Source organism: Xiphias gladius, chromosome 11, assembly GCF_016859285.1.
Source record: "Xiphias gladius isolate SHS-SW01 ecotype Sanya breed wild chromosome 11, ASM1685928v1, whole genome shotgun sequence".
Lineage (NCBI taxonomy): Eukaryota > Metazoa > Chordata > Actinopteri > Istiophoriformes > Xiphiidae > Xiphias > Xiphias gladius.
The window spans coordinates 5,943,566-6,015,654 of NC_053410.1; the positions used below are offsets into that span (position 1 = coordinate 5,943,566).

The 72,089-nt window shown below is 41.2% G+C and overlaps 1 protein-coding gene across 1 annotated transcript; it reads right to left on the reverse strand.

The window, feature by feature from the left end:
* Positions 1 to 4,711: 4,711 nt before the first annotated feature.
* On the reverse strand, positions 4,712 to 32,888 carry LOC120796535 (sprouty-related, EVH1 domain-containing protein 2-like). The gene is made up of 6 exons (XM_040139508.1): positions 32,549 to 32,888; positions 16,892 to 17,084; positions 16,609 to 16,777; positions 15,584 to 15,648; positions 8,829 to 8,987; positions 4,712 to 8,562 (listed from the first exon to the last, which is right to left on the reverse strand). Exons 1-6 carry the CDS (start codon positions 32,572 to 32,574, stop codon positions 7,774 to 7,776), a joined length of 1,401 nt encoding a protein of 466 aa, XP_039995442.1. The 5' UTR covers positions 32,575 to 32,888; the 3' UTR covers positions 4,712 to 7,773.
* Positions 32,889 to 72,089: the final 39,201 nt, after the last annotated feature.

The window sequence follows — 72,089 nt, forward strand, 5'->3', positions numbered from 1 at the left end:
AACGTGAACAATCATTTCCGTTCCCCTTGAAAAATTGGAAAAAAAAAACCCTGCGTACATGCTGTATGACTACAATTGATTCAGTTTCTAATTGTATTCATTTTCAAGATAATTTCCCTTTTACGCGGCGCACACGGATGGGCCTCGTCGCCCGCCACCGTCGGCAATCCATCTGACGTCAATCGAACACAAATTAAGCTTCAAAGTTCATTCTTGGCCTTCACCCAACAATCCCAACTTGGGTCCACTTGCAAGCTTTTTCCAGAGCTTTCAACTGTACCAGATGGTCAGCAGCTGCTATGTTTTTATCTATTTCACCTTCAGGACTTTTCATCCATTTTGTCCCAAAAAAACAAAAAGTGGGTTACCGGTCAATTCTGGTGGTTTCACAAAACAAACCCTTTCCAATGCTGAAGCCCATGTGATACAGTTGAAAGCTCTAGAAAAAAAATGGGATTGTTTTGTCAGTCAGAAATTTGTTATGAAATACAAAATATCAAGCGGAGCTTGTCATTAGATGTTCTACCTGCTGACATGCAGCAGTGATCTGCTGAAAAGATCACTGATACACATCTGCAAAATCACAGGGCGACCCGTTACGCGGAACCGATTTCCAAACCGTCTTATCTGTCCACTGCTGGATCTGTTTTGTGCTCCTGGTGCCGGTTTCCATGTTGGAGCAGATCTCAAAAAACCCAAACTATTTCCTGCTCATCTTTAAGTTTTGCGTAAGAGCGGCCGTTACTCAGCGGAAGTTACGGAATCTTGTTTTGATTTACCCTCTACTAGTTGCCTGAGTGGCTGAAAGTTGCGCAACAGTACAATATGTGTATACTACAATATGTGCGCGGCAGCATGTTTCCTTACAGCTCTGCGAAGTGGAAAAACTGCTCTGTTCATGTCGTCAGCAGATTAGATGTCTCTTGCTAGTGTGTCATTCCTGTTTGCATCTATTTTAATGAAGCCAGGGTTTTATATGGACACAGGTTTCACTCTGGAAGTCTTGACATCAAAGTGGAGAAATTCCGCCATTTCAGAGGTAAATCTGCAGCTGCCGTTTGGATGAGTGGATTTTACGTTTTACTTTAAAGACTTAGGTTTCAGGAGATTACAATCTAATTTTAAAAAAATATTCAGAAAATACTGGAAGCATGTGTCTTCTGTAGGGCTGTTGCAATGTTTCTTTTCATTATCTATTCATCTTTTGGGCCACAAAACATCAGAAAACAATAAAAAATAATGTCTCACTTTGCTTGAGGTCAATTTTGCCTCATAAAATGTCTTTTTTCTTGTTTTGTTTCTGTTTTTTGTTAGATCAACAGTCCAAAATCCAAAGCTATTGGACATTTATGCTTGAAAAATTCCTTAAATTATTAACTGGTTGTCAAAATAGTTGCAGAGTAGTTTTCTTTCTCTTGTTTTCTACCGGTCAGTTAACTGATTCTAGTCTCTCGCAGAGCGCCGGGAGTGAAATTAGATGTGTAGACGGACACGCATCGCTACCAGGGGAGAGGATGGAGGTATGAAGGTGACTGAGACTCGGCCACAGAGGAGGGGGAAGAGGAGGAGGAGGAGGAGGAGGAGGAGAGCTCTGCACAGAGTAGAAGGAGGAAGAGGAAATGGAACAGTGGCAGAGGACTGGCGCCACCAGAGGAAGAGGCTCTCTTTCCGTGCCTGAAATAAAGATCTCACTCAGACTCTTCCGGCCTTGTTCCATTTTAATCCCCCGACTCTTGCCACTTCCCTCTTAACCCTGAACTGTCACCTCTGATGCGCCGTTTGAAGTTTCCTCCCCATTGGAGCACAAACAGAGGCCACACTGACGTCAACGGAGTCGGGACGCAACTGAGGACATTTACTCAAGTGCCGTACTGGGGGGACTGGTACAGCAGCTGAGACCTTTCAGCACCACCTCTACTATATTCCAGAAAGAAATACTGTACTTTTTCCTACACTGCATTTATTTATCTGGCAGCTGTGACTCTGCAGATTCAGATTATACATCCATCATGAGATAATTTAGACAAATTTTGCTCTCATCAGATAAAAGTCTCAACTTTTCATAACTCTAGAAAAACAGCCTTAATTCAGCTTAATGGCAGAGAATTTTACACATTTCAGACGGAGCACTTTAGTCATGAACCTTCGTGCTCAGCTTTGAAGCCAAAGTGCTCAGAAAATAAAATGTAAATTTGGACGTTGACAATGCCGTGACATCTGCTGATGAAGGTCATGCGATATGATCAAAAGCTCCAGGACAGCTACTAAATGGACCTAAAAACTAAATAGTTTCCGAGAATGTTCTTAACCTGTAGAGGAGCATGAAAATGAAAGTCTTGTATCAGGTTTAAAAACCCTCTCCCTCTGCAATTTTTTAAAATTTTTTAATTCAATTTACTTGTAAGTTGTTATTTGAAGTACTTCCTTGTACTTTTCTGATCCGGTTTTACTTACCTAAAAGAATTAACTACTTTTAACACCAGTGGTTTTCAAGCTGCTTTTGCACAAACCGGTACCAGCTAAAACCTTTTCCACAGGGTGGGAGTAGAGAGATGTTTTCCTCAGCGGTCTTGCACGGTTTATCTCAGGTGCTGGGTTTGACTCGGTCTGACAATCCTCAACAAAGTAGGCCGAAACAATGATCTGGTTCCTTGTAAGCTATACTGCTGCAACATCTCTCCCCAGTGTGGGTCAATCAGGCAATTCAGGCCTGGGAAAGGTCCACAACTAGGGCAGATGTTGCACAAGTAACAAAGAACTAGAGCAAACTCTCAGTCCTGAGGAGGAAAATGTCAAAATCCTGCCTATCTTTGGACATGTAACCACAGCACTGGTTTGGGACAAGCCACCCGCTCCTGTAAATTGCAATGGGAAGTGAGCCTCGGTGCTCTGTGCACCCAGAGTGGGGCCACGCTGACCCCATTACACAAGCAGATATCTTAAATGTTTGCACATGTGGACTGTGATGCTGTTTGCAGCCGTTGAGCTGCTTAGCAGGCCCCCAAAAGCCCTCGGGGACCTTCTTTTTCTTCTCTTTTCTCTTTTCTCCCTCGCTCCCTCCCCCTCCCCCCTTTCGCGCTCCATCATTATCGCCCACATGCTTTTCCAGAGACATCCTGAGCGAAACAGCTCGATGTCCTCGATGGCTATCACATGTTCCTGCTGAGGAGGGAGGCAGCCGGGGAAAGACATCTTGAAGAGAATGAAACAGGGTGTGTTGGGCTGAGGTTTTTTTTTTTTTTTTTTTCTTTGTAAAGTATTTAATGAAAGAAAGCACAAAGACTTTTGTGCAGCAAACTGTGGTAGTTATTAAGGCATAATGAGAAACTTCAGGTCCTGACTGACATTTTTTATCCTCTGGATCTACTCACGAAGTCATGGGTGGCATCCTTTCTCCCTAGCAATTTTATTTCTCTCTAAAGATTCCGCATGTGTTTTTCAAAAAGGAAAGGTCTAGGGACTTTATGTTTGGCTTCAAACTATTTGTTGTCCTTGTTCAAAATTCCAACAAACCATTTTAGATGCTGAATGAGGGACTTTAAGTAATGACCCAATAACGATTTGTCCCCCCAGAAATGCAGTTCATTCTACTTAAAACAACTTAAAACAACTATGTTCTTAGACTTGCTTTGCTGCAGGAGTTGACATTTACTTTTTAGCCTCATGAAAATGTGATATTTGTATGACTTTGCACAGACATTCGTGTTCCCCAGAGGATGAATCGTACTGACTTTGCCACCCGCAGGTCAACATTTGACTATGTCCAATACTTTTGTATATGACCATTAGCGGAGCTAATGACTTTCCCATCATCTGTGTTTTGTGTTTAGTGCAAATTAGCAAACATTAGCATGCTAACATGCTTGGGAACGCCTTGGGGTCCACCGGGTGGAACTGGAAAGCACTGCTGGGGGGGGGCACACATCTGGACTGCCTTGCTTATGGATGGATGGATGAACGGATAGCATGCTAACATGCATAGTAAACATTTTACCTGCTAAACATCAGCATTTTACTATTCGCACTATTATCATTTAGCTCAGAACACTGCTGTACAATTTCACGGACGGGGCTGGCGCGAGTGCTGAAATTTCATTTGATGCACTGATAGAACACGGAAATTGGAGGAGTGGAGTATAGAGCATGTAGGCGAAGAACTGTGGCCCTTTCTTGTTTTACAGTAGATGTTTATGGGGAAACTCCTTCCGTGGAAGAGCAAAATTAAGCAGCAGACTCGCGTGTGGTTTCACGGTTTTCTCTCATTTTATTGGAGGCGGAAGGTAAAACACACAGTTCACTTTAGTTTTCTCACAGACCTGGCCACCCTTCAGTATCTACAAAGTACTTCCTGTTCCTTCTCGATAGCAAGAGCTACATCCATCGTACATGTTAGAAACTGTTATTTTAAAAAAAACAAAATAGAAATAAAAATGTACAACATACACTTGATATATATAATATAATTTTTGCTCTTTTTTTTTTTTACAGAGGTAAAAATACTAAGCGTAAAAAAATGTGTCTAATTCATTACAGGGAGTCGTTTCTTTAATTTTTCAATTTAAATACACAAGGAGATAAAGAGGATGCGTTCAGGCACTTGTAAATGGCTCTGACATGTGAGAACACACTCAAACACCAGACGAGACAGAGAAAAAAGATTAAACGCCTACACACACACACACACACACACACACACACACACACACACACACACACACACACACACACACACACACACACACACACACACACACACACACACACACACTCTCTCTCTCTTTCCAATCTGATTGGCCCCGTCCCTGATTCCTCACATCATCGATTATACTGGATAGGTGTTAGTATGTGATAGCATATTCAGCTGATCCCAGTAGCTTTGGATCAAGGAGCAGAAGAGGGGAAAGGGATGTGGCATAAACACACACACACACACACACACACACACACCAAGAACATACAAACTGGTACACAGGACAGGATGTATGAAACAGACACAACCAGGGACGGAAAAAGGACATCCTCAGGCATTCTGTATTTCAACTACAGTAAGTGACATTTCCTTGGCAAAACAATCAGGGATGGATGTTTGTTTCCAGGATTTCAGCAGTTTTTTGACTCCCATTCTTTAACAAAGGGACCCTACTGATGTCCTGCTTCTTATTTACTTATTTATTTAACTAATTTTGTTTTTTAAAAGCTTATTGTGTTCCGGTCACATCCCCGATGCTGCCGTCCACCAAGCTTGGATGAAGGATGAAGCACCTGAGTGGCTGTCAGTTTAGTGTTGTGCTGTCAGTGTAAGGGCGTGATTGGCCGGCTGCGGTGTCACTCGAACAGCGGGCCACACCGGCAGGTACGACAGTGTTGTTTTTTTTGTTTTGTTTTTTTCCCCCCCTCCAATGCCTGAGTTTGTACACTGACACATCCACTGTAACCCTGAACGAACAGACTGCTGAACTGTTTCATTCGAGCTGTTGTCAAACATTTGACGTTACTCTTTGTGGGCATGATGATGTACTAAATCTGGCTTCAAGGGAAAAAAATATGCTCTAGGACTGAAGAGAATAGTGCACGCCCGTCACGCGTAACTGTGGTTTCAGCAAGTTATCTCTCATGTGTATCTAAAATATTTTGGCCTTAAATGAACAGTTTGAAAAGTTTGATAAGAGCAAGGCAGCCAAGAGATGATTAGCTTAGCTTAGCGCACGGGCTGGAAACGGGGGGAAAACAGCTAGCCTAGCTGTCCGAAAGAAAAAAGAAAAGAAAAGAAAAGAGAAATACTTCTGAAGCTCGTTAACATGTCATGTCTTCTTTGGAGAAGGACACAATTTCATAGTTTTGTGTGGATTGTTTTGTTTTTTTGTTTTTTCTTTTTTTTCTTCATTCGGACATAGCCAGGTTAGCTGTTTTCCCCCCCGTTTCCAGCCTTTATGCTAAGCTAAGCTACCCACCTCCTGGCTCTAGGGTAGCTTCTTCTTTACTGCACAGAAATTAGTGGTATCGATCTTGTAACCCTCGGCAAGAGAGCCAATAGTTCTTAAAATGTCCTTTAACAACTTGAGAGTGTGATCTAGGCTTAATGTTCTCCTTGCTAAATAAGTGAGAAATAAGACTCACTGCATTAACGTAGTGACACTGTACATGTCAAAGGTCATTCATAGTTTTATGGTTTTTGGCAAAATATGGCAATAAAATAAGTTTTAGACGCAATTTTGAAAGTCTCCAATGATCTTAAACAATCACAACTACGTCCAGTTTTCTGTAGGAAATGACTGGCATCGGCTTATACCTAGCTTTGTCTTCTAACTTAAGGGTTTTTTGGAGCGAATTGGATATTTTCAGTAGCTATGAACACATTTCTAGTTAGGACGTTGCTATTCCACATACAGTACGTGACTGGTGGGCTCAATTGGAGGGTCTGGGCTTAAAGAGGGGAGCTGATTGTACATCGCAGGCAAACTGGAGTCCTTAGTTTACACACTTGATGAGAACCATTTTACGAGTTCCCTTTCATTATAAAAATAGTTTAAACCAAGTTTTAAGAGTAAATGGTGCGGCTGATTGCTGGGAGCCATAACAATGCCCACACGTTTCCTTATAGCGGACATCTTCAGAGGGGTTTGGAGCCGGACTCCAAATTTCAAGGCATGACAGGCACCAATTTTAAGCGGTATCTCTGAACGATTTTCTCGGTCCTCGATGTGGCACGGACCTCCGGCTGAGGCTCTGCAAGGAATGAGGAAATCAGAGCCTTAAAATCCCACTCACTCGCTTCACGCGTATGTTAAGTAAAACGAGCCAAAAAAAAAATTGACCGGAATTCGTAGACCGTTTGATAGGGTTCCCGGGTCAGGTGATAGGTTTAGGCACTGTTTGAAATAACGTGAAAGGAGCAGGGAGACGGATGCTAGAGTATTGTATCATGACTTGAGGCACCGTCTTTTTCGGTGAGCGAATCACAACCCAGCACCCTTTTGCTGGTAGATCAATTCAGTGAGAAAATAAATAGGATTAAAAACACGAATCTTTGGGATATCAGAATAAGATTAAGATGAGTACCACATTTGTTTCAGTGAACAAAGAAGATGTCAATGGCGGAGAGCTATGAAGACTATATACACGAGCTTTACTATAAGCTGCAGTACAGACAACAAAAGGCCTCGGCGCACATTGTGAGCATGCACATACACCATCCGCACACACACACATACCCACGCTCGCGCGCGCACACACGCAAAGAGGTGTAGTGTCTGATTTCTCTTGTAGCTGGAGTTGAGCTGAGCGGGCCTGATATTGGAATAGAATATAAACAAAATGGCCACGCGTACATCAAAAGAAAGGAAAAAAAAAATAGAACAAAGAAACAATTCAAGTTCTTTGACGCCGAGTCAGTGTACAAAGTATAAAGTACCTGCATATGTGATACATGACATATAGGTCAGCTATAAAAAAAAGGCCCCCTGAAAAAGAGTGCTCTCTCACTAGAAACAGAGCATGAAATGGCCATGTGAAGAGGTGAGAGAACTGTCTGCCGTAAGGGGGAGCTTATCTTCCCAGGCCGTTCAGAAAATGCACCAACTGTTTTTTGTTTTTTTTTTGGCTTATTTCAGTGTCTGGAATTTGTAGAGAAAACCCAGAAAAACCAAGGCAAGAGAGTGAGCAGCCACGACCACTTGTCCTCTCTGTGTATTTCCCCATCCTTCCTTTTTCCCTGTGCTTGCGTTGGGTTTAGGTTTTTGTCGTTTCCTCTGAGAGGTTTCCAAGACCGGTGGCTCAGCTCAGGGCCTTGTGTCGCCCTCCGCAGCAGCCGCATGCGAGCCCCGCCCGGTGGCAAGTGTGGAGGGGCGGATAGAGGCAGAGGCAGGGCGCCACCAGGGACAAGCCGAGCAGAGCTAACCAGCGTGTGCCCAGTCGGCCTCCCCCGCTGCCCTCGCCCCCGTCACAGGAGCAGGGGTCTGAGTAGTCCCCCTCTGGGTCAGACATGCAGTGGTAGAGCATGGTGTCTGCCAGCCACATGCAGCTGACCCGCCGGATGCACGCCCGCACAGGGTCCGGTGCATCCTGGCACCGGCCTCTCCGGTTGTCGGAGATGTAAAAGGCCTCACCGCAGTGCTCGCACTGTGCGCGGTCCATCCCGTCCTCCTTCCGCCCCTTCCCGCCATTGGTGGATGGGGAGGAGCTCGGGAGGAAAGAGCGGGGCTGAGTGGAGACCACAGAGGAGAAGCCGTGGCGATACGAGCCGCCTTGGCCCTTACTGGTCAAGGGTCCGAGGGCGGGGTCAGAGTCTGAGGGCGACAAGGCCGGTGCCAGTGGGTAGGTGTAGTCGTGCTTCTGCGCCTCCGTCTTGGCAAAGTGGACGTAGGACTCAGAGTCGTCCATTTGGATGAACTTGTCGCGCACAGTGGCGTGGCGGTAGTCCTCGTAGCCCCTGAGCCAGGGGCGATCTGACTGGCGGCCATAGTGACGCTCTGTGGTTCGCTCCCAGCTGCGCTCCCGAGGGTTGATACGGACGATTTCCTCGTCCTCCTGGAAAGTGACGTGGCGGGGAAGCCGAGACAACGGCTGCAGAGAAAGACAGAATGAAAGTTAAACCCTGCTGGAAGTAATCAGCCCATGTTTGCCCAGGTGAGCAGTGAACACTGACAAAAAATAAAAAACATCTTAATCGCATCAACTGATTTGGAAAAATGTTATGTGTAAATAAATAGCTAAACAATAAATGTAATAGTGTGCAATGGTTTCATCAGAACTTCTGTCTATTTTTAGAATCAAAAGGCTAAAGTCTCTTGGCATTGCTGTGTGATATAACCAGACATGATTTGTCTCACCTGGTCCAAGAAGTAGTGGTCTGAGAGCCGGTAGGGGTCGTGGAGGTCGTGGCGATGTCCCATCACAGACTTGTGTCTCTGCGGAATGGGCGAGGACTCGAGCGGCTGCAGAGAGCTCTCCAGTTTCTGGGAAGAGTTGGACGAGCTGTCTGTGGTGTTCTGAGGGGACAAACAAACACAGGATGCAGGCTGAAAGCTGCTTTCTAATTGGATCCACCAAACAAATAGTTAGTGTGCGAGGGCGCCATGATTGGACAAACAAAAACAGGAAGCATCGGTGCAGCTCTGATTGGGAAAACAGGAAGCGTGAACTCTGTTTTTTAAGCCACATGATCCATCTTTGGATCATTGTGTGAGTTTAACTTTTAATAGAAACATCTGTCATCAAACATCCGCAACAGTCACAAAATGCAGTAACCATCAGACCTAAAACCAAAATTAGGATTAAGTTTAAAATGTAATTGGTCACTTGCATGGGGGGGGGTATGTCGCTTATGGTTATCCCATTTATTTATAAAGTTTCCAGTTAGTAAGGTTACCATGGTGATGTAAGGGGGATGGTTACCAAATAACTCAAGTAGTTATTGTTTGCTAACCATCCCTTTCCGTTTGAATATGCAGTTGAGAACTGCCATGGACCTCATCTGACCCTGCGACAGTATTTGGTCTACCCTCTCTGATGAAGCGAGCAAAATATTAGAAACCACCTCGGTATATCACAACTGCAGTCAACAAACTGCAGCCTCCAAAATGATCATAAAGTTGAATCGACACCTCTCTAAAACAGTTTCAATAAAAACTGAACACTATAACCTTCATGAAGGTAGGATTTTATCGCAGGACTGTTGTACTAGACTGCAGTACTTTGATATAAGTGCATCTAATGAGTGTGTGGTGCCTTCTACTTATGAAAACTCAAAATTACAAAATAAAACGACCTGGGGCTTTTTGTAGGTGAAAAATAGCATCTCCACTTTACTTCTTGTTTTCTGACCAACAGGCTAAAACCCAGAAATATTGAATTTACAGTAACATAAAACAAACTAATATTTGGTGTTAAATAAAAAAATTAAAATTAAATGATAAATTAACAAAATACTGATGAACTTTGTTTAACTAATCGTTAATTTGACTCATCATTCCAGCACAAAAAACAACCACAGAGTAAATGGCACCTTCGCCTAGTTAATCCACTTCAGTCTCGAAGGGGAGACACAGACATATATTTTGCAGGTCAAAAGATATTTCATGCTTCAGATAAAATTTGTGGCACGAATTTTTATGAGGCAGCCAGCAGTCTGCCGACACATTTTTTTGCAGTATCACCTTCTTTTTAATCACCTTTTTTGGCATCTCACATTAACCCCCCCAAACCAACCTGTCCTCCTTCCTCAATCTCACTTTATACAAATTCCACCTTTCCCTCTGTGTGCGCGCGTGGGTGTGCACGTGTGAACAGTATCCTGCCCCCCTTCCGTTAACGGCTGTCAGGGCCCCACTCCAACTCAAACCTGGGCCAGACACAAGACGCTCGGGGCCGCTGCTGTGTAGCGCTCCCGACGGACAGATTTCAGACAGGCACACCGGGGGGTCAGCCCCTGTGAGGTGGCAGGTCGGGACTTCTCCTGTCTCGTCGTGCCATCTTGGTGGTGCGTGTGCATATGGATGAGATGTTCAAGATGAGTTTGACCCCCTGAAAAGGGTGCAGGTGTTTTTGTGAGAGAAACTGGCTTTAGCTTGTGAAATTCGAGCTGCTGGGCTGTTTTTAAAGGATAGCAATGAGTAGATCTTCTTTATGAATCACATGCGAAAGCTACGCTGTACTCACAGTGTCTTTCTTGATTCAATGATGGCTTGTTGTGTTAAAAAAAAAACCTGTCAAGCATGAGAAGTTTAATGCCGGCTATTCACATGTCCCCAGACAAAAACAAAAAAAGGGTGAAAAAGAAAAGGGGTGGCTGTAGCTCAGTTGGTAGAACAGGTTGGTCATTAATGGCAGGACTGGTGGTTCCAACTCATATTCATCACAGTTTATCCTGAGGGGAACATACTGTAGATGTCTGACCCAAAGAAGTGGGCCAATCCATCCGAGACATTTCCCTCAAAACCACAGACTTCAACCTCTTGGTGGCTGTACAGGATTTTTTCAGGGGATAACCAAAGTCATTAGGATTTATCGTCGGGGGAACATGAATGTCTGTACTAGTTCCTTAACTAGACATTGAAATATTTCTGTCTGACTGAAAACATTTGCACCACATGTGCCAATATGTTATGAATTATTTGCCAAAGTTATATGACCAGATCTGGTGTGTGTGTGTGTGTGTCTGTCTGTCTGTCTGTCTGTCTGCTGAAGATATCCCTATTATATCCTGATCCCCACATGGAAACCACCATGCTGAGAATTTCCCCCAGCTTTCTTACAAAGCCCTCAGAGCGGCCGGCCAAAAATAACTGCTGCCTCCAGCTCCTGGCCCCGCCCCCCTGGAGAAGACATTACGGGGAGGAGGAGCTGATATGGTTTAAAACCAGTCCGACTCTGGCCTCCACGGCTGCAACTAATTCAAAACACAGACCAGAATTTCTGCTTCAAGCTCAAACAGCGCAGGAAGACTCAGACAGAGAGGAGTAGAGGGGGAGAGTTTATATTTCTGGACATCCCTCTCTATATATTTTGGCCCAAGGCTGCAGAGAGGGCATTTCAAGTTATTTTCTGACACAAAACATGTCCCGACTCAAAGCTCGGGAGGATTCATCCTTCAACAGGCCCGTCTAGCTCTCCTGGGATGAGCCCAGAATTGCTTCAATAGCTTTCACTCCCCCTGTTGTGAATGAGCCAAAATAGAGGCAGAGAGAGGAGACGTGCTGAGGGGAGGGACAGAGGAAGGATTGGGTTAAGTTTAGGTTTGGCGAATGAGGAATAATTTAGGGAAGTATGTCCATCCTAGCTCTCTCCCCCTCCATCCTCCCCTGTCCCCCCAAAGGCTGTAAATTTGCTGCAGCATTTCCCCTCTGTCCACGACTGCCTGCCTTGCGAACTCTGCCGCCATCTCTAACTTTAGGAAAGGTCGTTAACACGGGCTGAGAGGAACACGAGCAGCACTGGACCCATCCGTGTATCACATGGTTATTAACCTGCAATTTTAGTGTCATAGTTGTTACATTTGACAGCGCCATAGTTATTCAGGGACAAAATGTGGCTTGGTGAAGTTCCATTAGAAAAAGGAAGAGCCTTCTATTGAAAGTCTAGTGCTGCTGTTCTTCGTCTCAAGATATTTTGTCAAGTTCTCATGTACTTCGTGCACCTTTTCTGCTTGCGCAGACACAGGTGAAACTACTACAACTCAAACTACTACCCAAACTACTCAATACTCTCCGGAGGAGACACTACGACCAACGGATAGAAGACAGCAGAAAGGCAAAGACAAAGGCACACAGACAAAAATGGACCTCATCTGCCAAAAATGCAAATTCAGGCACCCACTATTCACGCCCCCAAAAATATTTCTTCAGTCCCCGTAGTTGGTTCTCGGTGCGTCAGGGCCATTAGAGCTCATATACTGAACAAGGTGAGTCACCCCCCTGCTTAAAAAAATTAAGACGATGGCAGCGTTAATTTCGTTGATAAAAACTATGACGAAAAATATTCATTGACGGACCTATTTTTCCTGGCAAAAACTAAAACTAAAACTAAATAAAAATGTGACCTTTCAAAACAAGAATTATGACGAAATGTTTTACATTTTTCGTCAACAGATAAAAACTGAACGACAACGTGAAACACGGACGAATGGAAGAGTTTTGGTGCTAAATCTTATTCAACAACCTGCATCTGTGGTAAATATCTCGTGTTCAGAAGAGGATTTAGCCGCTTGACCCATTGTTAATAAGAAACTCCTTGCATAGTGTCTGTCAGTAATGGTATCTGATGTTATCTGTTCTTGGAAGAAACAGATTTATGTACTAAATTCATCTACAATCCACTGAGAATTAGACAAAAAAACCCCAAAAACAAACAAAACAAAAAAACCCAGCTGAGCCAAACTACAAAAACATGCGCAACAACATGTATAAAAATGTAAAGGCTAATGTAACTACCAAGTGTTGTGGAGGTAGCATGAACGTTAATTTCAGTCTTTAGTGGTGCTATCAGGAGGAGTGAGTAAACTCCAGGATTAATGTCGGCGGTCCAATTAAATCGCCCTCTAGATGTTCGCCAAACAAAGATCACAGTATCGGTGTTATCCGACAATAAAGTGAACAGTGTTTTAACGGGCAGGTGAGCGAATCCACGGGTAGCTGCAGAAATGCTCGGGTCAGCAGCAACGACTGCACTGGATGAGATCAGAGAAAGCGGAGTTTGGAAATGCTAAATGGATTTTACCGAGGTGAGTCAGCCCGTACTACTGCAGAGCAGAGTGACACGTACATCTCGCTAGAGACACCTGTAACCGTGGTAACTGCACACAAAGATGGCGACGGCTGTATCCTCAAGATGCATTAAGGACGTTAAAAATGACGAAAATGAGACCAACATGCCACTGACAAAAACTAGACTAGATGTCTTTAGTTTTTGTTGACTACAACTAGACTGAAATGGAAGAAAAAAAAAAATCTAATTTGACTAAATCTAATACACATTTTCGTCAAAAGACTCAGGACAAAGACTAAATCAAAACCAGCTGCCAAAATTAACACTGGCTATTAGGGGGGGAAAAGTTCTTCAAGAAGGCTTGAATAGAAATATGAAGACTACCACACCATTTGTTTTATTATCTGAACTTCAGTTGAGCTTTAACTGAAATGGAAATGAGCAGCTGAGTCTTCTTTTGGTCGAATATGGCAGCGTTTTGAGCAACTATGACCAGGAATTACCCTGGATTTGTCGCACCGAAAGCTTCTGCTTTCCTGAAAACCTGACGCTCCATTTCAGGGATTGCTCCACCGTCTGACAGCACTGTAGCCCCCCTCCACCCCTCCTCATGTGTTTGTATGTCTCTCTGTGGTGGCTGTACACTCCCAGCAGAGCACCTATTAGTCTTGGCCCTAACAGACAGCTCAAGTCAAAGATGAACCACGAGGCACTTCCTCTCGTAAATCACCAGCCCTGCACTAAGCTGGGAAACAGCTGCTTGCTGCTAGTTTGGTGGCTGCTCTCTTTTTCAACTGGGAGGGTGGGGGGAGGGGGATGGGGGTGGGGGAGGGGTCACCAGGAGAGAGGGAGGTGGTGGAATACAGGAAGTGACCTTGTGACCCTGCCTGCTGTTCCTGGTGTCAGGTTGCAGGGTGGGGGGAGGGGGTCCTCCATGCTAATTTAAGGTAGAGAGGCCCTGACACACAAGCAACACACAGACACACACTTCATGCACTGGGGCAGGTATATGTGACAGGGAGGGGATCCTGAGTGAAGTCCTGAGCTGGAATACTTCCTGCTAGACGATTGAAACAAAGTCAGTGTTGAGATTTTGGGGATTTTGACTGATTAGTGGTTCGGTGTGTACTGGAAATCGCGGTTCGCTCCGGGGCCTCATACTTCCATATCAGTGGTGCGGAGGGGAGATGTTGAGCAGGTACCGCTGTGCACCGAGCCACAGTCTGACTACATAAAAGAAGACTGCCGCAGTCAACATTCAGACTGACAACAGTCCTGCGTTGGATCACCGCGGGGCGCTGCGTTGGTTAAGGTAGCGGGTCGACGTGATATCTGATCCAGGGAGTCCAGCTGGAGTAATAGATTAATGTTGTTAATTATCAGACACCCAAACACTGCACAACCGTTCATAATGCTCCCAGACAGGATTTTACAACACTGGAACTTTATCGCAGCGACAACTGTTATATCTTAACAGTAGAAATATTCTGTTCACGTTGCAAAGTTATCTACCAGGAATGTGCACTTGCATGTATGCGAGTGGCCAACACAGCACCTTGCCAGATCACGTCGCATTGCATTGCTGCAAAAGTTGAGCCAGGTTCATCTTTTCTGCCTGACAGCCTGACAAGGCGTATTTCTTCTGTTTACCTCACGATCGCCGTGACAGGAGATAACTTTCCAGAGCAGTAAAATTCTTACTCAGAGTATTATAAAGCTCTGCGGTATTTTGGTGCCTGAAAAGCCTTCACACCCGTGGATCTGTCAACCGGCCTTCCCTGGATTGTATCAAACTGTTTCACCACTAACTGAGGCAACTTCACCAATGCAGCCCCTTGCATTTGCTTAACACGGGGCGGCTGTTGATCTGATTGCCCGCAAACACTGGAGGCACGGCAGAATGCCATTCACTGTGAAGTGAACCTTGAAATAACATCCTGGCGCTGCCCGCTGCGACTCGAGACTCAAAAATGACGCACAGAAGTGACATCCTGGAGACACCCAGTCATGCTTATTTGGCTTCCCTCGGGACGCACAGAGTTGTTTTATACTTCAGCTCGACTGTTTACAAGTGCTTCAAAAGAAAATTGAGGAGAAGCTCACTATCGCCGTCAGCAGATTTCCAGTTCTCTGTGATATAACTATAACTATTTTCCTGGACTTGAATGAATGAAAAAACCTTGCTCTGGAAATGGACCACTTTGTCAGGTGTGTCCTCTGACAGTTCCTTCTAGCAAAGGCATTTCCCTCAGACCTATCTCCTTGAAACATCCTAGCTATTGCACCTCGATGCCTTATTTTCTCGTGCGATGACACCTAGATGGGGCCTCTATAGCCCATTACGCCGACCATGATATTACATGAATGCAGGAAACATGCTTACAGTAAAGACGTCGTCGTCACCCAGCTCGCCCTCATTCTGGAGTGCTGTAGAGGAGGTGGTGGAGCCTGGAGAGAGGAGAACAGGAGCATATTTTTTACTGGATGATGTATTCATGACGGAAACCCCGGAGCTCGTCCACCGACAGTGAACAAGAGGTGGACTTTGTGGGCAAATTAGCAGAAGCCATAGATCGATATTGCAGGGGTACAGGATTATCTAGGTATCCTATCTGTCATCGCTCCGGTGACATGAGCCTCAGTTATGTTTAAGGTTGAAATTATTACTTCAGGCATCTATAAACTCAGTCTCCGGTTAATTTTCAGTAAAGCTGGCGAGGAGTTCATCACTTGAAAGTCGCTGCTTTCAAACAGAATCCAAGTTGTACCTCGGAAATGAAGCTGTAACCCAAAACACTTGATAGCACAATACTCCCGCAGTTGTATTATGTGAACGTACAGTAAAACCCTGCCAGGCGGCCTGATAACTTTCTGGATCAGGACCAACATTTGGGAAACAGATTTCAAAGCTGTTGTATTCGAGTCTGCTGACGCACACTGCTCGGTACCTATGCCTTGGCACCTCAGACTTGCTACTAGTGGATGCTGCCTCCACTTTTACATGGTTATCGAAACTTTTTTTTTTTTTTTTTTAAATCAGTTTTCAATATATAGTTTTCTCCACAAAGTCCACCTTCATTCATGTCCTCCTCAGGACTAAGTGATTACACCTTTGAATTTTCTAATGCTTTAAACTTCTCTGCACTGATTGGTGAACATCTTGTTTCCTAATTAGTTGAGTGTTCTCATCTTTATGTGCAACATGTCTCTTGATACAAAACTCTTTCAACATTAATAGAACATTAGGAAAGACATGCACAATGTTTTAGTCACGGCTAGGACACTGTCTTAGCTGCTAGGTCTCTCGACTGCATCTGGTCTGCTGGGACTTTGTTATTCCTGTCAGATCCATAACCTGACAATGTGTCCGACTAAATTTATGGAGAGTTAAACCGCAGCACAGCGCACCTTCGGCCAGGTCCTCGATGGCTTTCCGTACCCCCCTGTCGAAAGCTCTGGCGTCAGCTGGACTCTGGAAGGACAGGCCACACCTCCTGTCCTCTACCTTCCAATGATGAAATGTGGGCGTTGCTATGGTGTACACCAGATCCTTCCTCAGTGGACAGTCCAGGATCACCTGTTTATCCAGCACATATCAGCCAGTCACAGCAGGGCCAAATTTTCCCATCTCTTATCCTTAAATGAGCTTTGACGTACTTTTGCTCATCGTGTGTGTGTATGTGTGTCTTACCTGTTTGTCCCGTAGCCGCTCACCACGGATGAGGAACTGGGAGCTGCTGGACGTCGGCACGGGTGCCAACTCCGGCGGCAGGAGGCGGCACACCCCCACCCTGCTCAGAGCTCCCCCGTCCTGGGCCAGCCAGCCGCCACTCGAGTCGTCCCGCGTCATCACCACTGCTTTCACACGCACGATGTAGCTGTCACTGGAGAGAGAGAGAGAGAGAGAGGGAGGTATTATTAGAATGATAACTGTAATTTATATATAATTCATATAAGCTCGGGCTGAAACATTTTGAGAATGTGTCTGATATGTGTTTAAAAATACCAATAATGACACGGATTTTACTGAAGCTCCAATAGCTAATAATTTTACAATATAACAATCTTTGTGACAAAACATTACCAAGGATTGTTTGTTTCATTTATGTGGAAGAAAGACTGCTCTGGAAAAAAAACAAACACGTTTTTGGCATCTGGGACTGTCTTGAGGGCGATACTCCTTCTCCACAAAACAGTGGCTAACATAAATGTAAGTTTTTGTATTTTTTCAGCTTTGTCAGTGTAGTAAAGCCCCTGAAATTGTTGAAATCCAGAGTTAACTGTTTTTAGACTTTTATTTTGTAGCTGGGGTCAGATTACAAGTGAAACGAAACAAACTGAAAAGACAGAGATCCAATATTATCTCACTGTGTCTAAAATGCCACAAGCAGAATTTCAAACTATATGTTGCATCTCCTTTCCATGTAACTCGACTTCCATCATCAACTACCCCCTATTTCCTCACTATGACACTTAAAGATGATTGTGAGTGACGCCATTAAACACATGAGGTGATAATGAAAGCATTAACAAACGCACGGGAGTCTTCAGTCAACATTTAGGAGCATAAAAAACGAAAGCAATCCTTTTTGGTTGCTGAAAATTTCCATCGCGCACCACCCTTTGCGTGTTAACACGGGGCGGGCAGTCAAACCTTACACCGTCATTGGCAGCTACGCAAATAAACAGCGAAATTGATATCAAAAACAAATCAATCTGAAGTCATTATCAGATTCTTACTTTGTTACAGTTTGCTCCAGTTTGACTCTTATCGGGTGAGATGTAAAAATGCTGAGAAAAAAAAACAAAAAAAACCAAAAAAAACCCAAAAGACAAAACAAAAAAAACATACTTCCTTTTACAGTACAACCACAAAAAAGAGGAAAGGAAAATGCTTTTACCTCACAAACAAGACTCAGAGAAGCTACCAGGTGTGAAAATGCGTATTTAGGCAATGGAACAACAAAGATTGGGCAACAAAAATTCCTCCCCCCGCCGCAGCTACCATTTCATCCTAGCCTCAACTTGTGAAGATTGACAATTGATCCTGTAAAATCAAACTTGGCCTAATTTTTCTGGCAGGAGTCTAAGGGCTTGTTAATGCCACAGCAGTTTATTATAGAACTGGATTCCCACATTGGCAGAATGTTTGAGGGCGTCTCAAGACACGACTCTGACTGGTCCTCGCTGTGCAGGCGTGGGAGGTGTTGCACCGGGACAAGTCAACACGAAAACACACACGTACGCGCACATGCACTAACGTTAATGTAAACGTAGTTTTGTGTTGCATTCTCTTTGTTGTTGCTCAAAACTTCCTCGAGCAGAGAATTTCAAGATGAGACCATCATTCAATTAATCAATTACTTGGCAATCAGGAAATTAATCAATGACAGTCCTTATGAACTAATTCAGGATTTCCCACAAGGCTTTATAGTAGAGGTGGGCCACATCGCCAACATAAAAAAAAAAAAAAAAAAAAAAAGTATAAAATTTTGTGAAATGAAACATAAGGCATTAACCAGACCAGTATTTGTATTTCAAACAGCTAACGACATGAATGATTCAAAATCTACATGGTTTTTTCCGCCTCGGCTAAACGTTTTCTTGGGGTAACCCTTTGATTATATGCAAAAATGATCAGTGTGTCGGGCGGCCTAGTGTGTTTATATATAATTGCAACATCCCTGGTTTGATTCCTGTCAGGGACGTGTTGTTGCACGTGCCATAACTTTTCTAAAACCTTTGCTTATTCAGGGGTAGTTTCACTGAAAGGCAACCTCTCTTTTACAGGAAAGCCCTGATCACATGGACCTGAAAGCTGCCTAGTACAACCGCAGTCTGACCTGTTGACCTGTTGCTATCTGTCAATAATTTAGAGATTTTCTGGACAAAAAAAAAAATGAATTGAAAGTATTAAACCTTTTTTTTTTTTTTCAATGACAATGTAAAATGCCTCCTTGTCAAATGTGAAGATTTGCTTCTTTTCTCTTCTTCATATCAATGTTTGGGACTGTTGGTTGTACTTAACAAGCAATATGAAGTTGTAACCTTGGGCTCTGGGAAATTGTAATGGTCAGTTTTTCTAATTGTAAGAGCCCAAGCAATAAATCTGCTGTATTATCTAATTGCAAATATACTGGTATTGGAATATACTTCAGCCAACGAATGAGAAGAAATTGAGATGTTTCGAAACTGTGTCAACATTTTCTAGTTTGTCCACCAGAAAGTGTGTTTTTAACTGTTAAATTTCCTGCCCATTTACGTTATTTGACGTTTATTTGTGTTATGGGCTCTATAAAGATAATTAATATCGGGCGATATATCATTATCAGATTATATAAACTCTCATATATCAATGTCACTGTCAGCCTAAAGAAAAATCCTGTATTGGTCTGGCTATTCTTTTTATTAATCACTTAAACAAAAAAAAAACATAAAAATTTATAATAAATGAACAGATTAATTGATAGTGAAAATTATGTTTAGCTGCAGCCGTTAACAGCCCTACTATACACAGTTTTTACCTAAACCCGAGTAACCTTATTCCAGCTACACACCAGTTAATGTACATGCAACAGTGGATCGTAGCTGCGATCAGGCACGTTATATATATACTGACAAATATTACTGCCACAGTTTTGTCTGTACAGCAGTACAAATATAGTACATGACAAAAACTCCCTCTGCATACAAAAGAGAGTCTTTGGTACCTATAAATTGAGACGATACAGTGGTGGTAAAACACAAGACATTCTCAGGCATAAGCATGACAGCCCCCATCTTCACAGGGACACGGTAAACATGGTCAGAATCCACATGAATGATCCGAGAATAACAGGATGTATCTCTGTGTATTTCATCGATGCTGCACTGTGTGTGTGTGTGTGTGTGTGTGTGTTTGTGTGTGAGAGAGTGTGTGTGTGTGGGGGATGAAGAGAGAAGGAGAAACATAGAAAGAGAGAGAGAGAGAGGGAGGGAGGGAGGCAGAGTGGGAGTGAATGAGAGAGGTGTTGTTATATAATTAGCTTACAGACAGTCCCAGGGATTTGATGTACATACACACACACACACACACACACACACACACACACACACACACACACACACACACACACACACACACACACACACACACGTGGCAAAACTGGTTCACCAGCTCCCACCCACACACATTCATAAAACTGACTGAATGACAGACTGACTGACTGGGTGACAGCAGACAAACAGCCTGTACAGAAAAGCAACCACAGGTTAACCCACAAGATATGTGCTGTCGTTTAAAACACACACATGCGTGTGTAAACACACACACACACACACACACACTTTGAAAAACTGTACTGACTTCCTGTAAAGGCACACACACACACACACACACTTAAAATAAATGATTCTCTGATTCCACTTCATCAAATTAGACTTCTCCATTCAGTTATTAAGGGTTTGTTATGTTAGGATATTAAAGAAACACTAGTCAAAACCTACCGTAATAAGTATTGTTAAACAAATTTGATTAAATGTAGACATTAGAGATTTGTTATTGACTTACAGACAATAACCAGAAAAGTAAAACTGTTATTGCCAGACTGGAATTCGTAGGCAGATATTATTTCATTTGTCCTGCCAAACCACAATGACAGGTGGTAAATAGTCATTCAGGTTCTACTTAGCCACGTGGGACACTGAATGGCAACAAAGGAAATAACAGAAATTCAGAATAGAAATGTCAGTGATCTATTTATATTTCCATTGGTTCGTGATCTTGGAGTCAGGCTAGAAAACTAGCTTACAGTTGCTAGTTTGAGTGGCTAGATTAGCTAGAGTGAATTTTGAAAGTCAGCCAGGCAACCGGCAACTGTGTTTTTATTATAATTAATTAATGTGGTTTTGTGTCTACATGTAGCTGACTACTGTACGATGCTAGACTGGCACATTTACTCGGGATGAAACAGTTGTTTAACGCTGCTGTGCGAGGGTGCTTTGGTTATGAATGTGCTACCATTCTGGATAACAATGTAAATGTTATGGTTAGTGGTTCCAAAGCCTTTGCATGATGGAAACAGCTAAAGAAATAAAGGCTCTAAAGAATGGCCTTGAACAGTTTATGGACTAACTGATGCTAAAAACTGGGGCTAGTTACGCAGATAAATTACCCTCATCTCGAAATAAACTTGCTAGCCATGTGTATATACAGTCTATGTGTTTGGATAATGTAGGTGTTAGTAAGGTTCGCTAACCCTTTACCCTTTTTCTGGCAAGAAGTATTGTAAAGAGAGGCCACTAAACAGACGATATATTCATGTAGAAAGTCATGGTTTGTACGTATATTTTGTGCAGGTGAATATACTGTATTTTTCACATTGTCTGTAAGAATAAATGCCAGCAATGTGGTGACTGAAATAAGTTGGGTTCACTGAAAAGTAGCTGCCACGCAGAACAAATATAAATATATATGGAAAGATTTGTTTGGAATGTCTGGTATTTCCACGTCACAGAAAATACGCATAGAAATAAGAGGTGGATGGAAACCCACCTATAGATGGCGACAAAGTGCAGAAACCTTTATTTTAAGGTAATCATTTCTGAAACCCCTGAAAAATGTTTAGTTTGAAAAACTATACTGCAGCTGTTATATTTAAGTACCATGGCGTTTCAACATGACTCAAACACGTGTTCGACACATTCACATACGAAACCACACATCCAGGCCACCCACATACAGAAATAACACCAAATTCTGTGCTATATAAGCACATGTGCTTTAAGATACTCGATACCGGCTATCAGTTCTCTGAGATGAACTTGTCACATTTTGGGCTGTCTCGTGACCCATGTTTAGAACCCTGTCTGCCGACAGGCCCTGTAATCTGTGGCTGGGACACACAGACAGCCACAACCAGCAGCAACGCGCTACTTTAATACACTCGAGAGTGACCACACAGTCTGGCATAAATACACACAGACACACACGTACAGTACATTTGGGAACTGTGAGTCTAATTTTGTCCACACAAATGTTGCACGAGGTACCGATGCTGAAAAAGGACTGTGACACCTACTTTGAGAAAAGGTGGTTTATACTCTATTTATTATTCACATACACAATCTTTAAATTTATATACTTTTTTCCAAACATTATGGTTGACTAATATTTTACCATAATTGTTATTGACAAATATCATGTGTTCAAAGTGCGCTATGTTATAGGCTGCAATCATGTTTCAAAGTCTCTTTTAGGGGGCATTAGGATGTAAAGTGTTGCGTCAAGAGTTGAGTGATGACTCAGTCTAGAAGAAGGATAGGGGGGGAACTCAACACCTCGCTGATAAGGAAAGAGCAGGCAATTCATGTATCACATCCTCTTGTAATTTAATATGAGCTGTTCATGAACAAGCCGGTCAAAGGTGCAGGGTTTGTCTGGCTTCTGCTTTGTAAGAGAGGCACTTTACTGTTGCTGCCAGCCAAAAATCTTGCACATCCAACAGTACATTATTGGCTGTTGGTGGTCAATGTCTTGTGAGTGTCTTGTCTTTAAGCCACATTTCTGATTTCCTGCTTCGACTTCTTCCCACTGTGACTTACAAGCTCTTCCAGCTATTGTAGGCGCCATTCAACATAAGAAGATCATTTCTGAGTTGCAGTAGAGAAACATGATAACCACTCACAGCAGGATATTCAGCGGCCTAGTATACACACGTACCAACAGTTTCAATGAGCATACTGCAGCCATTGCAAGCATAACACGGATACAGTGCTAATGACTAATGTGTTAGCAAACTGTTACTTAGTTACACATCCAGCAGACAAAGAGCAACATTAGCTTTAATTTTTGTGAATGCAAAATCATTATTCACTCTTCTTGTAGCTCCGCTTTGGTCTCCACCAACTCCTTACCTGAAAGACGTTATAAAGCTCCGTAGACCTATGGATAAAATGGGTGATAATTCACTGTGGCTTTGTCATTATGAGCGACCTCTTTCACAGTTTTTTGTGAAACTAAAACAAATGCTAGACAGAATTTAAAAGAGGGAATATTCAAATTTCTGTGGCATTTCTTTATATTGGCTGTGACCTGAAATCTATATAAGTAAACAGCTACTGTACAGTGGAATTAAACTTACATCTACTGCGTTAGCTAAAAGTAGCCAACTGATTTGTCTCCCTACCGCCTGTAAACGAGGTACAAACATTTCTGTATTACACAATCTCGTAACAAAGGTCTCCTAGGTTTCTGCATTTCATACGGTTATTGCAGTACTAGTAAGGATTCAGTCTAAACTTTACTAAATTTCTAGGCCTGGTCGACACACCTTTCAAACAAGTCTGTATCATAATCAGGAAATGAGCTGTGGCTGGAGTACACACCTGTAGATTCCCTGCCAAGCCACATCAGTGCACCATTAATGAACTCTTAAATTCCATCTGTTAATTTTGTTTGCCTGTAGGGCATGTCAACATTGATATTCTGTCTATATTTACTATCAAAACACCACGAAATTGTAGCTGAAATGAATAGTTTAAATAAGCACTTTTAGGGCAAAATATTAACAGAGTAGCTGGATCCTGCAAATACCCGTTGTGGTCTGTGTGTATCAATATTGCAATTAAACAAGCAAGGGGGCAGGGAAGCGGACTGGTTATCAGGTCTGGAATCCAGCTCATTTGTGACAGATAAAAGAGTCAGTAAGGGCAGCCCAGCCATGTATGATAAGGGCGGCTATACTTCCTCTGATAAGGAATGACTGGCCGCACCTCTGCCTGATCAACAGAACCACACACACACACACACACACACACACACACACACACACACACACACACACACACACACACACACACACACACACACACACACACACACACACACACACCCGGACAGGGTCCGCCCCTCTCCCTGTAGCCCCACACAAGCAGCACATGACCTGTCTGCAATGATCAGGAAGTGACTGAAAGGTGCTGCACAATCATGATTATTTCAGCACTGGTTTGTACTTTTCATGCACCGAATGCCAACGGTGTTTCGCAGCATGGGCTGACACTTCTGATATGGGGACAACAGTATTGCCACATATAGTGCATATAATAGTAAATGTTGTTTATCAGGTCATAATACCAACCAGGTGCTAGCTCAAGGCACTGAAATATGAGGATTTTGCTGATTTTCTGAGTTTTAAATAATATCTCCTGGTTTTTTGAATATTGTTCAGACTGAGTAAGCACGTGTAAAGCCTTACTTTGAGCTAATCTGGTCTTAATTAATTTTTTTGACCTTTTGCTGACTACATAATTCATGAATTAATTCAAAATTGACTTTGGATTGTCGTTTTTTTCCTTTTATTTGTTTCTCCTGCTGAACTGTTCAAGCACTTGTTAAAAACAGGAGAGTTCAAAGAAATGTGAAACAAGTACCTATGGATTTGAGCTTGGGAATAAGCAGTTTCTTCACATACAGTGTGTACTATATAGGCCTATATATTAGTAATAATTTATTATTCCAGATTTAACATAGTCTCTGTCTGAAAACTTAAAAACTGCAATTCTATGGAGTTTTGTACCGGTATTTCAATTTATTTCGGATTCAAATGGGGTGCTAGGTATGAACAAAGAGGAGGAACTTATCAAATGTGTGAGAAAAATGTGGGAAGTATAAAAATGTATTGTCTTTATATAAAGCAACGTACTTAAATAAGTAGATTTCCATAAATTGATTTATGTAAAAGTAATAGGCTTTTGTTACATTTTTAGTTGAATGCGACATGGTATTATTTAATAACAATGTTGTAAAGATGTTTTCAGTTCATTTATTTCAATTTTTTTCAATTTCACTTTTTTGTTAATTTAAATGTGAGAATGTAAAAGAGAGATAGAGATAGAGCAAGAGAGGTTGGGTGAAGTGAGTTCATTCACAACTATTGACACTGGCGGCTCCCGGGGGTAAGTTTGATCCGCTTTCTGTCAATCAGCTGTAGTTATATGGAGCGCTCACATGTTTGGGCGGCACAACACTCACAGGCTGCTGTTGTGAGTGATTGCGAGAGTGTCAGTTGACATTACAGAGAGGTCACTAATAAGCAGAGGAGCGTTAACGGATAACATCCCATACCCAAACCGACCAATCACAATGCGAGTTCAGACCTAGTCATGATTATTAATCTTGTTGGGAGCAAAACAGTAGCCTCTTATAAACATAGATCCCGCTATATTTCTGTAAAGAAGACCCCTCATTATGCAGCATTTGCTCATTTACAATGAACCAAAAAAAGCCCGCATAATGCCGCCCCCATATGTGATTTCAGATAGCATGTTGGTGTCCTGGAATCAGAGGCGTGCTATTTAACACAACTCTCACTTTTACACAGACGTATATCTGACTCTGTGACTACTTCCGCTACTGGCTTATTGCCAGAACCACAACGCCCCCAATACTGTGTTTATCCCTTTTATACAGAATGGCGATGTGGAATAAAGGCGCAACATTTCCACCTCAGACATGCCGTATAAAGGGGGCCAGTGTCACTGAAATGAATCATTTTAAAATGGCTGAAAAAAAACACGTCACAGTCATATTGTTCTCAGGTCTACAGTTTCGAAAAAACTTGCTAAATGCTTATTCACCAAAAAAAGATTTAAAATTGGGAGCCAAGCAAAGCCTAAAAATCACATTAAATCAAGTCTAATTACTTTTGGAACTCAAAAGCATTATTTGTGCAGCCTTAATGGCCTATATGGGCAAAGACATTGGGATACTGCGATATGTTTGGTACAAAAACAACCATGTTCAAATGTTCAGAGCTGAATTGTGTTGCATCTCCAACATGATATCCAACAGACTAACAGGAGGAAGCCATCATCCCTAAGGTGGCTTCGGCAGCCCCTCCATCTCTATTGAGGTGGAAACCGAAATGAAAATAAGCTGATTGTTACTAAACCTCTTACAGGCGAGTGAAAAGCCAACCAAGACCTTCTATAATGCCTCATATCCTCTTATACTGTGTTAGACTAACTGCGTTGGGTCAAACATAAATCGATGAGGAGGCTTTCTAATGCTCTCGGCATCTGTGATCGATGTCCACCACAGTGTCCGCCTTGGTTTGTTTGATCAGGTAGACTTCGTTTACATAGACTGTCAGATGTCAATGGTTTATCTTGTAATTGGGCAGCCTGTAGTCCAGCTCCAGGGCACCAAACCAACTTAAAATGATTTGCATAATGAACACTAGGAAGTCTGTTCTCTTAGGGTTTCCCTTGTCTAAATATGCCAATATATTTACCACTACACATGATGGGCTGCAAAGTTTCCTGATGCTATTTGCGGTTGGTTTTAAATAGCCCGTAGGCTCTCTTTATTTTGTGTCGTTGGAATAGTTTTTCACAAGTACAAACCTTTTATTGTAGGTGAGATCACCAAAAATCTGAAGCTGCGTAAGGGTGACTAAACATAAACCAAGACTGAGACCGACTTTTACGTTGCAGGAATAAACTCTTCAGCCTACAGAGCGAAAATAGTTTCAGATACGGTCAGCCAGGTCATCAAACACGAAACTGAACAAGATGAACGTTCAAATACGTTCTACCAAATTATCTCCTTTTCTTTAAATGTAATATCTTGAGAAAAATTGGCATTGGTGGAAGATGAGGTTAAATTATACAAGTTACAGACAGATTAGAAAGGATAATCAGATGGACCAACAGAGCACATGATGTATAGTACAGTGGTGATAGTCTACATAAGCAAATACATTACATGTATGCAAAATCTACTGTATATATTGACTTTAATCAATCATCCGGGTACTACAATGTCAAACTATGTATAAACCTGAACTAGTTACTGAAGAATTAACTAGTTCTGTAACAGAGCTGAGAAGAATATGAGTCTTCAATAACCAGGCCATTGGACTGTTGTATACTTGGTGTGACAAGGGAAAAACACACTGAGTGAAGTGAATGAAAACTCAAACTATTATAATCTTGGTCATCCAGTCAGCTGATGAGCAGAGATTAGTTAAAAAACAGGCAAACAATCCGGGTCCATTGTTTGGTCTCCAGATATAAACAGCTCAGGCCATTATATAAAGGCTCCGGATAGCAACCAGTGATGAGCTGCTCTGTAAAACACAGGAAACACTGTGAACAAGGATCTGTTCCACATGATGCGTGCATGTGTGTGTGTGTGTGTGTGTGTGTGTGTGTTTGGGGAGGGAGTGCAGAGAGAAAAAGAGAAAAAAAATGCCAAGGGTCTACGAAGGAAGTTCATCTTGATATACTCTTTGTTAGTGTGTGTCCATTATGTGTTTGTATGCCTGTGTGCGATATGTACAATACTAACATCATATATCATGCAAATTATCTGTTACTGTAATTATGATAACATTGGGTAAGTGCTGTGCCTATTTTGTAGCTTGCTTGACATACATTTCTAATTTCTGGGGCTTGTCGTGTTTCTTTTTTTTTTTTTTTTCTCCGTACCATTTACTTTTTTACCTTTTGTTAGTTAGCTAGTCACAAATAGACTCTGACAGTAGATAACCTGTCAGCACACCAAAACAACAGGAAATGTCAGTTTTTGAAATGAGTCCCCCAGAATCACAGCAAAAGAGACAGTCAGAAAAATAACCTGCTTTGCTCTTATTGCGATCACTCTTTTCACATACATGTACAGCTAACGGATGAATGCAACACATCGCAGCCCTCTGGCTTATTGTTGTATTGCTGGAAATGTAGGAAATCACTTAAGCAGAATCAGAGACAAGGCCGGTCGTGGGAAAGTGCATACGAAAGAAAAATAACTTAGGCTACTTTCAACATACACCTAGTTTTGTGTCGGTGGCATCTAAGGGAGGGTTATTCCTTTAACAGAATGTACAACTGTCGCGTAATTGTGCGATGCTCCAATTCAGATGCAACACCATGTTAGACAATGACACGTTTTCTGTATGACCAAGGGCGGTGATGCGTTGATAACAGAGACAACTGCTGGCAGAGAAACCTCTCCTACAGTATCTAAAATTTATTTCAAGTTATTCTGCCATTGTTTTGCTTTATTTTGGCACAATGAGCTTTTCCACTGCCCCGGAATTCCACACCTGTCAGGTTTATTATAGTCTCGCCATCAAATGCTGCTAATGTAGAAAAATACATGTGCGAGGAACAGAACAGTCCTGCTGAGGGAACATGCAGACCTGCTAACTCCCGACTGCAGTGTGTGCCAGTTGATGAGTGCTTTTTGTTCAGGGATGGATTATGTTTCGTCGCTACGTTGACCTTAGCTGAATGTCACCGGGCATCTCCTGTCCGATACTGACTGTGCACATGCTGACCCTGCAGCACCACACACCAGATCAATACACCCTCTGCTCGGGTTTTTGACGCTGTGGGGTGTTTATGTGTGTGTGCGGGAGAGATCTTGTACTTCTATAAAAAGGTAATAAATGTCCTCAGAGGGACAGGGCAAAGAGGCACATCCTCCGAACTGAGGACATGATGGCTACGTTGTAGTTTAGTTCAGGATCTATAGTTATCAAAAAAATCCTCAAACATATGTGTGTATGCCTGCAATCACATTGCCTGGTCTTAGCAGTCTCACATATCAAATCTGATCTTCCCATTGAGCAGGTGAGGCATTCAAATGTTTGCATTTGACTCAATCCCCATAGCATGCATCCTCAGGAAAAAAAGGTACACTAAAGGTAAATCAAAGACACACAGTACAATGTACCTCTAGGAAAGTAGGTGAGGTAGGTAAATATCTAACCCATGACAAAGGCTACATAATCAGAAAAAAAAAAAAACACTACACTGCTGCACCTTTTAACGCGGCACAAAAGCTATAAAGGTATGTCTTTTATTTCCGGAACCCGCCTTAATCCCATAACAGGCTTTCATTACTGTAGGAAAGCACCAACACACAAGCTAGCAGAAGACTGCATGCTGATTGTTTTCTTCTGGCAATAAGACAATAAATGCTTTTGTATGAAGCAGCATAGTAGCACCAAAAGATCCCTGCCAACATTTTACAGAAGATATCTCATATCTGTAGAAAAATATTGTTGAAGAATTGCCGTAAAATGCAAAGTGAATAAAGCAAATTAACCTAAGCTGAGCACTGTGTACAACTAACTAAATTAAATTCAAACTCCATTATGTCAAGTGTTCTTTTACCATTACTAAATTATAGTAGCACATCAATGTTTTAAAACAACACAGTTCAGTAAGCCTTAAAATACTCTTTTGCTAAGCAATATCCTATTCTTTTAGCTGTTAGCTGACCTAGCTAAGTCAGAGAGACTGAAGGTAGTAGGCCGATGATACGTGATTCTGTTAAATGCATTAATATAGAGATATGAATATGTGACTGCGGTGGCCGATCTGCAGCTGTTGGAGATTTTAGGACAGCCCAGCCTGGATATCAGTCAGCCAATGAGAATCAAGAGATAAACTGACGTCTGTCTGCCAAGAGTTACTTGTATTGGCATCAGCACTCATTAAACTTAATTTATACTGTAGATGTAAGCGTTAAAATTTATTAAACTTCAACATGCAGAAGAGGAAAAGGTTTATAAAAAGTATGTTAAAAAGTTTTAAAATTTCACAGTACATAACTGTTGGCCGATTCAAATTAAAAAGGAATGAAACTGAGTGTGTTTGAATGAGACAGGTGAAATCGCAATAAAATAATTTCCTATGCAACTAAAATTCATTGCTAGCAACTAACAGGCCAAGGATTTGTTAGCATATTGTGACTTTTATATAATTTTAATTGGCACAAACTTGTTAAATTGATCTATGGGAAGATATTTTACCACTTTATGTTAAGGCACAATTTACAGGCTGTAGTTAATAGCTTTATTAATGGTTAATAAATCGTTAATTAATGCTTATAAACCAATAAGGACAACATTTGGGTTGCCAGGTTGTGGAAAATCTTCCTCCAGCATGACACTTTTCCAGCACATAATTCATTAGGGAGAAGCCTCCATTGGGTTTCCCAGTTTGAAATAAGCCATCAGCTAACATCAATCACTCACCTATAAATGTTCATAAATTATAAATAAACGGGTTCTACAAAATCCATCGAGTCTGTAGTTATAAATGTTAATACGCTGTTTATAAATGTCACGTAAGTGTCAAAAGTCGTTCTTGCAACTGCAAAGGAGACTGCAACGCGTTCCCGCATTTGCTAGTGTTTTTTGCATTTTGGTTGAGTTTTTTGTGCTTTTCAGCATTTTTTTTCTAAATGCTGAGCATGCGCTGCCAAATTGGTGAAGATGTTTTCCCTGGTTGCTTGTGCTTTGTCTATTTGCATGGGTTTTGCAGGTCACTGCAGATAACTGATCTAAAAAGTACTGGCAAACGATTTATTAACCAGTACCGGAACCATTGTTCAGAAAGTGGTACCAAAATTTTTTTTTGTACCAAATTCTTGCAAAGTATTTTATGGGCAAATAGCTTTAATTTTGCTGAGGAAAGTCAACTTTTTTTTTTTTTTTTTTTTTTTTTTGAGTACGTTGTGGGCGTGGCCCAATTTGCACATCACGCCACCAGAAAAGAACTAACTGCCATCACCATGGAAACGCTTTCTCGGCCGGCAAATGGTGGACAGTTTAAAATTCCTGGGTTCAAGCGACTGTTTATTTACAGAATATGTGAATCAGAGCAAGACCATAAAGGTGTAGCTAGCTACCGGCAGTGGCGGATACGGGACGCGTTTAAACAATTTCAGAAGGTATGAGACAACACAAAGCGTGAACTACGGTCAGTTGTAGCATTCAGTCTCCTACGTGGGTACAGCTAGTCCCTCTCCTGCCACCGCAGACTGGAGGGGCAGGCCAGGTCGCGGCCCCCCCCCGCCTGCCTCCGTCCGTCCGCGGGACCGGGGACGAGACACACGGACTCTCTGTGCGCTGGCTTCGCAGAGCCGAGTACGGCCAGCAGGCATGAATGGGGAAGCGCCGAAGGTTAGAGGGCTTTTATGAATGAGCCCGGCGTCACGCCACCGCAGAGCAAACATACCCTCCGGTGCCCTTCGCCCTCCCACCCCCGCCGACGGGGACCTGCGAGGCAGGCATTCCTACCGAGCACAGCGCCGTGTAGTGTGACGGAGACGGAGAAGTTGTCGATAATAGACTAATGGGGTTTTAAATGCGGCAAACTTGGAGCCAGTAATTTAAATAGTTCTGGCACGTCTGCTCATTTTCATTTGAGCCTTAAAGGGATTGATTTTGGCCACGGCTCGCCTGCCTAACTGGCCTACGCCGAAAAACTATTATAATGCCCCCGTGTTTCAAAGCTCCGGGGGTCTGCTCGCGTTTGTTTTAACGGCAGCGGGACTATAATAGCCCCGACACCTGCCCAGATTAATCCACGGTTCCCTCTCGGCGAAGCTCATTTTGTAAGCGTTCAAGCGCTCCCATTCAGGCCTCTCGGTGCCATATAAACAGGTCTGTGGGCCTACGCACATTAGCCACATTTCGCAAGACGCGCCAGCACGATCCACGGGTCGGTGTGTCGGACAGAAACGAGTCTACGAGGCTCGACTGAAACAGAAACAGACGCCTATTTTTTTTTTTTTTTTTCCCCAGGGCAAGTCGTCGTTTACAATCGCTAGGCTATTTCTTTTTTCTTTTCTTTTTTATGAATGGAGCACGGCAGGCTATGCAAATGAGGGCGATTGAGAAAGAGATGGCGGATGAGGCATATCGGATATCTCATATCCTGTGAGACTTCCCCCTTCGGTTGGGAGCAAACACACAGATGTGGCCGAATAACGAGGCGAAATTGCCTCTGTAAACGCCGTCGGGTTTTTTGTTTTTTTTCCTTTTTTAACCGAACAGCGCCCAAACAAGAGGCGTGCGAACTCGCTGCCGGTTGTGTATTTATAAAAGGTGTAACTTCGGGGCGTGTTTGAGTTTCTAAGTTACACTGCAACAGGGCCTGCTCCCTCGCTTCAGATCCTTTCAGAAAATGTTTCCGATCCACCCACGCTTACTCCCCTCCTCCTCCTCCTCCTCTCCTTTCTCTCTCTCTCTTGCCTTCTCGAGACTAGTTCTACGCCGAGGTGGGGGCCGTAAGAAACCCTCTCCTACAGCACTGTCAATGCATTGCTTCACAGCAGCATTGAGCAGCGAAATCCCACCGAGTGAGTAAAATAAAATAAAAATAATAATGATAATAAAGAAAGACAATACAGAGAAAAGTCGGCAGAACACACAAATGAAAACCAGCGTTGTGGGGAGAGTTTTAGGCTGCACATTCCACCAAGTTGCCCCAATCATCTGCAACTTGTAGGCACTGGGAGAAGGGAAAAAGGGAGAGACGGATAGAGAAATCTTTGAAGCACAGTACTTACTCGTTTGGGTGTGTTTCCTCTATCATTTTCTCGTTTCACCTCAGGTATTGTACCACGGCGGTTGCATACTTTTCGCTCGTCATTCTGTCACCGCGGCTCCTCCGATTCCGTCTCCAATTCCGCATAAATCCCCCCTGCGCCTTTGTGCGAGTGTCGGCTCTTTGGCTTGCCTTCGACTGGCCGTGCCTCCGTCTTCTTTCCCCCTGCGGAGCCACCCAGTTTCTCCCGGATCGCAAATGCCCCTTTTCTATAACTTTAATAGCCCATCGCCTTCAGTAGGTAATGAAGCCTACACAGACAATTTAGTAGCCGAATCCAGCTCGTCTCCTCGCCCCCCCCCCTCCCCAAACACGCATACACACACACACACACACACACACACACACACACACACACACACGGACACACAAGGCACACGCTCCGATTTTAAGTCCGAAGGCGCATGTTTTCACCGACGACTCCGGTTCCAGTTGTGCGTAAAAAGCGCGTCGTCGCTGTTGTTACCGAGGGGTGGCCCCGCTAGAGCCCCATCTCTCTCTACTCCATGTTGGATTGCAGGCAGGCGAGCAGCTCCAACGACGCCGGGGGAGGGGGGAGGGAGGAGGGAGAGGGAGGGAGTGAGTGAGGGAGGGAGGAGGAGGAGGATTGGAGGTGGGTGGGGGGTGCAGAGCGGAAGCGGTGACGTCGGTCTACATTTTGGTGGAGGGCCCACGATGGCTGCAAGCCGTAGGGGCCCTTGATAAATGACCCCCCCGCCTCCCTCTTTTTCCTTCCCCAGATCCTTGATTTCAAATCCGGACATGTCACCTTTGTTTTCATATAAAAATCCGACAAGTTCCTAGTGGTATAGCCTTTTATAGGCTACTTATTCTATGGGAAATTTAAAAAATACCGGGACGAAGTGCTCACTTTAAACTCGCCACTCAGCACGTTAGACAAATCACGAATTATGTTACTATAGGTATATGTCATAGAAAACACCAGTCATACAATGTTTGTCTCTGGGAGTGCTCCTCATAAAAAAAAAAGAGAAAAAAAATAGATTGAATTATCATTTGCGTTTGAAGGACAAAAAAGAGAAAAACAGGTTTTAGTCTTCATAAACACCAACACCATGTCTGATGAAACAAAAGCAGATTAAAGGGGTTTTCTGGCTAATCTCGTTAATTTTTTACCCCCACGTCTTTGAGAGACCATCAGGTAATCCACAGCAGCTCTGTGTAGCCCCTCATCGCCTTTGTGCTCTTTAACACCTATTGATCTCCTAAAGTGTGGGGAAGTTAGATGATTAGCCACTTTTGTTTTCGTGGAGTGCTGCCAGGTTTGTGTTCCTGCCCAAACAGTTGCCAGCATTGTCTTCAGGTTCATGCTTGGGCGAAAAATCAACACGTCTTAGTTTAAAACTGTGGTCGTGTAGCGCCCCCAGTTGGTGGTTACTACATCCTACACGTTTGGAGTTAAGGTCTTGACCAAAGGAGTGCAATGCAACAATAATACTGTAACTCTTATTTTTTCTTAAATTGTCATTATAGCTTGCTGCAATCCGTTGTTTTTTTCCCCCACTGACACCAGTAAACCCAGTTTATTTTTAAAATACAAATGATGCTTTTTTTTTTAAAAATTCATAAAACTTTTTTGATGACATGCTCATTATAACAAGCAGCCCATATTATACACTAAGTAGCTTCAGGGTTATATGATAATAATACACATCATCGAGCTGGTGAGACAACACTGGTGATTATGCATCAAAAAGCATAGCTTTCTTCACGACTGGGCATTTAACTGGCATCTTTCACAGTCTGTCAGAATATTTAAAAGTCACCCTCTGGACAAGTAGTTGCTTTGGATATTTATATCATTAAAGCGGCTCTGGGGAGCAATTTTCACATAAAAATCCAGTTTATCAAACGCCTTATCAACATAAACCAGAAAAGGGGCTGCGACATTTCCCAGTAACAGCTGCAGATCCACTTCTCTTATTACAATGATATTATGTTGTTTGTTCACTTCTCAGTGTCCACAAGGGAGTAATTGATTCTTAGAAGTAGGAACTGGAGCCTCCAGTGTGTTTTTCCCTTTGTTTTCACCGTTTTTTTTTATTACGTAGAAAAAAATACTTGCATGTGCGTGCCTTGTGCAGTTTAGTGAGGTTCCATAGTGGGGATTTTTGCATATTTACTGTAGGTTTTCAGCTGTATTTTTAACAGCGGATAACTCAGTGAGTAGTTGCAATCAAAACAACCGTTTTTGTGTCCTACACAATTTCACTTTTTACAGTAGATGGCTTATACTAATTTATTTTTGTGTTCCGAAAAATTTTGTAGAATGCCCATGTCTGAAGCCATCCATTGGAGCCATCATTCAACTTTGAAGCAGGTGATCTTGTCCAAACTTGTTTTGTCATGTCATCATTCATCATTTCGTAAAAATACAACTTTGAGGCAGGGTGTAGGGGCAGTTAACTTATTATTATTATTATTATCTTTTTAAACAGAAACCTGAAATTGTAATAGTGTTTCATAGAGTAAGAGGTTACATTGTCAACCCTCGTATATGGACAGTTCTATTGAAATTTAAGAATTTGTGGCATCACCTTAACATCATCACATTATTAGTTCCAAAAAAGCGTGTTGACATTTGTACAAAATGCTGACTGCATCAATGGTGGTATGCAGTGAATACAGTATTACAGAAACAGTCGTTTGGGGTCTAGACTGCCACCATGTGGTCTAAATGTGAAGATTCAGACTACAGCCGGTCTTGAGAGTTGAGGGGCCACTTGAAGGGAAATGTTTTCTCATGCTGCCAACCTGTATTTGTTTTAGATAGTCAGAAAACAGACCGATGGATATGCTTGTACACAATTAGTTGTATCTCTACATACCAGTATAAAATCAGAATTTTTTTAAAATGAAATGTCCAGTTTCACTGTATTCCGTATCACTTAAACTGTCAGCTGTAAACTGTCAACTTGTTATCCTCATCATCATTATTACCATTATTACTATTATTATTATTATTATTGTTGTTGTTGTGACAGTTTATAAAACAAGGTATACGTGTATTAAGAGAGGCACATCAGTTTACTGCATTTCAAAGCATGTAGACATTCCTCGTCGGGTAGCTAAACCTGTTTTTGATTTAGCATTGATTTTGAAACTTAGTATGCTGTATTATCTCAAAACATGGAAAATGTGATTAAATTGTCAAAGAGCATTTCCTTAGGTTGCATTTTCTCTTAAAGAACCGTCTTTGTTACCATTTAAAGTACAGCTCAGTGGGTATAGTATTTTTTTTTTTTTTTTTTTACTATGTCTGGTTTCTATCAGTGTGTGTGTTATTTTTGTATCCTTATCCTGTCCTAATATTTGCTTTATATTCTGTATGTACTTCATGCAACACAAATTTCCTCTCGGGGTATTGAAGGGTCATTCATCCAAAGCTCCCCTCGTGTATATAAATAGTAAATGAGTCCACGCACACAAAGTCACCCTCTCATTCATCATCAGTGGAGTAAACGCTACAAATTTAGTCTCAGCTTTCTGTTTCCCAGCTCTGGGAGACTGATATTCATAATATCTTAATTTCACAATAATATCACATAATTGCTGAAGGGTCTTAGTCCTCAATAAATGCCACCTAGCAAAACTGGTCAAATTCATTATATCAGGAAAAAGCCCTTGAGATGTGCTATCTTGTTTTCGGTGGGGTCCCAGATTTATCGGGGGGGATGATGTATGTGCCGAGTTTTACACTAAAAGGCTGCTTTTACATTCATGAGTTTGTCTGCGCTTACCTTAAATCTGTGTTATCATGTGTATGAGCATGATTTTGAGACAACACAACTAATTCCGAAGCCAACTGTGGTCCAGTATGGAAGCGTGATGGGGAAACTTCAAACCTCCAGTGCACATATGCATTGAATTGACTTTCATAGATATAGTCTAGATTTTTTTTTTTTTTTAAATGATAATAAAAATGATTTTTATATGTCTCACATCTTGTCTGGAGGGGATCTTTAAGGTGTTACCTTAGATATCTGTTAACTGTGACCTTCTCCGCAAGCCCCAGAACAGATTCGTCTTTTTTTCAGACATCTTTTTATACCCACAAGTCCCTCCCACAAGCGAGATTATTAGAGGAAGTAAATCCAAGTAAATCCATTCTCAGACCAGTAGAAAAATGCAACGGGGAACGGAGGAGCTAGTCACCAACCGCATGTTTTTTTCCCCCCCGACCTCCAGTATCATCAGTTTATAATAAAAATATATGGTAGGGACAGGGTATCATATTGACCATAAGTTAAGTTAAATATTGTCACCCACTCCACTCTCTGACCTTTGTACTTTGGCTGTAGTGCTACCTGCAATGTAGTAGGAATTAGTTTACATTTGGATGCATTTACGATCAAAAATGTGTGTTTTAGACTCTCACGCATTTGCTTTTTCCCGATGCGGCTTTTGAAAGGCATTCAAACTGATCCAAAATCTGTCAGGTCTAAAAATTTACCATTCCAAGTTGTAGGCTGTTGGCTAATTTCCTCCTAGCCGATTCCCCGGGGAGAGAAGCAGTAGCACAATCTGGCGCTTGCTAGTTAGCTGCCTAACCGCTAACGTTAGCGGGCCGGCTAACTGTTAGCTAATAAGTAGTTATGCAACCGGGGCTGGGAAGCTAATTGGGCAGCCTACCTGCTTTTGAGCCAGAGCTGCTTCAGGTGAAGTCTCCATTTGGAGTGCTGCCACAACCTACATAAGGTAAGATGGTTCTCTTTCAGTGCAGTTTTACGGAAAAGTTTAGGTGGAAAAGCATTAAAAAAAAAACAACAACAAAAAACGAGCCTTTCTTCATGTTAATGAACTGCTACATTTTATTTCATAACCTTAAAGAAAAAAAAAAGAGAAAAAAAAAACAGTAACCATAATTGTGGCATGTGCAAAAGTTTGGGCACCCTACCGGACCCAACTATGTACTCAGTAACCCCAACCGTCCCCCAACAGCATGAGGTTGCTAATATTCTACCATGGGGTTGTGTGGCAGCCACTGGCACGGGAAACATTGCACAGATAGAGGGGAGGAATGGATTCCGCTGAACATCAATAAACTCTGGATGCAGATGTCCTGCAGTCAGTCGAGAAACCCAAACTGAAAGCGGCTGGCTTCTACAGCAGGACAGTGATCCAAAGCAGACCCCCAAAGTCCACCATGAACTGGAAACACAAGCAGAAGCTTTTGGAGCGGCCCTCACAGTCCCCGGACTTGGTCGTTGAAAATTTGTGTTTGAGCATTTGAAGAGTGTAATTCTTACATAACATATGTAATTTGCCCAAACTTTTGCATACAACAGTAAGTCACAGTGCACTTACAAGGATCTATTCACAGTTAGCGTGAGGAAAAATGCCAAACATTTGCGGTTTCCAGCTTTAAAATGTGAGGATTTGTTGCTTTTCTCTGCTTTGTATCACTACAAATCGGAAATGTTAGAGATGTGGACCTTTTGTTCGGACAAAGTGGGCAGACTGAAGACATAACTTAAGGGTAAATTGACATTTCTCACTATTGTCTGTCATTTTATAAACTTAAGATTAATTGATGAATAGCACAACTCATCAAATGATAAACTGAAGTGGAAAATAATTTTTAGTTGAAACCTTCAGTACAGTGTTGCTGACTTGTTTAATTGCTGTGGCTGCTTTGAAATATATGATGTGTTCATGTTGGCGTTGGTATGTTCTGACTTTTTTTTTTTTTTTAAAAAGGTATAAATTATTTTAGACAGTGATCACTTTGAGGCTGTTTGCACATTTGATTTCCTTGAGATGTGACTTGGTTCTAGGTATTTGTTATAAAGAGTGGAACCCAAGGGAAGGGGTTGCTCTTAAATTGACATTAGGACTGTATTCTCATCGGCACTAACTATCAACTATCTATGAGTCTATCTAGGCCTTTTTCAGAGGAGACATTTTGAACTTGGCAGGAAAAGCACAGGTGTTACTAATAACGAATGATGGCTCGGTACTGTTTAAGTGTCCCAGTAAGCCATGACATTGTGGCAATGAGTAAACGTACACTATGTTATTATTCAGCTATCATTTATTTTAATATTTACGCCTGTGTTTTTACTAGTGTGAAACATCCAAATTTGTGAAAATGGCCTGTTAGCTGTTGCTTTACCTGCCATCTGGGTGGAAAGTGGGTTTTCATAGGGCCTCTCTCTCTCTCACTCTGCTGTCACTTTCTCTCTCTTTCTAGCCATTTTCACTTCAGTACAGTGTTTTGCTATGTGAAATTGTTGTGGCTGCTTTGACATGAAGTTTGGGTTGTGTTCATGTTAGCATTTTGTGGTCCTGGTGTGGGAGACAATCTCTAAAGCGTAAATTTTCTTAGCGGTAGGCATCTAGTACGCTCGAAAACCTCTCTGAAACAGGAATGCGGCGTATTTGTGTGTACTAATTTCAATATGAGCAGCATGTGGAAAACGTTCCCCATCACATTAATGCATTTTATAAAAGAATTTAATTTTAAATATTGGAGGATGTCATGCAGAATCTGAAGGTGAATGGTTTTTCTTTGATTTCGAGATGTCACGTTGTCAACGGGTTGAGAATTTAACTTCTGTTAAATTCATGGGACCTTGCAAGGGTAGGTGAGTGGGTATGGAATGGCCCCGACTAAAACTGAGGAGTGGTTGCAAGGGGACGAATTGGGTACTATAGTGTAGACAATCTTATGACAGGAGAGCAACAGTACATTTCTGTGGCCCTGTCAGAATGAGTGATTTTTATTTCAGCTGGTAACAAATTTTCTTTAACCCAGAAGTAATTAAAACAAGATTTGTTAGTGTTTTGTTTTAGATTTTGCCATTCAACTGTGCCTCAATAGTAACAATTTTGACGAAAATTTCCTAAGTCTTTGAAATGCAATTTCATAATAGATCTTGTATAGAGGAATAACATTGCTTCTCCGACCTTTATGGGTTGAAGTGTTCGAGTTGGTTGCACTTTAAACTGCTTCACCTTGGTGTTGAGAGGTTCACTTAAATATCTGATATTAGATTTTGGCAATGGGGGATGCAAGGTTGGCAGTGACAAGGATGAAGATGTCACCCTTGTAGTGAAATGGATATTCCAAATTGGAAGGCAAAAGGGGAACAACTGGCAGAAAATAAACAGAAATTAAATAGAAATTGTTGGTGTCCTTAAATGGGAGAGCTTGTCGTTATAAGCTTGACTCTGAATACATATTTCCCAACATTTTCTCTGCTCATTTAAGGAGCAGCTCCAGTCACAACAGTAAATACATAGACGTTTTTTAAGGGGTCAATTTGTCTCTAATTCAAACCACACCACACGGCGCCCCCCCCCTCATAGCGACCCCTCTTGAGTATCACAAAACATTCATCAGCCCTGACTCCATGACCTCTCTGCATCCCCAGCCCCCCGGCCAATCAGAATCAAACCAGACAGCGTCTCTCTGTCTGTAACTTTTGTACACGTACATAAAAGCCTTTCAAGAGTGCTTACACCCCTGAAGCCACACACCCCCTTATAAACCAACATTGGCACTGCCTTGCACACTAATGACCCCCTCTAACCCCTTTCTTCCTCCCTCCATCCCCCTATCGCAACACTCCACATCCAGGTGATAAATGAGGTTGCCCCAGTGTGTGGTATCAGGTCAAAGCTCGACCTAACAGTTCTAGTGGGGCTTTGAGGGCAAATGGAAGTCACTGGGACGTGGGTTACCAGTTTGGTCAAAGTGCTGTCTCACTTCCCACCACAACTCTGTGCCTGTCTGCTCCAGCAGAGGGAGACAGAGACTCATTTAACTGCTCGCTCCTTTAGTTCAAACAAGGAAAGGGATTCTGACAGATAGTATAAAAGAGACTATGGTGGAGTGCTTTGTATTTTAAAAAAATGCCATAGTTGTGTTAAATTGCAGATTTCGGAAATATCAAATTCCATCTCATAAGCACCCCTCACTTGATGTCATTTTTTAACTTACAAAAATGACCCTTTTTAAAAAATTTTTAATTATTATTATTATTAATTTTTACCTCCTGAGAAATTGCGAACTTTTAAGAGCTTATTTCGTTCATCATTTCCAGCCAATACCAGTAGATTATTGGAAAACCCCCCTATCAGTTTTCTCGTTAGAGCTGAAAGGATTGGTTGATTAGTCTGTCAGTCAACTGACAGGCTATTATATAAGACTGAACGTTTTTTAAGCGTTTTTGGGTTTTAGGGTATTGATTGGTCAAACTGAGCTATTTAAAGACATCAGCATTGTTTTGGGGAAATTGAAGGTGCAATTTTCACCATTTTAGACAAAATTTGAAAAAAAAAAATCTGCAGATCAATAGAAAATGAAATGATTGTTGCAGCCCAACGTCCCATAATATAAAAGATGTACTTTCACAGTTTTTAAGAAGAATGAATGGCTCACTCTGAACAATCTGAATATTAAATTACTAATGGCTGAATATAATATGCTAACATTTCACTCTGGATTGTTTCATCAGCTAGACCAAAAAGTAATGATGAGTAAGTTGAAGATCTTTGGGTTTTGTACCATTGGTTGGACAAAACAGGACATCTGAAAAGTTCACCTTGGATTCGGAGAAATTGTAATGCACATTTTTCAATATATTTGCACATTTTATAGATTATACAACCAATTGATTTATCAAAGAAAAAAAGTATAATCGCCATTTGCAGTCCTAGTACCATCTGAAGCTGGACAACACAAAACACTGTCTAAGAGTAGCTGTGATTCATTCATTATCTGCTAATGTGCAATGAAGGGGTGGACGATTTTACAACCAAATTAGTATGTAAAGAAAATGCACTTATTTCGAAAAATGTTTTCCTTTCACCATTGTTGTGTATACATAGTGCTCCTTTCCCCTAGAAAATTTGGGTTTGCAAAAGTAGAAGAATCGCAAAATGGAAATAGAATATAATTACCCGTGTGTCAAAAATTATAATTAGGTACACAAACAGTTCTTTAGCAGATGTACTTAGTTACTTTACATTCTTTTCTGTGAGGTTGGACGTCTTCGTGCCAGCTGCCTATCAGTGTGTTCATCCATCCTGTATTTGGTGGCCTACCAAAAGCCGAATTTATAAATTAATCAGTTAGTTGATCAACAGAAAATTAATTAAACTATTTTGATTATGGATTAATTGTCTGTCATTTTAGAATGACTGAAAAGGGCAAACAATTGATTTCTTCAGCTTCTCAAATGTGAGGATTTGCTGCTTTTCCTTGTCTAACAAAACATAATATCTCTGGGGTTTTGGATTGTTGGTACAAAACAATGCTCATCTGTGTCATTCTGGAGTGTGCCTGTGTGTGTGTGTGTGTGTGTGTGTGTGTGTGTGTGTGTGTGTGTGTGTGTGTGTGTGTGTGTGTAAGGTCAGCACTGAGGTCATCAGTGTTTAGTCTGTCGGTTTCTCCGGAGTGGCGACTCCAGCTTCCTGTCCACATTGCCGAGATTTATAGGTGTACCTTCGCAGCTTGGACCTTCTCAGTAAACATATACAATATACAGTACATACACCCTCCTTTTCAGTATTAATCCTGCCGGTGTAATTAAAATATAGACAAAAGCACACCATAAAATAAAAGATACTGTGTGTGGAATTTTAAACAGAAATATATTAATGTTAAATCGGTACTTTAGTGTAATTGTAACTGTAAAGAACAGAGATTATTGTGAAAAATTGTGTGCAAAAGAGTTTGTATAAACCTGAGACAGAGATCAAACCCAAAAGATGAAGAACAAGCATACACAGAGGTTGTGGAAAGCATGATTTTAATTTGGCGGATTCAAAAAAAGTCCCTGCTCGTAATGGTGTTGTCATGCGACAATACCTTTGACAAAAGTGTTAACTTTAATGACATTAACTCTTTTTCAGCCCAGATAGATTACTAACACAGGTACCTACACCTTCAGAATCATACACGACTGAAGCTTGGCCCCCAAAAGCCTGCAGTACTATCAAAATACACACTCTCACACACAGCTTGCCCTCTATGGCTCCAGCAGGCATAGTAATGGTTCCGGGAGCCAGACTCTGTCTCCGTCGCCAGGGCCCGGCTCCAGCCCCTGTGTGTGCGACAGCAATTTCCTAAAGAATCCACAGCAAGCGCAACACTTCTCCTTTTATTTTTGCAAAAACACCACTGACCACATGTGCGTGCGTGCGTGCGCGCACACACACACACACACACACACAACACTACCACTTCTGAGAAACACAGAGCAGTCACTTGCAATTACAACTCTTCCAGGAGTATGATATACAGTCCTGTCAAATAGCAGGCGGGCCCACAAGGGAGGCATAGGGTCTTTATTTTTTATTTTTTTTTCATTTGACCCTACTCAGTCTGTATATCTCTGCCTGCACCAATACTCAAATTGTTTATGCAATTCAAGAATGCAACGAATTGATCTTATCTGAAACATGGATTTTATTGTTAAACTCATCCTCTGTTGTTAACAAAGGATGAGACGTTTGGCCCAATTCCTGCCTTCACCCAGTTCAGAACATCCACTAAATCTAATTGCAAGTTTCAGTGGCCTGTGATCAGTTTAGTAATACATAATAGAAAAACACCTTTCCGAGACTGTTTTATTAGAAAAATTTTAAAGGCTCAAAGAAGTAAAATTATACATTATTCACAAGGAAAAAAAGCAAGAAAAAATGTTTTTTCTACTTTCCTGTCCTGATGATCATCTCACAACCTTTCAGATGAATCTCGTGACCCCTAAATTACGAACCATTGCCCTAAATCATGCACTTTTGATAATCTGGAGGTTAATTTCTTTCCCATATCTGTTAATAGATTGAAACAGATGCAATCACAAGGTCATAATATGCCTCATGTTTAATATTATAATATTCTCATATTATAATATTGCATCCCATCAAAAGCCACCCATCACTTTAGGTATAGAGCCTGATATTGAAAATAATGTAAATAAATTTGATGATGCATGTTGTTGTACTCTCAATTTTAAGGGCCAAAATGGTAATAAGAATAATTTTCAAAAATGGTATACAATTGCTGGTTGATTATCTATACTTATTCGAAAGCTCCATCGCATGTAGGCTATCATGTTACACACATCAGAAGGCCCAAACATTTGCAATTATTCATGACAGATCTGACATAAACAGCTTATCATCTCTGTGTAAAGCTTGCAGTAAACAAATCCACTAGTGATCAACCAACCTGACTTAATCTCCCACTTAGATTTCCAAACAAACCCTGTGAGACACACACACACACACTCACACACACTCACACACACTCACACACACTCTAATGCTTCACAGATCTTAAGTCTGAGTCCGTCAGCAGAGAACAAGCAGAAGTTTATGAGATTAGATGTTTGGCATCAACCATCAAAGCGAGCAACGGCAGAAACAGTGTTCCCTAAAAAGTAACACTGTTAAAAAGGGATCTGTGTGTTTCTGTGCATGTGTGTATGTGGTGTGTGAGACAGTGTGGGTGTGTGTGGCCCCATCTAAACAAGCCCCAACAGCCGCTTTGTTGGCGAGTTGCTCCAGGAGAGCGTGTTGATGGAACCGGATCGATGTTCGGATTAGGGCACGCCTCCGTGATCAAGTGCTCAAACACTAGATAAGAGCGACAGAAACACCCTTTAATCCTGGCTAACCCTTTTCTAAATAAGATGGGATCCTAGCAAGCTCACTGGACGGGAGGAGGGCTTTAAAGAGCAGCTCAAAATTTAGCTTAAATCTGGTATGGATACTATGATTTATTTTATTTTATAGCCGAATGGAGCTTGTGTACATAAATAAATGTAAATTACTGACTGAGTGTTAGATACGAAAAATACAAGATAAAAAATATTCCACAAACTGGATTGATGCTCTCTTAGAGGAATATTTTGTCATTTTGGGAAATATGCTTATTTACTTTCTGGCTAAATTTAAATGAGAGAGTGATACCAAACTCATGTCTGTATGATGATATGAAGCTGGAGCCAGCGGCTGTTTAGCTTAGCTTAGCACAAAGACTGGGATTAAGGAAACGGCTAGCCTGACTGTCTCCAGAGGTAACAAAATCCGCCTACCAGCACCTTCTAATTCATGCTATTTCTCGTTTGTTTAATCTGTACAAAAACTGTGTTTAAACAATTTGTTTGTCATATTCTGGGCTATTTCTTGGCTAGTGAGCTTTAAGGCACAAGTATACTCCATCAGAATTTCTTGCTGAATGGTTAAAAAGCTTCTGAAACCACGTCCCACACCTTTCTGACGTCTCTGTGTCAGACAGTTTCTGTAAAACCTGCAATCCGACATTCACACCCATCACATGCCGTGATTGGTCAGCTGTGCAGAGGTAGCAAAGGAGCCAAGGTTTGAATTTCTCTGTCAAGCTTTTTTTTTTTCATACGTTATACAACAATTTCTCAATTTTCATGTGTATAACTCAGTGCAACCCCATGAATGCCTTCCCGGAGAGACTGTCTGAAAATGGGTGCCCTTGTCCCCATATTTAAACTATATCGTGCCCCTCCCGTCTCTATGACAGGCAGCTGTCCACCCCACCTCCGAGTGTGGTTGTTCGAAACAACTATACACTTTCGATTTTTGATACGGTCGAACAACAGATTGTACAAACCAGTTATTTTCTACCATAAAATTTGCACGTTTTATAGGTGCTGTTAAATTTGGAAAAAAAAACAGACTAGCCGTTTCCCCATTTCCAAGCTTTATGGTGAGCTAAGTTTACTGGATGCTGTCTCCAGCTACGTTTACTGTACAGACATGAGAGTGATACTGATCTTCTCATTAAATTCTTGGCAAGAAAGCAAATGGGTGTATGTTCCAAAATGTCAAACTATTCCTTTAATTTAATCAGCTTTTTGTGATTGGAACTGATCAGAAAAGATAATCTGAGTTTAAACTATTGTAGCTGTCGTGTTGTCTTTTTTACTTAAATTCATTAAACAGACACTAAATAGTTTTTGACATAGTCTTTATGCTGTGTAGTCATTGTTGTTGAGATTCTGCACTACACTTCACAGCGATCACATGGCAGTTAAGACGACTGTTGAAAAAATTAAAAAGTACGTTCAGCCACACATTCATTTGTCACTTCCGTGAGGGCTACAAGGGCTCACTGCCTAGCCAGATGATCCTCCACCTAGCAGCAGTGACCCCTGTCTCTGACACTGATAACGCTGACCCCTTCCCAGCCGATGTTGTGACTAATTTTGGTCTGATGCGGTCTGTTTCCGGTGCTCATTCAGTCTCTCTCAGCCCAAGGTCCTTGCCGTTAGTGATGTAGTGTTCCCCAAGTTATGATTGGTGATTGTGTGTTGAACGTGGCTTTCTCTTGTGTTTTAGTCAGACAGCTTGTATGCCCATCCGCAACCCTGACCTCCACATGCTTAGCGGGTGTTCAGACTGAGTTAAAACAATGCAAGGGTCTATGCTGGTGGGGGCGTGTAGCATCATGTACCGGTGAGAGAATGTGATACAACCCAGGATGTCCAGTTGGAGTGCTAAAGCACTGCAAACCAGTTTTTAATACTCACAGACAGGATTTTAAAGCTGTGGAAAGTTCTTATGGTGGCAACTATTTCATCTTATGTCACATGAATCACAAGGTGCACGGTAGAAATACGATTGGTTGGTCAACACGGCGATTAAAGGCATTGGTGTGTGTATTTGTTTCTCCTTTACTGGTTGAAAGAAATGATAGGAGAGAGAGCCTCCATCATCCATTCCCAAGTTTAGGTCCTTCTTTCTCTCTCTCTCTCCATTTTCATTTTCACCCCTAGTTTCACACAATTGTGCCACAAAACTGTTGAAATTGGATGTTAAAATACCTTTGCTTTAGCAACCTGTCAGCTACAATCTGACGTGTGAAAAGGTAATACAAGCTAGGCTTTTACTCTGAGTGAGGAACCCCGTTCTCCCCCCTTCCTCACCTATTCAATAATTGCACCAAATTCACGCTATCCTTTTCAAAACCATCCTTAACAATGAAGACCACAATCCAATTATTTTTAACACCTCATTAGAGGGAAAAAAAAAGCCTGCTGGTAGTTTTTATTGTTATTTTGCTTTTTTTGTCTTGTCGCTAGAATGACAAAATCTCCAAAAAACAGGGAGTAAAAAATATTGAATATCCGTTAGCATCACCCCTGTTGAAAGGAATCTGCAGGGGATGGGCCACAATCAGTGACACTTTACAATGTTATTCAGTGCAATAACCCTGCAATAAATATTACATACATTTTTAAGGCTGAGCAAAGCTAGTCAATTAATTTTCTGTTCATCAACTAATTGATTAATCAGCAACTTTGATTTTGATAATGGCTGAATCGTTTTAGTAATTTTTCAAGCAGAAATTCCAAAAATTCTCTTGTCACAGCTTCTCCTGTGTGAGGATCTGCTGCTGTTATTACAGTCTATGTTGAAATTGTTGGAACCCCTGAATTTTAAGTACAGAATTTAGCATAACTTCAGAAATAAATGCAAAGTAACCCATTTTGTATTATGATTAATAAAATGTCAAAGGTTACTAAACAAAAGAAAATAAAAAAAAACAAAACTTGCATAATAGTGAAATGATACAAACACAAAACGTACCCCAGACACAATTATTGGCAACTTTCACTAATATTTGGTTGCAGAACCTTTGGCAACAGTCACAGCCTCTAAACATTTCTTGTAGCCATCTAGAAGCTTCTTGCACCTGTCTGCTGGCAGTGTCTGCCACTCTTCCACTGCTGTGCGTTCAAGCTCTTTTAAATTTGCAGGAGTCCTTTTTGCAATGGCAGATTTCAGCTCTCTCCAAAGGTTTTCAATGGGATTTAGGTCAGGACTCATCGATGGCCAGTTTAAAACAGTCCATCTTTTCCTTTTCAACCATTCTTTTGTGCTGCTGAATGTGTGATTTTGGTCTTTGCTCTGCTGAGAGACCCAAGATATTCGCCTCAAACTTAGTTTTCTGACACTGGGTAACACTTCTTGCTGTAAAATGCCTCGGTAATCTTCTGATTTCGTCACTCCTTTGATACATTCAGTGCCTCCAGTACCGGAGGCAGCAAAGCAGCCCTGCAGCATGGTAGAACCTCCACCATGTATTACTGTAGGTCGGGTGCTCTTTTCCTTATGGGCTTCATTTCATTGCCTGTAAACAAACTGATGCGCTGCATTTCCGACGAGCTCTACTTTGGTTTCATCTGTCCACAGAAAATTATCCCAGAAAGAATGTGGCTAATCTATGAAAGTTGTTGCAAAAATTAGTTTTTCCTTTTTGTGCCTTTCTTTCAATAGTGGTGTCCTCCTTGGCCCTCAGCCCATGGAGTTGTACTTGGTTTAGTGTGCGGCGTATGATGCGGGTTGAAACCACCACTCCAGATTGCTCCAGGTCAGTCTGAAGCTCTTTAGATGTCTTGCATGGTGTTTTTTCCACAATCCGCATAAACCTTTGCAGTCTTCTTTCATTGAGTTTCTTCATAGCATCACGTCCTGGAAGCGTCTTAACAGTTTTATGATTGTGAAACTTCTTGATAACATTACGAACTGTCGAAACAGGGATTTCAAGATCTTTGGTGATTGACTTGTAGCCTTTGGAATTGTGTTTTTTGATAAAAGCAGTTGCTCTCAGACAAATCTCTTATCTTCGCCATTGTGAAAAAGACATTGGAAACAATCAGCCCCTTTTTATTCAGTAAAACCATCATTCATTGGTTTATTCAGGTCACGTGAACACTGAAAATTAAGCCCTGGAGAGTCCTATTTGTTTGTTTTTGAGGAACAAATTTTTAAATTCATCAAACGGGTGTAAATAATTGTCAAGTGTACATTTTATGTATATATTTTTTATTTCACTATATGAAAGCATTTTTGCTGTTGTTCAGTAACTTTGGACAGTTTTTTAATATTCTAATTATACAAAATTGGTTAATTTGCATTTATTACTGAAAATATTCCAAATTCTCTACTTAAAATTCAGGGGTGCCACGAATTTCAACCAGGACTGTATATTATTGTATATTTTTTATTTTTTGGTTTTAGGTAGTTGGTTCGACAAAGTAAGCAATTTGAAGATGTCACCTTGGACTTTGTGAAATGATGGACATGTTTCACTATTTTTGACATTTAATAAATGAAACAAAGAAAAAATAATCAGCATTTTAATTGATAATGAAAATATAATTAGTTGCAGTATTTTAGTGATTTTTTTGTTGTTGTTGTTTTCTTTTCTGATGTAAATTTTTATTGTCCTATCAATTTTTTTCAGTGTTTTCTGTCATTGAGATAGAGGATCAGCAGTACATGCCTAGTTGCTACAGCTGCAGTTGTCCCCTTTTAGGGTTATAGGGCCTTAAAGGTGTGTTCAGCCTGAATGCAAAGCAAATTTTAGAGATGTTGTGATTAAAAACAAAGTAAAAGGAAAAACACGCAGGAAGAAACATTTACGGTCTTGGCAGCAGAAATTAAGATGATGTGTCAGCTGAAGTTTACAGTGTGTTAGTTTAAGCAAAAAAATGCACAGATTACAACACAGACGTAAAAGGAGAGGATTCGCAGTAAAACGAAGAACTGGAGTTCCTGATTATGTCTTAAAAATAAGCTCAGACTGTCTGAGTCTGAGGTGTGGCACACTGTAGTTGCATTGGCGTATAATGGACTACAAAGACACCCAAGTAGTTAAATTTGCAGAACCAAAGTGAGGCAAAAATTGAAGCTTGAAATTGAAAATAGTTGTTTTTTTTTTTAGTCTGAATAGTCTTAACAGGTGACCAGGCAGTGGGGGGCAGTAGCTGACCTCTCCCTCACATAAGTGGGCTTATGACTGTTGCCGTTTGATCCCCAGACTGGCCAGATAAATATGGGTGAGGAAAATGCAGTGTTGCTGCCTCATTATCAACACTGAGGTGGGGCCCTCAACCCCCCCCCCCCCGCCTCGGTGGCCATCCGATCAGTCCGTGGTTGCTCTTCCAGTTGTGACTGTGTGTAACTCTCTGTGTGCAAACAAGGCATTCCTGAAAAGCAGACCACTGCTCTCAGTGAGTAGTGTGTAATGATGCACAGTTTACCAACTTAAGGGCTGTGTTAAAATGCAATGACACACATTCATAGTGAACATCTTAGTTAACACTAAGGGTGGGAATGTCCACTAGATACAACACCAACAAAGCATGTTTTTGGTAGATACACCTTTTCCTTTCTAAATTTACTGACTTGAAACACTCAATTAGGATGACATGAGCTGCTGACAAGAAAAACGGCAAGTCATTACATCTCCAACATGATAACCCCTGAGCGCCCCTACAAACAAGGATTGTTAATTCCTGTGTCTAGATTAAAAACACCTGTTGGTAAACAAGACAATTATTCCGTTCAGTCCAATGGGGAACGATGCGTTAATCATACATGCATCCTCCTGTGTTAAAAGGCAACCTGATATTCCCCCACAGAATTCTCACTGATTAACTCGATACTCCTGACTGTTTAAAATTCATCACAGCAATGAGCAAGAAACTGATCTCTCTCCTGAGTGTGTGTTTGTGTGTGTGTGTGTGTGTACGCGCGCGCCCGCGCGTGTGTGTACAATTGTGTTCTTTCCCCAAGATCCTGGAAAGTGTATGCATAAAATATCCGGGTCCCTAGCGTCAGCACAATTATCCGTTAAATAAAATGCCTACTCCTCGACGCTTTTGCAACATTTTAATTAGACAAACCAGCTGAAGTGAGGGCCCGTTTTAGTAAGATAAACAGCCCTGTTTCTCAAGAAAATCTCCCGGGAGGCAAAGGCACTAAGTGAGGCTGCTCGGGGCAGGAAGTGGAGAGATAGCAGCAGTTCACCCGAGGAGATAAAAGATGTTTGTTTTTTGTTTTTGTTTTTTTGAAAGAAAAAGGAAAATGTTTAAACACTTCCTTAAGCCACCAAAGTACCTGTTCCATCTTAGTACCATGTGTCTGTAGCTACTTTAGTATTACTGTATGTATCTGCCTCAATGTACTGTAGATCAGAAAAGAACTCATTATTGTTCAAGACTGTTAAAGTCCTTGTGCACTTTTTGCATGCTTAGATTGCATTATGAAGTGCAGTACTGAGGAATAGTGAGATCTCTTGGTGTTCATACAATATCTAATATCTAAGAAATATTTAAGAAAGTTGTGGTGTGTGTAATGTTGAAAATAATTTTAATAGAGTTGAGGGAAAGCTCTGAAAGAGGAAGGTTGTAACTACTGTATATGGTTTCTATGCATTGTCTCTACGGTGCTGCTGGTGACATGACCAGGTGCTGACGACAGTTCCAGAGGCCACCTCCAAAGCCGTGGCAGCTAACCAGCATGTCCGCGGCTCAGGAACATTGCCTTTTTCAGGGCCGGTGAGCTGCCTCGGCCACAGGCCAGATCGGCAGCCGTTCTGCTCGCCTCTGTGTCAGACTGGGAGCTGCGAGTCAACTTGGGGAGAGCTCAAGTTTCCGGACCACGTCATGACAACTTTGTTGAGGCCAGACGTGGTGCTATCATCAGTCTCTTCAAATCAGGCGCTGTAGAGCTGACAGTTAACTGGGAGGGTCGCGTGGAAGAGGAAAATGAGGGGAAGCGGTCCAAGTACCAGGAGCTGGTGAAGCGGTGCCGGAGGAAAGGCTGGAAGTCGCACTGTGTGCCCATTGAAGTGTGGTGTAGAGGGTTTGCTGGCCGCTCACTGTGCAAGGTCTACACTCGACTTGGCATCACTGGGACTGCAAAAAGGAAAGCCATCAAGTCCAACTTGGAGGCTGCGGAGAGGGCCTCCAGATGGCTTTGGATCAGGAGTAGTGATCTGTGGTCCAATGCTGCCGGGACACAAGCCAGGGTCTGATCATCCCTGGCTGGGTCGCCTAAGCAAGGGTGTATAAAGACCAGATGACCCCAGGAATATCGCTGAGGATGTGTCCCAGCGCATCCTTGAATGCATCTTTGAATCAGTATTTCTGCTATCGCTCATGTAGATTTTTCCGGAGCTGTTGCACTAAACTAAAAAGGTTGACAGAGTTCCTCACAGTTCTGCCTCCGTTCTACTTGGGGAATTTTGAATATAAGTTCTTAAGAGAGCACATCACTGAACCGAGGGAGGGTAGGAGGGACGAGAGTACATGCTAATAGTAATAGTCAAAATGCCAAATTGGCCCTCTCACAGTGACCTTATTTAATTACATTATTTATGGTGTCTTCAGAGGAGCTACTTTTGCCCTTGAGAAGTTGTCAAGTAATGTAATCCTACATGCACTTGAGCAATATTTAAATGAAACAAAATTTCTTTTTGTGTCTAGGATATTCTAGTACCTTGTGCCCGTCACCACTTCCACCTAGCAGAATGTAGGATGTTAATGTTGTGTAACTCACCTCCATGGAATTGAAGTAAAATGTACTGAATTGGAGGAAGTTTAATTTCTAGTAGATATTTCGAGACACAATCGCTTGCAATGCCACAAAAGCGCAGGTTGATATTCTAAAAACGGTTGCCGTAGCGTTTTGTCTCCACCAAGAGCCATGTACCTGTTCCATGTTACATTTCCTGTCCCAAAATCTGCTTTTCACCAGTGTCACCGGTCTCATCTTGACCCTGATACATACTATTTCCCCTTAGTACACAGATAACTGAGGCAAAAGAAACTAAAATATTTGTCATTTAAAATGTGTTTTCTGGTAGAGACAAGTAGTGGTGGTTGAATGGGTATTTAAATTGGCATCACACGGTTTGTGTTCTCCCTAGATAAGAGATCAAGATTTACTTTCGCACATCAGGGAGTGGCTCTGCATTGTGCTTTATTGTCATGGTGCCTCCTAATGAGATTTCTCCTCCTTCCTCTTCCTTCCTTCCTTCCTGCCTTTCCATCGCGTTGTCCGACTGTGTCACTGTGGCAAAGACAATAAAACCCCCTAGTCTGTCTTTGCCTTTGTCTTAAACTTGCATTCTAGCCAGTTAATTATTCTGTTCTTACCTCCCTCGTCTCTCCTCTCATCATTCATCCTCCAACTTTTGCACTTCCATTTTAAGCAAGTCGTATCACTGTTTTCTGTCTCTTGTCAACCACTCTCACTCCTCCACTCCTTTGCGTTCCCGTCTCTCCCTTTTTCCAGACTTTTTCTTGAAGTGACGACTGGCACACTGTCATATCTGTAATCATGCTGTCAGGGCCATTTTCAAACATTGTCAATCATTTGGTTCCATAGAGGCTCTAAGGTGGGAAATATTTTAGAGCTCCAAGAATCAAACAAGAGTATTGCCAACACGAGTATAAAAGAATGACTTGCACGACCGTGGGCATTTTTGAACGAGTGTGTCCATGTTTGATTGCTAGTGGGTTGCAGAACTATGGTGTACTGGTTTAAATATTTGCATGTGTGAATTCCAGATTTATTTTTGTGATTTTCCTGATGCACTAGGGATGTCCACGGTTACCGATTCCATGTTCCCTCAGCAATGCCTCAGTGTGTTTGCCTGAAGATGCAGATAAATTGAATAGGGAACAGGTAATTCCTGCATTTACAGTACGTCCAGCCAAAATGTGAAAAGGACAAAGCACGTGTGAATAAGCAAGATAATTCAGTTTCACTTTAGCTGCACCACGAACAGTCAGTCTCTCCTGTTCAATTGACAACACCAACCAGGCTATTTAATGCGGAAGTGCCCTTGAGCAAATCCCAAACCTGCTCCAAGGTAAGCACGCCTCACTCCTCTGACCATACAACTTGTAACATGAGACTGAACACACTCACAACTTGTACCTACCGACTACGATGCTGATCGTCTCTCACTCCCCATTGAAGGGAATCGTGTTCACATTATGTCCACTGGGGGGCAGTATAACCCCAGTAGTAAGCTACCGGAGAACCAACAAGAACTCCCCCTGGATGTCCTCAAGTTTAGTGTTACCCTCTGAGGGATGAAGTGGAGGGAATGTCACCCACACCAAGTATGTCAAATCCTTTATTTGTGAAATAAAAGTTGTGCTCATCTTTTTCTGAAATAAAACCGTCTTTTCAAAATGTGTCATTAAGCGTAGTATCAGACCTGTAAGTTATGTGAATTCTGCAAATGAAAACAAGTTAAAAGAGTTCTATGGAATTGACAGAATTGACACAAGAAAATACAAGATCAGAGTTGTTTGGCTGAAAAGATGCAAAATTCTTGCACCAGTTTAAAAAAAACAAACAAAAAACCCCAATTTTTTCATTATTAGTTGTAAAAAAAAAAAAAAAAAAATCTTGTTTTGTTATTTCGTTTGTTTATTTTTGTATCTTTTGAGGAATGCACTGCCTGTTTTTTTGCTGCATGAGTAGCCAGTAAAAAACTCCCTTCTGTCTTCATCTTCTTTCCTTCCTTCTTTCCTCTCCATTTCTACTTTCTCAGTGCTCAGTGAGTGTGTCTTGTATCTTCGCTGCAGCTATTTACAGCCACATAATACTAGCTAGATAAACTCTTTTGATGTGCCGCAATCTCAGATCTCTTCTCTCTGTCTTTGATGGGGATAGGTTTAGACATGGCAATCAAGACATATTCACGTGAAGGGCATTGATTGATTCTTAGATTATCTTTCAATGCAAAGTTTAGATTTCTTTTCTTTAAAAGGGTTTATTTTGAACATGGTCACAATCAGCTGGGTTTTCACCCAAAATAGTTTCCATGATGGGAGTAAGCTACACAGACAAATTCAGAGTTAAGTGAATTAAATCTTGAGGTTCAGGGATGCCCAAAAAAGGTTTGTGGCCCTCTGAGAAATTATTCTTGGCACTTGGGGCCTCTTAAGTGTAATAAGATGTTCTAATTTGTCGGTTATTATTCATCGTAATAATTTTTGATTGATTTGGTGATTTTTGAGAGTACCTGCAGAATTCCCGGACTGCTTTACGATGAGTTTTAACACTGTAAAACTGACAGTATGATGTCAAACTGGTTTAGGACTGGATCAAGAACAATAAATGTGCAGAAAGCCACCTTGGCGGCAGCGATGCAGAGTCAGAGCACATACTACACTCATACACATTAGAGTGACTATTCATATGGAGACAATAGGACTGCACATAGAGGCCAAGAGGCAAGACATATAACAGACAATACAGTGGACATGTCAAGCTGCAAGTGTAGGTTCAGCATCCAGTGACAGATATTGTTTTTCAATACCGTGTTCTTGGGAGTGGATGAGAGAGAGAGAGCGAGAGAGGGATGTGTGATAGTTCGTCAGTCCAAACAGAGTCATAAAGCACTGCATGGTTAAGCCTGATGAATTAATAACAGGGAGGCAGATGGGTCCCAGGGGCACTGTGGGAGCAGAGCAGCATGGAGAGCAGAGAGAACGCACGTCGCACTGAGAGAGACACATATGCATGTACAGAATACAGACATATACACACACATGCACTCACTACTCTGACAAAATCACTCAAGGTTAAAGCGAATCAAACATTTAATTCATGACCGATGTCTCTCTTTTTTCACCTTTTACTTTGTTTGCTTGACAAGTACAGTAATACAGTGATAGCTATTCTTGTGCTGACAGAAGTGTTGATCATGTTGAACATTATCTGCTGATGCTTTGGCAAACCTAATGAAGGCCAGCGGAGGTCAAAACATTGATGAATAAACTCATCAAAGAGCATTGATGCAGCATGCAGGTGTATTTTTCACCTTAATTGTTTTGTCTTTTGCATTAGGTTCCTGCTCAGCATTTCATTTTTGTATACATGAGGATGTTAAAGCTTATTCTCTGTACCTGTTAGGTCTTTATGTTTGAGAATGAGTGAGTGTAGCTGGTACTCAGGTCTAATGATCAGCATCTGAATCACTTTAATTGCCAAGTTCAATTAAAGCTGCTTGGGGTTACAATTTATAGTTGTTAAGATGCATCAGTCTTATCAGGCCAAATCATAAACTGGGCCTTTCATTACGCTCTTATTTTCTCATTATCTCCTCCTTTCCCGTCCTGGAAGCTGTTGTTTTTCATCTTGCTTACTAACCCAGTACCGTAGGAACAAGTAGCTGTGCTGGAGAAAAACAGAAGCATGCTTTCTGGCTCTGGATCCCTTTTCTATGGCATCTATTTAATATTCATGTTGTGTGCAGTTAATTTAGACCATGTGATATGATTTCTGTTGAATAAAGTCCAAATTTTATACGTACTTTAAATAAAATCAGGCATCATTTACTGCCGTATCTGTCCTGCGCATATGCAGAGGCCCCCCCCCCTCTTGCAGCTTTAACATTACAGAATTTTCAGAGACTGATGTCTAAAGCCTCACAGTGCAGAATTGTACCCCGGCTGCAAGGACAACAGGAACACACTTAAAACATGGTTTAATACATACAGTGGACTCACCAAGGCACTGATGTAGTATAATGGCGGTTGTGGGCGCGAGCTGATGACACACCAGAATGAGGTGCCAACGGAGGCTGTGTGGTAATTTATGATGGGCAGACGGGTCAAGGTTTCCATGTAATCTTCTGTCTAATGGAGAGCAATAAGTGTGTATGTGTGGTAAGAGGGGAAGTAGATCGTATATGTATGTGTGTGTATACTGGTAAAAGAAATTAACTTTTGGGAGACTGGTGTGAGTTTTAGTGACATTTATTTTATCTTTTAAGGGGAACAGTATTAAAATCTAACCTTTTTCTGCATTTTTTTTTTTTGTGTGATTTGTGGTAGTAAGCTTTCTCCTTTTCTTCTGCCTGACACAATTCCCTGTTGCTTCAGGCGGTGTAATCTCTTGCTTTCTGATTAAAAATTTATAATTTTGTCATGAAAACATGGTACCTGGGCATAGAGTACAATAAATAATCTAGGGTAATTAATGGGGGCCTTATGGTTTAATTTACATGGGCTAATTGGACAGCTCAGTGAAGGCAGGTAAATGCAAAAAAAGGTCAGTTCAGGTTTAGTTCACGTCAGATCTCCTAATATTTCATTATATAGTCATTTTCTGAACTTTCCAGGAAATGTTTTGGTCAAGACCCCTTATTTTCTCACCCTGGCAGTGATGGTATCGTTACATTGATTGACCGTTTAATAAAAGGCCTGCTACTGTTGTTATGATGGATGAGAGGATATGATTTTATTCAGGAGCTTCATGATTGGCAGGTTATAAAAGCTGTAATGAAACCTGGCCCACGCAAGTTTAAAGAGTCACTATCCCACCTGAAACTGTTTAAGTAGTCTGGTTTTATTGGAGAACTTGGTGTCACATAATGGTGTAAATGACATTTCGGAGGCTTCACATCATAAAAATCAGATAAAAGTGGGTGCAAAACTTTGTCCTTGTTCTTACACACTTTGAGAAGGTCAAATGTCATCAATACAAAGCTTCAATGACAACGTAGGAGTGTCAGCCTTAAAAACTTCATGACACTCAAACCCAATTGCAAAGTATGTGTTTTTGTGTGTTTACCGCCTTCCTTCCATGTTTCCTGGTTGATCAGATTATATCTAGAGCTTTGCTGCCTCTGTCCGTCACTCACCAGCTTTCGTAAACCTCTTTGCTGTCACTTTCCTTTCATTTAATAGGAGCGGATCTCACCCTTCGCAGAAGCAACAACTTGGTAATGACAAGTTAATCTTCTCGGAAACAAAACAAAATATCTATATTTAATCAAGCGGTGTTGAGGGTCGTTTAGTGTTGTCACAACAAGTTACATGTTAAAAGGCCTTTGCTCCGTCTTTTGCTTCTCAATCCGCCAAGTTGAATAATTGAAAATATTTTCACTGACTGTCAGGCCAGGAGATGTTGAGCTGAGGCACCATCTCTGTGAGTCTCGCAGCTTCTTGTCTCTTGTTTTCTTTAGCTCTGACACGGCGTTGCCGCATGACTCTACGTTGGCGTGTGGGTGATTTCTCAGTTGGGTTATACAGTACAGGGCATGAGTGGGGGAATGTACTGAGGCTGCCTGGCTTTGGCTTAGCCAGCCAAATGTCTCCACACAGTCTTGGATAAATATGGATGGGCAAATAAAATGCATACAGATGAAAAGCATGAAATAGGCAAAGCAGGGAATAAACTCTGGCACACGGTCAGTTGGATATATAGAACACCACTGGCACTCACACAATCACAGAGACTCGGCTGCACAAAACCTGCATGTTTGTGAGTCTGTATTTGGGCTGTCAGGCCGATGGCAATCATGCATGTGTGTGTATTGTTTACGTGCCTGTGCCAGTTTCTGTGTGTGTATGCATATGCATGTGTGTGTGTTGGCTGCCAAACGTGGAGAGCAGGAAGAGGAAGAGGCTAGATGGTTGGAGGGGGTGTTTATTTATTCATTACCCAGCGGCCTCCGCGGTTTCAGGGGGACATGGCAACACTTGTCCTGGGCCCTTTAGGACTGGTCTGTTCATGGCCTCTATTGGCCCTGCCAAAGCCTTCAGCTCTCACCTCCTCTGCTCCCTGCTCTCTTCTTTTCCTTCTGTTCTTTTTTTCTTTGGATCCTGCTTAGGCTTTCACTTTTGTTTCTCTTGTAATGTTCTGTGTTGCCTTTCTTTCTTCAGTTTCGTTCTTTCTGCACATAGAAAGATTTTTTATGTAACACATAACCTGTGCGGAAAGTGCAACTTGTTTTTACATTTCGGTGTTTGTGCTGATTAAACGAGACATAACATGTAGATTAATGACCTTTAAGAGTTGCTGGTAGGCAGATTTTGTTACCTTGGTACCTGAATGAAATTTTGATGGTTGCAACAGGATCCTGGAGTCAACAGTATTTAAATCTCTATTGTCCCTTTTGTCTGAAGCATCACTAACCATTTTTTTGTTTTGGTATACTTGAGTGTGGCAATAGCACTGAATATGATTTCTGTGTTTTGAAGTTAGATTTTAGTAGAACATGATTTTATGCAGTAAAGAACAAACATGCCTTTGTTTGAGAGAAACTTGATTTGTGCATGCACATTATTAGACAGCATGCTCTATCAAGCTCATTTACTCGACTTTGTTTCCTGGCAAACAGTGCCTGTACTTTTAAGTGTCAGTGTATGAACTTGTAGTTGAGATAGACGGCACAGAGATAGTTTCATTTGGCCTCAGGGAAAATGTCGGCGTGCGTGTGCCTGCTTATAGTCTCACTTTCCAGCTAAACTAATTAGCAACTGTCTCAGGGATGCCTGCTTACCTACAGAAAAGATCACAGGCACAAACAAATGCATGCAAACTTTTGTTTTAACCTTCCAAGAATCTCTATTCACAGTATTCACAAAGAAAGAAAAGCAAGAACACACACAAATAAGTTAGATTAAAATATAAGACAAAGTAAAAGATGGAAGGACAAGTTCATAAACACAGTTTTGAATAACATATTGGAGACAGACACGTCTAAAAAAAACACAGAATGTAACGGAAGCTCATGCTGTGCTTCTCACATGACCTGACTGGGCTAATCTCCCCCATTGTGAGAGAGCATCGATTCCCGTAACAAAAGAACTGAGCCAGGCACACATCTTGCTCCTGACCCTTCCCTGCATGCTCAGCCTGAACGAATGTTCAAACCCCAACCTGATCAATGGCCATACTGGGGGATCAATTTCTCAGGCTTTGGGGTGTCAGATGTGATATGGCATCACTTTGGCTGGTTGGTGTTAAGGAGCCCGGCCTGACTAAGGCTTCAAAGCTTTGGGCTCTCCCTGATCAGCCGAACCATTCAAATCAAGATTCAGATTGGTGTGAGGTGATATGATGGAAAGAGATGAGAGGTGCTTATCCACCGCCTGCCCTTTTTTGTTTTGAGAAGCTAGTTTGACTGCCACAGTTATTTTTTGATTGATTGATTGCTGCTTATAGAGTTTGTTGGGGAGGTGATCATTTCTGAAGTATGTTGGTGGCTTATGGGCTATTTAGTTTTTTTCTCCATCTTTGTTGTTAATAGTCTTTTTTCCTAAACTGTGCCTTCTAAAAATCATCTTTGAATCAGTGTTGCTCTGTGATGTTCTCTTTACTGGATTTTCTCTTGATATTGTTTGAGTGTCTGTTAATTATCTTTATGTATTCAGCCATGGTTGATAGCAGTGCTTATAATAACCGCTTCAAAGAAACCACTCTTGCTGCTGCACGAAACATAAAACACTTCCTGTGTGCAAACATTAAACTGTTTTTATTATTGTGATTGTGGTGCACCACTCACCGACACTTTTATGATAGTGCTGCGGTCTGGGGTTTGATCAAAGACGAAACAAGACTAAGAGTCTACAGCCACGTCAGACTCCCTGAGAGGTTGTACTTAGGCATCTTGGTGCTTTGCATGTTAACATGCTCATAATGACAATGTTAATATGCTGTTGTTTAGCAGGTATAATGTTTACCGTGTTCATCATTGTGAATCATTAGCTTATGGGGAATGTCATTAGTTCAGCAGGTATTTGGTCATAAAAATATCGGACTAATTAAAATTTTGACTTGATGATGGTCTATCCATTCCATTCATCCATCAATTCATCCCTTTTGTACCACTCATCTGGAGTCGGGTTGTGTTGGCAGCAGGTTAAGCAAGGTAGTCTGGCTCATTTCAAAGCGGAGGAACAGTAGTTCTACTCTCAGCTCCCTCTGGATGTCTGAGGTCTTTACCCCATCTGTAATCGTTAGTCCAGATGAGGGTTGGAACATAGATTAAGTCGAAAGCTTTGGCTTCCTGCTCAGCTCCCTCATCACCCCAGTGGCCTGGTACGATACCCACATTACCACTGACACTGCAACAATCCGCCTGTCAAACTCTTGGTCCACTTTACCTTCACTTGTGAACAAGACTCCGAGATACTTGAACTCCTCCACTTGAAGTAACAACTCTTTCCCAACCCGAAGGGAGTAATCCACCCTTTGCCGACAGAGAACATGGCCTCGGACTTGGAGGAGGTGACTCTCATCCCAGCCATTTCACACACAGCCTCAAGTGCATGCTGGAGGTCACGGTTTGCTGAAGCCAACAGAACCACGTTGTCTGCAAAAAGCAGCAAGGTGATGCTGAAGTAGCCAAACCAGACACACCTTGAGATCTTGTCAATTAAAATCACAGGAAAACAGGATCGGTGACAAGGGACAACACTGACGGAGGCCAACACCAGCTGGATACAAACACAACTTTATTCCGGTTGCACAAGTGCTGGGTGGCTCGTTGTAACGGCCCTGGTACCCCATACGCCTGCAGTACCCCCCCCAGAGGGACATTGTTGTAAGCCTTGATGATGGTGCCAGGTGAAAATTTAAGGGTGTACCAAAGTAATTATGATTCATCCTGAGGGGGACATGAATGTCTGTACCAAATTTCTTGACATTTCTTGTTGAGACATTTCACTGCAAACCACAAATGTCAGCCTCAAAGCGGTGCTAGACGAATAGTCAAGGGATCATCAAAGTCAATCGGATTCATACTTTTAGGACCGTGAATGTCTTTACAAAATTTCATGGTAATGCATCTAGTTGTTAATATCTTTCAGTCTGTAACAAAGTGGTTGGCGGATGGATGGATCAACATTGCCATCCCTAGAGTCATGCTGCTGACATGGCTACAAATCTCTTTGAAAGCCAGAAATGTAACCATGGCCTTTTTAAATCTTATCGGTTTCACTGTCATGACAATAAAACTGCAGGTATAATGACAAAATTCGATTGTTTGGTGATAACTCTAGATGCAGACACATGCTCGGTCAGGTCCCTTGCCTGCAGTGATGGGAGGGAGGGTTTTGTAGGTCTTGGCCAGGGGGAACGTGGTCCAAGCCACTCCCCTGTTTCCCTTGGAGCTGCACACACACACATTACACACACTTGAAAAGGCAACAGGGTCATTCTTTAACACACTGAGCTGAGAGTGGAGTTTTCTCATGGCTAAGATCATGTCCACAAACCCCTATTAATATAAGTTCCACTGATAATTGATTTTTTTGTGAATAGATGAGAGGAAAAAAGTGTGGATTATAGGAAACATACTGTACTTTTGCAAATTTTGTATGTGTAGAATATTTGACCAATACTTCATAAAAGTGCGATTATATTTGTTTTGCGAAAGTTTACTTTGTAGAGCCTGTGAATAGGATCCCAGAGTTTCTGTAGAAATAATTACACCATGATTCATGAATGTGTCCTGTGTTTGTGCTTAGCAGAAACAGTTCATGGCGCTGGAAAACAAAAAGAAAAAAAATCCGTCATCAGTGGAGAAAGTATTTAAATACTTTACTTAAACAAATGTAGCAATACCAAAATGGAAAACTACTGAATGGCAAATACAAGGCACTTAAGTGTGAAAGTGATCCAAATTCTTTTTTTTTTTAATTTATTGGTAAATTATTTACTATGGGGTCCAAAAATCTGAGACTACTTACAGACTTTTGGTCTCTGCTTTATGGGATTTTCTTCCAACCGACTGGATGTTTTGAAGTTCAACTCTGTAATTTCAGTGAGCTGTTTGATACTTTAAAATACAGCAAAGGATCATAATTTATTAGCTTATTTTTGTAAGTCCATGCTTGTAAACAAAATGTCTTATACTAACTACAGCTATAGATAAATGTAGTTGCTGTACATTTAAAAATGTAGTAAACTTTGATTAGAGGTACACAAGTAAAGTAACTACCTCAAAACACACAACTACCACTGGAAAAATGTTTTGTGTTTAGGACCATAATAATGCTACAAACTCTTCTCAACAGTTTACATTATATTTTTCAGTTGTTATCGCTGTAAAATAATTATAATAACATTTTTTTTCACTATAAAATATTTTGATACACTTAATAGTCCTTAAATTTCATATTGATTAATATTTTTTCATTCTTGTCCTCTGCCGGTAGATAAACCAAGGTTTCAGTTTGGGACCAAAATAGAGTTAATAACCAGCATTTCTTCAAGACAAAGACAGAACAGAGCAAAAAAGAGAAACCAGCACATAAGGAAATTGAATGAGGAAAAATAGCAACCCTTAAAAGGAGAAAGGGGGAAAAACACAAAAGTATAAAAATTTAATTGAAAAATAAAAACGATGTTATCCCATAAAAACATTCTAAATGGGCTTGGTAGGGCTGTGTATGGCGGGAAGCCGCATGATGTACCTAAGGCACTGCAAAGTGTTAACATGAAAAACACATCAGAGAAGAGGAAGGAGGGAAGGGCAGGCAGCCGGTGGGGGTGTGCACACATGGCAATGCAGACATGTTGCCGATAGTTCCCGCTTTGCAATTAGCGTGCGTGATATGACGGCATGTACGAATGATGTGGGTCACAGTGTTTTCATTTCAGGTACGAGTTTGTCTCAAGATGGAGCAAGAGCAGTTGAGAAGGTATCTTACACATTTGGTAACAAATATAATTAGAATTAAATTTGGATCAGCTATACTTGTTTATTCTATTTGTACATTATAGCTGGTCCTTCTCACCTCACTGTGTTGTGGTTGTAGGTGATGGATTGGAGAGGGGGAAATGAGGCGTTATTCTTTAACAGGAAAAAATGTTACGTATGAATAAACCCGTCAGCCTTAATCACAAAACCAGGGCTACAATTGATAAGATACTTAAGAAATAATAGATTTACCCTTTTTGCTAAAGAGAAACAATTTCAGGTATGGTCATTTCTTTACCCAGAAGAAACAAATCAAAACTAGATTTTACTGCCATTTCGAAGTGCCAATGTAAAGAGTTTTCTTGTGCTGCTTTTAAATGCAGTACCATGTACTTCTATCACTTTTTATTTGCTTATTAAAGTATTTCTCTCAATTGGATAAATTATGATGATTTATATCGTATATGTGTTTTAGATTAGGATATATTTATATACACATAAGCACTACACCTTGGTGAGCTGAATGATTTAATAAAACCAGACAAACTGACAAAGACCTCATATGAACTTATGATACTGTAAAAGTCATTTCTAACATCACCACTATTTAATCTATTCTATTAAAAGAAATTCGGACCGAGTTGTAGAAGTATCAGTTAGGTCCATAAGTATTTGGAGAGTGACTCAATATTCATAATTTTGCCTCTGTACATCATCATAATGGATTTGAAATGAAGCCATCACGATGTGATTGAAGTGAAGACTTTCAGCTTTAATTCAAGGGGTTTAGGGTTTACAGCCATTTTCATATGTAGTCCCTCATTTTCAGAGGTTCAGAAGTAATTGGACAAGCCAACATAATTGTAAATATGAGGCTACTGTTTTAATACTTGGATGAAAATCCTTTGCAGTCAATGACTGCCTGAAGTCTGAAATCCATGGACATCAACGAATGCTGAGTTTTCTCCCTTGATATGCTTTGCCAGGCCTTTACTGTGTCTGCCTTCAGTTGTGCTGCTTGTTTGTGGGTCTTTCTGCCCTCAGTTTTGTCTTCAGTAAGTGAAAAGCATGTTCAGTTGGGTTGAGGTCAGGTGACTGACTCGGTCATTGAAAGAATATTCCATTTCTTCGCCTTGAGAAGTTCTTGGGTTCCTTTCGCAGTATGTTTTTGGTCATTATCCATCAGTACTGTGAAGCACCCTCCTATCAGTTTTGCAGCTTTTGGCTGAATCTGAGCAGATAGTTTAGAACTATACACTTCAGCATTCATCCTGCTACTTCTATCAGCAGTCACATCAACAATAAACACCAGTGACCCAGTTCCATCGGCAGCCATACATGGCCGTGCCATAACACTGCCTCCTCCATGTTTGACAGATGATGTGGTATGCTTTGGATCATGAACCGTTCCTTTCCTTCTATACACTCTTCTCTTCCCATCATTCTGGTACAAATTAATCTTGGTTTGATCTGTCCAAAGACTCTTCTTCCAGAACTGGGCTTTTTTAGAGGGTTTCTAGCAAAGTCTAATCTGGCCCTTCTGTTCTTGAGTGTTACTAGTGGTTTGCACCTTGTGATAAACCCTCTGTATTTACTTTAATGAAGACGTCTCCTGATTCTAGACTTTGACAATGATACGCCAACCTCCTCCGGAGTGTTCTTGAGCTGACTAGATGTTGTGAATGTCTTTTTTTCACCACAGAAATAATTCTGTGATCCTCCACTTTAGTTATCTCCCATGGTCTTCCAGGCCTGTTGGTGTTGCTGAGCTCACCAGTGAATTCCTTCTTTTTAAGAATGTACCAAATTGTTGATTTTGCCACTCCTAAAGTTTCCACCATCTGTCTGCTGGGTTAGTTTTGTTTTTTCAGCCTATTGATGGCCTCCTTCATTTGCATCGACACCTCTTTGGGCCGCATATTGAGAATTCCCATGAATAGCTAGCAAATATAAATTCAACACTTGGAATAAACTCCAGACCTTTTATTTGCTCAATTTGTCATGAAGTAATGAAGGAAATATGCCACACCAGGCCATCAAACTGATCAATTGTCACTTACTTTTGATTCTCTCTATGTATAAAAATGACTGTAATTCCTAAACGTTTAATGTGATATTTTTTGTGAAACCCCTTGAATTAAAGCTGAAAGTCCCTACTTCAATCACATCTTGATGGCTTCATTTCAAATATATTGTGGTGGTGTACAGAGGCAAAATTACAAAAATTGTGTCACTGTCCAAATACTTAAGGACCTTAACTGTAGTTGCCAGTAATTTGTAGCATACTGTAATACTGTAAGTAAAGTTACCCTTTTTTTTCCCCAGTATAGCAGACCTCACTCATTTGGCACCTTAGACCTGAACAAATTATACAAAATTGAACAAAAAGATGATTTATGTTTCGAAGGTTGAGGGTTTGACTCCTAAAATGCAAAAAAAAATAGCAGTTAATTAGACATGCACTTCTTTAGTATAAATTATGATGAAAACTGTGTATGTTTGTGTGCCAAGAAGCAGTTACGCTGATGCTTTTTCCCCTCATGGTTTAGTTGGAAGACAACGGTTTCAAATATAATTTTTAATTTCCTGTCTGGTGGAGAAAACAAAGTTGAGACTTGTCAGGACCTTGACAAGTCTAATTTGAGAAATAAAATGCCTCCAGCAAAGGTTTAACATAAAGGTGTGTTTTTTTGTTAGATGGAAGTGTGCGTGTGTATGTGCGTGCTTGCATGTCAGCTTGTCTTCAGCACAAATACTCACACATTTTTCTTTTTTCTTTTTTCTTTTTATTTATTTATTTTTTGATGATGAAGGAAAAGGGCATGTTTGTTTTACATACCCCAGATTCCCAGATTCTTCCGCCACAGAGGATTGATTGAGGCAAAGTAGACGAGAAAAGAGAACGAAAAACCGGTGGAGGAATTAGTCAGTTAAATATCTCAGGGACTTTCCCATCTTTATCTCCTCTGAGTGTTCACATCAAACCCGTCTTAGCATAAAAGTTTGCAAGAAGCCACAAAGGACCCGCAATCATGCAGTAACACTGACAGGAATGCCCTAAAACTGTTAGCACTTTGTCTATCTTATACCACCACGCTTGCACACAGACTTTTTCGCTGTTTATCTCTCTCTCACACATAAATTAAAACCGAATGATACAACAGTGGTAAACACAGGCAGATGTGTGCACAGACGCGTATACTGTAAGTACATCCATATACACACTTACACAACCTTTTAAAGCAATATTTCATCCATATGTACTGTGATCTGTTCCTTAAGAGTAACTAGTGGGCTGTTCCGCAATCACTACAGTCAATACGTCCATTTTAAGTAAAAAAACAAAACGTCAGACCGAAATGAACTCCTTTGACGTCTCGTTAAAAGCTCTGACCGCGGCTGTTTAGTCACTACTGAGGTCATATGAAACCCTTAACCCTGCATCTAAACTCAGATTACGCCACCTCTCGTTCAACCCATCACTGTTACAAGATCAAATAATATCTGAGGATCTGATCCAGAATCTGTAGCCAATAGCCACCCCCTGGCCCGCTCGGCTCAGAGATTCATAATGGAATGAACGGAGCCGTGGACTTACTGCCGTTTTGGCCAGAGGCTGTAATCAATTTCCCCCTTGTGAGGCTGCCGGGCCACAGAGTTCACTGTTTGCAGGGTTTGATAAAAGGAAGCTGAGCAGGGACCTTTAGTTTGGCCTAATGTCAGGTTCACCATCAGATAAACAGACTGATTTGATCTTAGTGCTGCAGGGAGATGACTGCTGTTGCACTCAGTGGAATTCTTAGTGTGTGTGTGTGTGTGTGTGTGTGTGTGTGTGTGTGTGTGTGTGTGTGTGTGTGTGTGTGTGTGTGTGTGTGTGTGTGTGTGTGTCATGAACCAACAGTTTGTCTCTCTGTGGTTGTGTGTGAGAGTACACAAATGCGTTGGTGTGTGTAGTGGGTGTGTGAGTTTGCGTCTAGGTGTGCAAACGTGCGTGCAATTTGTTGAAAGTGCCATGCGTAGTATTTTTAAACAAAGACCTATCTGATATCTCCACAGTACAAAATGACACCTTGATAAACACGGTTGGCTGCATCCTTGTGGTGTAATGTCATTGTTAGACAGCACTTCCTCAAAAGTAGTGCTGGAACAATTAGTCGATTAATTATTTAGTCCATCAACATTAATCACCAACTATTTTGATAATTGTCAATAATAATTTATGGCATAAAGGCCAAAACTGAGCAGGTCCAAGCTTGTAAATGCCAGGATTAGCTGTTTTTCTCTGTTTGATCGAATTGTACATGAAATATCTTTGAGTTTTAGACTGTTGGTTGGTCAAACAAGTGGTTTGACTACAATTAGGAGCACGACTACAGAAGTTGAGAAATCAATGTGATTGCTAGGAGAAGTCTGCCGGTTGGCACTCTGATTCGAGTTTCAAAGCATCATGAGACAACTAAGGGAGCTCCAAAGAGGGCATACTATCTGTACCCGAAGTGCAGTGCAATATGCCAAAACTGCCCAGCAAGAATATGAACAACATACACACTGTGAGGGTTCGCAAATACGGCTAACTGGCAATACATGGCCCAAAACCTATATGGCCCAACAGTCGTTGGTAGGCTAATTTAGTTACTTCAAAGTAATGTTATTGTTTTCATTTTTCTCAACCTTGCACTGTATATTTCCCACAAGCCTCCACCAGCTTTTTATTTCTTCCACCGTCAACTGTTGCCAGAAACTCTAAAAGCTCTAAATGAACAGCGCCCTCCTGAAGTGACTTGTTTGTTTATGACAATTATGCCCACGTGTCAAATTGCTTTAGTCATTATTTATAGATGGTAGCATACAACACATAGCAAATTCAGCTTGGCAGATTAAAGGTTGAATGTTCAGTACCTACTTCACCCTCTTGCATTTCGGTATTATTCATTACCAAAATCACTGCCGAGGGAGATAGTGGAAAATTTTGACTGATGGACTATGTTGGTTCTTGGTTACAGTGCATTCAAAACACCTTAAAAATGCTTTAATGATTCTTTATACTGTAATCTGAACACCACGCCTTGGGTTCTGTGATTTGCGTTGTGAATCTGTTTTTTCAGGCTCTTTATTACAGGCCTTTTTGTGTTACTCATCTTCCAATAAGTGCCTCTTATTATGAGACTTTTACTACAGTGCCATGAATGTCTTACAGTATAAAGTAAGGATCATGTAAACTGTTAGTGTTTTGTCTAATGCTCTCATCCATCTATCCCACCATCACTTTACCCTTTTAATTGCCTGAAACACTTCAACCACTAAACCCTCAACCTGTTCACATTAAATGAGCTCTGTTTGTGCTCTGATAACCTCTCTCAGGCGGCTTCTCTGCTGGAAGGCTGATGAGAGGGTATATTAAGGCTGTTAAACAGTTGAGGAGGGCCAGGGGCTTCTGGGAGCCCAAAGAGACAAGAACCTTTATTGGAAATGTAATTTTTGTTTGTCTGCAATTACCTCCCTGCTCATTTGTTTTACAGACACTGTTGTTATAGTGAGGAGAGAGTATGGTGGATTCTCCCTAGGATTGCTCTTCTGAGAGGCTGCAGTTTATTACAAATGGGAAGCTTTCATTGCAGATTGCCCCCAGCGCAAGTGACCCATCTCAGGTGCACTGGGGTTGGCTCTATAGGGCTGAATTTACTCACAAAGTGCACAGACAAAAGGTTGATTTTGTGTGTGTATGTGTGTGTCTTTGTGTAAGTTGTATGTACAGATTTACGCATGAATTCTACATATAACTATTGTGTTTTTAGAAAAGAGAAACTAGGAGCTAGAGAGTGAATGCGGGTTAGCTGGCATGAAAGTAATGTAGGAAAAGTCTGTCTGTACAGCACACCATGAAATATGTGTATATGGTTTACGCATCCATATGGTGTAACAGTGTACTATTGTGTGGAGCGGGCTGGTTTATATTAAGCGTGCTTGAATTTCCATTTGACGTAGCTAAGGTATTTTCATTTTAGCCACAATATTTACAATTACACATCAATGACACACATGCAGCATGTTACAAAAGGAGCCAGAAGAACTGAAGGGTTTGATTTTAAAATGTTATACATTCTGTTGGGAAAATAAAGTATCTGATGTCCACTGGAAAACGATAAAAAACATAGCTTATTGTAACACTGAGCATGGTATTGTTTTGAATATGGCGGATAAGTGAGTGTTACTCAACAATCATTGAGTCATTCATTCGTTCATTAAAAACAGAATGTAAAATGGAAGTATCACGACCTTTTTTTAACAGATTCAGTAATTGCTATATTTAAAGCAGTGCTAATCAATAGTTTTCTATTAACAATGGAAGAAATGACTGTGTAATTTGAAAAGCGTCCCTGGTAGTGATGAACCTGGGGAAAATCCTCACCCGACTCTGCTGTTCTCCTGAGCTCTATTAAGCATTTTTGCTTGTTTCACCTCATAGTTTTGGTTTTACCGACCCACAGTCAATCAGGTCTACTAAAAAAAACCAAACGGATAGACCCACCGCATGCTACCTGATCAGCACCTTACGTTAGTTAGACAAAGTTAGCAACCAGCTGCTGAACGAAGTGGGGCATTTAGCAGCTGAAGAGCCATATGGTTTTCTCAGGGGTTGGTGGAGACCAGAACAGAGCTACAGGAGACTTAATATTGGACTGACAATCCCCAGGTGGCCAGAAACACAACTAACATGTTTCAATATCAGTTGTACAAGGTGATAATACTGTATGTCAGAGTTGTTTATAGTTTGTTGCTGTACCCCCCCCCCCCCAAAAAAAACAAAAATCAGGTTTAAATTTGAATAATAAATCAAATGACAATATGTTTTTATTAGTATATTAATTAGTGAATAACTAATAACTAAACTATTTTATATTTCTTGTATGTTGACACACTAGAGTTCCCACAGACACTTGACTTCCTTACATTTAAGTAGGATTATATTCCCATCCTATTTAGGACATTTTAAGAAACAAATAAAGGGACATAGGGCTCACTTGAAAATAAGGTTCTGGACATAAATAAAAACACATAAGGAATAAAAAAGGAGCGTTCATTCACTTTGCTCATGCATCAAGTAACTTGTATACTTGCAACAAAAGAGCCTTTCTTCGCCCTATAAAAACAACTAGAACTTATGTGGCTCTGTTTTCTCATTTTCTGTCACCATATACATGTTATCCAGCAAGTAACCGCTAATCACTTTAACATTGGTGAGAATTTCTTTAATAAGGCCACTGCCCCCCGACCTCTGCCCTTATGAAAGAACAGGCCAGTTGTAGCTATTAGTCTGCCCCACACTGGGAGGCACCATTATCGCTCATGAGATGACGGTGGGCAGGGGGGATTGGAGAGGTGGGGGGAAGGGTCTGGGGAGTAGGTAATTTGATTGGAGCAAAATTAGGTACTTCTCTGCTGAGGCATTGTGGGAGAGTTCCTGGTGGGTCATTTTAGCTTCACTTCCTCCATATTTCTCAGCTTGATTAAAAATTGATCTGCAACGGCAGTGTGAATATATTATTGGGGCCATTATTCACCCCTGACAGATAATTGGATGGTACACACAACTCTATTTTCTTTGGGGGCAATGCCATTGCATGTGTGGCTCTGGTCTGGGTGTGCGTGTGTCTGTACATCTACATTTTTGTGTGTGTGTGTGTGTGTGTGTGTGTGTGTGTGTGTGTGTGTGTGTGTGTGTGTGTGTGTGTGTGTGAGAGAGATAGAGGAAAAAGAAGATGGAAGCAGAGTGAAAGAGAGAGTGAGTACTGGGTGGCTAGATGGTTTAGCTGAAGCCTTTTTAAAAAAAATTTTAATTTCAATAAATCACTCCCCATCCTCCTTGAAGCCATACCTCCATCCCTTTCCAACCCTGCTATCACTGTCTATGGCCATTTATGATGGATATGTTATTGAAACATCATGCAAAGCATATAATCATTTTTCTGGTAATCACTCAAAACCTATTCTCATAAAAGTTTGGAATATGGCCATGAAATACATTGTTAGAAAAAAACCAACATGGATTTGGATTTGCTTCTTAGTTTGTGCTTATGCTCCATCTCAAATTCACTTATTACCAAAGATTGAATTTTGCTCTAAAAAGCACTAGAGCTGTGGAAAATGTCTGTGAATAAGCCAGTCTGATAGCAGTTAGCTAGCATAGCCGCAGGCACAGATGGATATTGGAATGAGCAAAATACAATGTCTGCTCAGTGGCTTATGCTATTTGCTATTCGCCCAGGGCTTAGCTTGCTGCCATTTTCACGCCTTCTTAATGTCTTAAACTGCATGAAAAAAGACATGGCTTGCACAACATGGTATGGAGCCATACACAGTCTTCTGTTGGTCTGCAAATAACGGAGGGTATGTTGTCAGCAGTGTGTTGCCTTTAAGGACTACATTTTGCATTGTTGTTTTCTTTGCAAATCAAATCTAGTTGTTAGAAAAAAAGTGTGTACATTTTGTCCCTCGGCTCACTGAAATAGTGTGTCACGACACTCGTCTTTTATTTTGTTGCAATGTGGGCAGTTCTGTAATGTATTTTTTCTCAGTGTGCATGTACATGAGCAAAATGGACAGAAATTGATTATGAAAATGTTACATAATATTTCTCCTGTTGAAAGCCAAAGATGCTTTACCAGTTAGTGAGAAATGCTAACGATACTAAAAATGTTTTTCAGTTATTCTCTTTTTTTTTTTTTAATTATTAACGACAAATGTCTTTTATAAATAATGCCAAAAGTTAATTGGTCATTGGCAATCTCCAGTGAAACTTTAGTAGAAAGAAAGATTTTGTGTAGGTAAGTTTTGATTGTCCCACATGTCCGACACCACTGCAGTCATGCCTGGCAGCTTTAGCCATTTACCCTAAGTAAATCTTTTTCAACAGAGGCAGTTATACCACCCCCTTCCCATGTACAAATCAAATTAGTAGCTATGATCTCACTGATGGAAAGGCCTCTCAGGAAATGACATGCGTCTGTAACATTATTTGCAGCCGTACTAGCTCCCACTTTATCTATTCAGTAGTGTTCACTTAACTTCCCATTGTCTGTCTTTTCCTTTCTAATTCTTTCGTTTTATTCTCTTCCTCACTTTCCCTCTCTTTCTTCCTCTTTATCGTTCTTTCTATCTCTCTTCTACATGGTTAGTTCATTTTTCCTCCCCTCTCCACTCATAACTTTAACTTAATGGCACTTGTTCAGCATCACTCCCC

Bases quoted from the DNA above. Each gene is read 5' to 3' on its own strand.
- LOC120796535 (XM_040139508.1), bottom strand. From the start codon at position 32,574: ATGATAGAGGAAACACACCCAAACGA. The intron at 16,778-16,891 runs GTAAGACACACA...CTGGATAAACAG, and splicing joins AGCGGCTACGGGACAAACAG to GTGATCCTGGACTGTCCACT. The intron at 8,988-15,583 runs GTAAGCATGTTT...TTGTCCCCTCAG, and splicing joins GTGACGACGACGTCTTTACT to AACACCACAGACAGCTCGTC.